Below are 51686 nucleotides of genomic sequence, written 5' to 3' on the forward strand. Positions count from 1 at the left end.
TAAATAAATCGCTTTCCCCTCTCAGCCTGCAAAAAATATTGTGACCACCCCCCTGTTGCACATTCAAATTATTGGGATCCCAAATAATGATTAAATACATCAGATTTGTAGATGTAGGCCTACAGTAAAAAAAACTTTTTTTTTAAAAACTAAACCGATATTTTACTCATTATTGACCATGGTAGTCAATAGTGATTAAAGAATTTTTGTTCAAAATAAAATTTCCATATCATAAGCGTTTCCGGACCTTTACTATTATCCTCCCCCTCCCCGGGGGTACTCACGTATAAGGTTTTCCACGAAAAATCCATAGACATGGGTCTCCCTTTTAGATTTTCGGTGCTATGTGTGAAAAACATGCCGGAAAACATGTTGCTTTTACTATTTTCAAGCTCAAATCCTTAGATATGGGTCCTTACTTTCCTGACAATCCTTAGATATGGGTAGGGGCCTACCTATTTTCGGTAAAATCGTGACCCTTAGAAATGGTTATGGGTTCGGAAGCTCAGGCCGCACATCTCCGTCGAAAAAATAATCCAAGTACCCGCCCCTGGTTATCCTAAGCCTTTTAAAGCGTTTTAAGGCCAAAATCGCACCCCTCACCCCAATTTTACCCTCCCCAGGACTCATAATTATTCACAGCCCCTGATAATCTCCTAAATTATTCAATTGTTTTTTCGATGGACCTATAAAGCTCCTGTAATATGCATGCACATATTGAATACAGCAAGCTACATTCAAATTATACATGCACGATGCAAGTGCTATTCCAGAAACGCTGCACATCAGTGACATCACTTAATTAATATTACTACCGGTAGTGAATAGCAAGCTTCGAAGGTTGAAAGTGCGCCCGCTTTACTACCTGAGAGCAATCCGGTAGTGGCGTTTCAATTTATTACATGTTGGGAAATCCACAAGATCAAATAGAACGGTGAGCGATGATTATTTACTTATTTTTAAAAACAAACTTCTTAGGCCAGTTATAAACTACGTTCACGGCCGACAACTATAGTTTGAATGATATTTATTATCACACGAGGAAATAAAACAAACGAATATGGCGCCTCACGTGCTTCAGGTCAGGTCAGTGGTCAAAGGTTTTTTATCGCTAAATCGCTGGCTGAATATCGTATCAAATTCAAGTGATACACTACCGTCGTATTATTGACACCAATTCCTAATTTCGACATTACTATTGCGAAAGGTTATTCCATTATCAAATTAGTAGACTTTCTGTAAAAACAAATCACTGGTGCCTGATGGGAAATACTAGTGCGCCATCACCGGATTGCTCCCTGCTCTGCTAAGCTGGCGCACTTTCAAGCTTGCTACTCGCATTGAACAGGCAGAGTTCGCAAAACTAACGGCGTCGTTATTTGCCAACCCTAAAAGGGATCGAAATTAATTATTCATAACCGATCGATAACTGGCCTCATTTTCTAACTAGCAAACCAGCGGGATTTGTCATAGGTTTGCGTTGATAATAGAACAACCGTGAAGTTAGTGTCACCCCCTTGATAATAGGCTATAGAGGAATCTCTCGAGCCAAGTCATGGTCAGGATTTGGTCGGCCATTACTGGGCCTCGCTGCACCAAACTGGTGTTTTGACCGCCCAATTGTGCGAATAATCAAGAGGGTGAAAGTGCATATAATAGGAACAATGTCGGGAACTACGTCACGCTATTGTTCGACCTAGGCTACATCACTCGCCATTTTGTAAATATTAAAGCATGATCGTTGCTTTGAAAAAATAATATCATGAAGATGTTTAAGATTAATTCATAGATGTTTCAAAAATTACCGTCATATTGCATAGATTCACCAAAGAATGGTTTGTCAAGTACTATACTTATATTTAGTAATTGAAAATCGGGAGAATTTTAAGAAATCAATGTTTTTACCTGTCGGTATTACAACTATTACAAACGTATAAAAAACGTATAAAAGACGTATAAAGTTGTTCTCTAAAACCGCGTTTTCTCAGCAATCAAATATCGCAGTGAGTCAAAATGTTGGTGCATGGATGTATCTTTACATGATTTTTGTGTGTTTATACAAATTTTAGAATCCGTTTGAAAATCCTTCGTTTAAATCATTTTTACGCACCATGTTCACAAGATCAAAAAACGCGTTCCATGCAGTTTTTTCAAATGTTCGCTCCGTATAAAACCACGCCGAGTGATTGTTTTCTCCTTTTTTTTATTGTACTACAAATCGACCAAAGAAATAATGTTGCCATGAGGAAGAACCAAATACAGTACCGATTAAATTTTATTAGCCCGTTTTGGGGAACAATTTTCGAGAATCTTGTACCACAAAACACTGTTATGTTACATTATCGATATCTGGATTGTGGAACGTTAATTTTGATTTCTAACTGCCTACATTATTTCTCAAATGTCTGTCGCTTACTTTACCAAATTTTTTAAGCTACTTTTGCAAAAAACCTCCGACATCTACAGCGGTATAATGAGCTTGTTTATCATAAGAGCCTGTTATGCACTATTCCATAATAGTCAGTTTGAGATCAATCAATTTCATATGTACCCCAGTACTGCCAGTAGCTCAATTGGTTAGCGCGCCGGACTCACGATCGACTATATAATATTATAGTTTTGAGCTGGAAAACTTTGGTATGTGGTCCGTTCCATTTATCTTTCTCTCACTTTTTTTCTTTTTTCTTGTTCGTTTCTTTCTTTCTGACTGCAGCGATTGATTGTTTTTGCCCTTGTTCAGATTGATACACTATTGTACGCGTGAGTTCATTCTTTTCTGCATGGCTGTTTCCATTATTAACTTACGCCCTCTGGAATCAAGCCTTGAAAATCAATTGTATTTAACCTTAACGTAACGTTTTCTATGAACCCTAACCTCCTGCAATATGGCGCCTATTGTCTAGACCTAGTCTACATCTTCCGGTTTGGTTACGTAACTTGGGATGCCTATCCCTTTGTCTATTATTCCTGGAATAACTTCAAAGCCACCTAACGGATAGAGAAGATGCAAGGACGAGGAGGGTTAATATATTGCAATGGAGATAATTCCGCAGTAGTACAGGACCAGCCTGTAGAATCCGTGACCAAATCATAGAACAAAAGTTTGAGAGTAATTTTGGGATCTTTGATTGATTCTGAATAAATTTAGCTTGGGCTCACCTCCTGAAACTTCCGGGCATTCCGGGGAGAGGTCAATCAAGGTCACATGGGGATCAAATTTTCAGTATGCTCCAATTATGTCAAGTAATATATCTTTTCAATGCTGATAAATCGTGGTTGGCTGCCCATGATATCTGTTAAATTCAATCTACCAAAAAACGTTTTAAAACGCAAAAAAGGGCCAAAGTTTAAAAATCTTTCCTGTGTGGCTTTTCACCCTTTTTTAAACTTGGTCCCATTTAATCATAATAACATGAAGAACGGGTCATAATTTTTCCATGCAACAAAATTAGTACTTAATAGTTTTGAAACTGTTCGAAAGCGGTGCAATATGACTTAGGCTATATCAATGTATGTAGGCCTATTATCAAAAAACATTATAGAAGGTGTATATTTTATTATATTGTGTGTTTATATAAAGAGTAGTGGAGTATTATACTTAGCAAATCGACTGTATGTCAACCTGCTGCATATAGGCCCTACATCTCTACATAAGGCGCAGAATCCAACATGACGAAAGTGAGTATTTGCTACTTTTTCTTAAATCAAAATACATTATAACGTCCATACGGAAATACTTCAATCACGCACGAACATTAATTCATTTACTCTACGAAATAAACACTGACAACTAAGAAAACCAACAACTATAGATGACTCTGTATGGGTCTTTAGAAACTTTCATAAATGGGACCAAGTTTAAAAGGGTGAAAAGCCACACAGGAAAGATTTTTTAAACTTTGGCCCCTTTTTGCGTTTTAAAACGTTTTTTTGGTAGATATTGCTACTTTTTTTGAGCTGGATATCCATATTGCGCGGTTAGTGGTTCTTTGTAGCCATGCGAGGCAAACTAGTTGGATATCCATTATCGCGGTTAGTGGTTCTTTGTAGCCCTGCGGGGCAAACTAGTTGGATATCCATATATCACGGTTAGTGATATTTTGAAGCCTTGTGGGGCAAACTAGTTTGATATCCACATTTCGCGGTTAGTGTGATAAATGGGACCAAGTTTAGAAAAGGGTGAAAAGCTTCACAATTTTTTTTAAAACTTTGGCCCTTTTTACGTTTTGGTAGATATTGATGCTTTTTTGAGTTGGATATCCACGGTTAGTGGTTCTTTATGACCCTGCGGGCAGTTGGATATCAACATTGCGCGGTTAGTGATTCTTTGTAGCCATATGGGGCAAACTAGTTGGATATCCATATTTCGCGGTTAGTGGTTTTAGCGACCCGTAACCACCCCAACCAGCTACATACCTCATCCAGCTATTTTACTTATCAAAATACTAGTGTCTACCCATCATGACGAAGCTCCTACTTCCGGTAATACCGCACACAATTTACACTGGTGTGTTTATAGTGCAAATACAATATCCTTTGGTTGAGAAGCATATCGATCTACCCTACATACATATACTGCTAGTGTTTATCCGGATAATTTCTGACCGGATAGAAATTTACCGTTATGTACCGCACATCTGCTCCCACTATAAACACGCTCGTACACATAACAAATGCACTACGATCAAATAGGTTGATGACAACATTTGATTGAAATGACTGCACTGCACTATGCTTTAGTGAAGGACACCGGTTCAAATCCTTTGTTTAGAGCCAATCGATGAAAGCATGCAGGGCCTCTATATGACCTTCATCCAGTAAGGATCAGCCAAGCACGAAAGGTTTCTTGTTTAGCTAAACGGTTTACTTCAAGGATTTATTCATAATGCAGGCCTAAATCAAGTGTACTGAGAGAGTAGGAGGATTTGTTTGATATTATTCTTGATTAATATTATAGTCATACCTGCTTGTTTCCTTAGCATCGGATATTAAAATTACAATTCTCCACATACACATTCCAGTTTGCAAGAGAAGATGTAAGAAAAGCAGGGAGAACAGAATTACATCTTCTCTGGTATAGGACGAGACTGAAGAGGAGAATGATGAGGACGAGACTGAAGAGGAGAATGATGAGGCAGACAGTATTTTGGATCAAGATGACGATGGCATGGACTTGGATGATGAGTGGGAGTGACAAATGGTAGTAATGTACAGTAAACACCAACTTATGGTATACATGTATAACACATAACATATGTTAAGTTAAGGGGCAAGGGATTTATTACACTATAACAAATAGACAACTTCAATTTATGATAAGAGTTAGATCTTAGAGCATTTGTGACACGATCTGGTCCATGGGGCCAAAGGCGGTAAATATGAAATTGGGATACAGACAAAAATGTGGAGTAAAAAAACAATAAAATACATAAGAAAATAGACATCACAAAACTTCAAAACTTTAGAACCAAGTATGCTAGACCTTTGGTGTTTTCAGTATATGATAGCATAATGTTTGTATAAGGTAATAATCATTCTAACTCAATTTTTAAAAATGCCTCCTTTGGCCCCCATGGAGCAGATCGTGTCACATTTGGAGTTACCTTGATGCATTTCATGGTACCATTATAAATGTTTAAGATGCTTCTTACCTAAAGATTTATATAACAACACTCAAAGTTCTATTAGACAGGGGTGTGAGTGACCTCTATTGAAAAAAAAGAGGAACTTTGTTCAAAAGAGAAGAAAAAAGAGGAAAAGCACTGCAATATGCTCAAAATGGGTTGAAAATGAAAGAAAGAACTAAAATTTTGCCTCAAAGAATTTCCAAAAAAGAGGATTTCAGCTTAAAAGAGGAGATTTCACACCCCTGATTAGAACGGATGCAGCTATTGAATTAAAGTGACGTTATACATGTAATAAGAGCAGAGGTCTGGTGGTTATGTAGATGTTACCCCACCAGGCGAAGTACAGGGAATAAATACTAGTGACAACAAAAATAAAAAATGGAAAATGTATTTCATACTATGGTTATTTACGAAAAATGTTGAATGACATCTGGCAGCCATCTTGGATTTGAGCTGATCCCGCCATCTTGGATTTGAGCTAATGCCATCCTTTGATGAAATTATTAACCCCAGAAATGGATTACTCATATTAGGAAACCCACTAAATGGTGTATTGCACATTAGTTTTGACCAAGGGTTCAAAAGTTATATTTCCAAGATGGCGGATGGCGGCCATCTTGGATTTGAGCTGATCCCGACCTTTTAAGAGAATAGGACTCCAGAAATGGATTCCTCGCACCAAAACCACCTTGAAATGATATATTGCACATTAATTTTGGGCAAGGGGCCCAAAAGTTGTATTTTCAAGATGGCCGATGGTGGCCATATTGGATTTATGCAAATTACGAGTTGCCCAAAGTTGCCAATTTGGCAACTAAGCTAAATTTGCTCAGGGACCCCTTGAGACCACAAATCAAGAAAAAAACTTCATAGTACCAACTATTGCAAGGTTGGTGTACAGGGCCTATGGGGTGTCAACTGGACTAATATTTATATTGGAATGACAGGGAGAGTGAGAGAGGACAAAAAGAAAAGAAAGAGGGGGAAGAAGGCAAGAGAGAGAGAAGGATAGCGAGGGAGCGATAAAGTTAGTGTAGGCCTATGAAAGAATAAATACAGAGAAAGAAAAGAAAGGAAAATAAATGTAATAATAATTATTATAAAACTTAACACATAACAGCACTAAGCAGCCATTCGATGACATCAATGCCGTTGTGCGTTACGTAATTAATGAGCCCAGTCAGATGTATTTCGCACCTGCCAAGCACAAGTCACCCAATTTCGAAAACTGGACGTTGAATGTACACTCTCATGAATATTGATTGGCAACATTTTCCAATATGTCAGCGCTCTAATCGGAAACAATAGAACAATAGAATCTGCATAGCGTTGGGATTAACTACCATAATAATAGGTGAAAACAATTTTGAATATATCTCGCTCCACTACAAGCAGGTTACATGTGTACGGTATGTCTGCAATCATAGATTGAATACAATACCGGTCTTTTCAAAGATACTACTTACAGGTGCAAGTGATCAACATGATATGGTTCAATGCAGAGATACTGCGTGAACGTACCAGTGCAGCGTGGTATATCCACAGCCTTAATGAAAATAAAAGACTTAAGGGATCTGGAATGAGCGTTTTGACAGTATTTTTTGTGGGACATGAGAGCATATCAGACATGTCGGATTGCATTCTGAATACGAAGAATGTCTTTCTGATATCAAATAATTTTCATTTTTGAAATTAACGATATAATAAATTTTATGACAAATTATTAAAATTTGATATTTTTCACATTTTGATATATAGCAGTCCTCGAAGTAAATTTTATAAATCTAATGACATATTCTTAAAGTGTATGTAGCTGGGAGGAAAAGCCGACGTTCAATTGAAAATTTTTACCTTTCATAGTAAAGATATGGATTTTTTTCCCAAAAAGACCTATATTTTTTTGGGTGTTTTGGGAAAAAAACTCCATATCTTCAATACGAAATGTCAAAATTTTCAATTGATCGTCGTCTTTTCATCCCACCTACATAAGTTTACTTGAGTACTGTTAAATATCAAAAATATCAATTTTAATCATTTGCCATAAAATGTGTATTACATTGCGAATTTTAAAAATCAAAATTATTTGATATCAGAAGGACATTCTTCGTATTCAGAATGCAATTCGATATGTCTGATGTGCTCTAATGTCCCACAGTAAATACTGTCCAAACGTTCATACCCCACCCCTTAATGAAGCCTTAAAATTCTTTTTCTTCTGTATTTTGGTCATAAACGGGTGTTAAAAAGACTCCCATTCTGCAAAGATATTGGGCCAAAGCGTTATCAAGTTACACAAAGTGAGGAATTTTCAGTTTTCACCATGTTCACATGAATCAAATGATCAAAAAGAGGATCTATTAAACATGTTAAAGCGGAGCGTTTGACACCATGGGCGGAAGTGTTTGACTATAATAGGCCTACAATTATTATAGGCATAGGCCTACTTAGGATGCTTAGTGCCGTTTACCGAGAGGAAAACTTTTTTGGTCACAAAAACTATACGGAATTATCTCGAGGTGGATTCAATCAATTGTTGCAGTAGTACAATTAACGTGATTAAAGCAAAGGTAAACACTGGATTGCCTATAGCTATAGAAAACGTTTGGCCAATTATGATATCATTTTTGTAAATGTATGACACATTTTATTGAAACTGAATAGTTTTGAGGGTGTTATATCGCATGCATTATGAATTCAGTGCACGTAGTAGGTCTTTACCTAATAACATGTAATAACTAATAAATGTTGGATTATAAACTTTTTAAACATTTTAAAAATAACAATCAAAAACATTGAACACTTGCTGCAAAACATATTCTACGTTGGAACAATGTTGCCAAATATATGTCTACAATAACTTTTTCACAACATGTTTTTAATTTTGTTGTAGTGTGTTTCATTATGAAACGTTCTACAAACGTATAACCTTTAATAGGCCTATAATATAGTGCTTACCCAACATTTAGGCCAAAATATTATTAAAACGAATTAACCAGTTGAACCAACACTCGTTTAGGCCTAATGTTTTTAAAAAAACCTGATTCTGTGTTTGTTGGGTAGGCATATAACTTCATACCATCTATTGGACCCTGCTGTCGTAGGCCTACTTTGGAGGAGGGGGTCCAGGTCCGTTATCAGTGGAAGCACGCTGGCAAGATTTGGTTTGTAAATGTTGTATTTAATATATTAGAAGCGGCCACCTTTTTGCGCTCAGCAAACATTGTTTTCTTTTCAGCAAAAATTATATTAAAGAAAATATCAAAAGTCCCCAAAAGTCCAAGTAGTGGAAAAGTTCCTAATTTGCATAAATCCAAAATGGCCGTTTATGCAGGGGGTGAAATTTCAAAGTTGTTCAAATCTTGTTAAAAACCATACCAATGTCTTGCTTTCATCATCGTCAAGGCAATTACGGCTCTATGGAATTTGATCTTCTTTGCCATGTTACCAGGGTAACAACCACCTGAGTTATGGCAAACTATTCTTTTATTAAAGGAGGATTTCGTGATCCTAGCATCCTCTTTTATGACATTTTTCAGTAGATATCCACGAAAAAAGCTTATTTCCAAAATTTCAGTTGATTCCGATTTTGCGTTTGTGAGTTATGCATGATTATGTGTATTACACTGCTCCATTAACAATGTGTTGTAATTTCGTTCTGGTGCACCAGAACGAAATTCAAATTTGTCGATATTTTTGCTAAACGAATTAATCTGCAAGAAATATTTGGTACATAAACATTATGTAGCCAGAGGTATCCAGTGGTGTAAAAATCTCAACTTTTTTTGGGAAAAGTGGGGGATGAGGCTGTGGATCACGAAATGCCCTTTAAATGCTTTGGCAAGCGGAACAATATGATTTCATAAGTTTTCATTTTTCCCCCCCTGTAGATTCCAAATTTTGACATTTGACCTTTTCCCCTAATACTCAAGAAATGTACAACGGAGATAGGTTAAACTATTCTTTTTCTGAATCCTTATGACGAGAGAAATACATTGGTATGGTTTATAGCAAGATTTACCGTGAATATGATGATTAGTATCAAACACATTTTAGAATCAAACACCTGTAAAGAAATTTGAATAATTAGTTGGACCCCATTTTTCTTTTAAAACTGTTTAATAAATGCTAGCTATAATGTTAAAATGTAAGTTCCTCTTGAAAGTTTGGCTAAGTCATCAAGACCAGACAGTGTTGCCGTTTCTACTAACATCTAGAAACACCAGAGTGATTAAGATTCCTGATAGGAATTGAAATATTTGTGAGTGAGTATCAGTTTTTGGATCTCAAAAAAACCATTTCTACTTAATTAAATATAGTTCCTGCAAATTATTGCTAATGGTTATAGACCTTTCATAATTGCCATCATATAGTTTTTTCAGTACGGCGGCAACTTAAATCCTGGTGAAAAATGGAATTATCGAAGAGTAATGAAAATGATCTATATCACGTTGAATTTGATATTTGGATCTATTTACAGAATATCAGAATGATTAGGTTTGAAAAAAGTTTCAAATTTGACATCACGAGCTCGTTTGAAGGTCTTGGCAATGAATTCAACCTCGATTTTATCACCACGATGCAAGATCTTCTTGTCATCTTTATCAGCATCCAGGATAAAGTGCATCTTGTCAGCTCCGTTGTCAGGGATATCAGCAAGTTTAGCATCACATTCCATAAGCTGCAAGGAAATAATAGCAAGTCCATTTTTCAAAAGGATGCAAAAGTCCCCCATAATAGCTATTAAGTCCTACTAGCGTTAAAAAAAAATCGAGTTTTTGTATGCTTTTTTTGATCAATAATAAAGGTCCAAATTTTTGGGAAGAATGTCCACCTTTCACAAAATAGCCCTCCTCAGTATCCAGGAAAAAATTCAACCTTTTCAAAATCCGCTCCCCCATAAATCTTGCGTACGGGCCTGGTGCAACCCCTTACCTCCAAACCGTAGATCCGTCTTCTGAAAGTCACTTCAATACGCCAGTTGTTCGCAACACCATAGACTGGCACGCGTATCTTGCCTATGAATCCCCCGCGGAATGCCCTGCTGGAGAATCCCTTAACAGGATATCCTGCAATAAGAAACATGATAAATTAATGAGTGGTTTGGCCACCTGCAGCGAATGGATAAAGACCATACCGCAAGAGGCTCTACCTTTAGAAGCCAACCCTCGGGAGACGTAATCAAAGTCCCTCCAAGGACTTCATGGAGAGACGTCATCCACAGAGACATCCCAAGGCAGAACTTTGGTTGGATTGTAAAGGAAACCGAGGTTGTAGTTCTAGACCGTAGGAATTGGAAGCGGTTATTGAGCCAGGCAGCAGGTGCAGAAATGCATGTTGCTGAATGGTAGATAGGTATATAGGTTTGACAGGAATACAGTACCTCAGGTACACTCTTTTTAGAGAGTTATGTGGCTTCATGACGAAATATTCTAAGCTCCTCTGACAAACCTACCACGTATGGAGTTACCACCATGCCCATAGTATGCTTCAGACGTGGTCTAATTCTGCAAAAAACCGGGTAACGTTATTTCTATAGATCTGCTGCGCATTCAAATTGTATTGTATCGCATCGTAATTTCATTTGTGTCCATGCTAATTATGTTTACACAACATGAACTCACGTGTTTTCAAGCAAATTCGCCGATAATAGGTGATCAAAAGCGATCGGAATGTTACAAAAGTACAGATCGCATTCAGCTTACTTCAGATGATCTTTGGAAAAATACGGCATAATTTGTCATGGTGTTTGCGGAATGCCATGCAGTAAAATACTAAAACGTTGCAGCAATTCATGATTGACAACTACAAATCGGCGTGTCGTTCGTATCCTCCGCTGTCAATTTCTTATCCACTCACTAGTCCTCACAAAAGCTTTGTGTTGATTACGTAATGTGTGGAGGCAAATTGCAAATTTTAAAGTACAATGAAATAATGAGTAGGGCGGGCTCCAGGGCGGGTTTCTTCTTCGTCTTACGTAACAGTATTGTTCTCCAAAAAACACCGGAAGCTTGTTGTCTGGCGCTCTAGCTGAAATACAGCAAGATAATGTAAGATAGTAAATGTAAACCTGTATTTTAGCTAGAGTATCTCGAGTTAGTATGCTTATTATAATCTGTATACTGTGTGCGGTCCCGATCGTCTTTGGTCTTTTCCATTTCAGCTTTACTTTGCACCTGCTTGTCAAACGTCCACTTACAAGCTCAACTGATGAATGTCTTCTTAATTCTACTTTATTCTTCCTCATTGTCTTTATTCTGTCAAGCAGATTTCTTACAACGCCAATCTTTTGATGAAGAGGGTGCTATGAGTCAACGTTTAAATACCGGTCGCCTGACGCTGGTTGGTATGGTTTTCTTTCTATAGACCAGAAGTTTTACTGTACCATCCTCCTCCCTCAAAATCAACATGATCAAAGTGTCTAACAATAGGATCTTGCTGTGGTATGTTAATTGTTCTGTGGAGACTTTCCTTATGATTCCAGAACATCATCGACATAACGGTGCCATACCAGGGTTTGTATTCTAATGGCGCGGTGGCGATTTTCTTCTTGATTATTGTGAACATGGAGACTACGTCACGACTTAAAACTTTCACCGACGAGAATGCCAGACAATAAGAGCTGATAACCTATGTTGCCCATGTAGTCCACTATTGGGCGGATCGGATTACCCTCACAGGCCAAGGAGTTTGTATTGGTTTTACACTATTTTGGCCCATGATCGAAGTCGGGTGAATTTTGGTGATAAACGGGCTTTTTGCCCCTTTTCTTTTTCTTTGCCTTCCGATTTTCTCTTTCATTTCTTTATGATACCAGAACATCATCGACATAACGGTGCCACAGCAGGGTTTGTATTCTAATGGCGCGGTGGCGATTTTCTTCTTGATTATTGTGAACATGGAGACTACGTCACGACTTAAAAATTTCATCTACGAGAATGCCAGACAACTCCACTGCGTGGTGTATTGAATTATAGCGATACGGTGCTTATTTCAGCCAGAGAGCAGATAACCTATATGCTGCACAAGTCATGCAGTCCACTATTGGGCGGATCGGATTAACCTCACAGACTAAGGAGTTTGTATTGGTTTTACACAATGTTGGCCCATGATCGAAGTAGGGTGAATTTTGGTGGTAAATGGGCTTTTGCCCCTTTTTCTTTTTCTTTGCCTTCCGATTTTCTCTTTCATTTTTTGTCAGGGGGCACTCTGCTCCTGCCTCCGGGCTACGCTACTGTTTATCTGCCACACCGAGAGAGTAGATTACAAATGGAGCCACCCATTCAGATAACCCAATTTGAAATTCACACTCCTCGTGGAAGATTTTGTCCACCATAGGGGGAGTTTGAATTTCAACTGGAATAGCACAATTTCGCAGTCTTATATTGTTCCTTAAGGGCTGGGGTATGAACGTTTGGACAGTATTTATTTTGGGACATTAGAGCACATCAGACATATCGAATTGCATTCTGAATATGAAGAATGTCATTCTGATATCAAATAATTTTGATTTTTGAAATTCGCAATTTAATACACATTTTATGGCAAATCATTAAAATTGATATTTTTGATATTTAACAGTACTTGAAGTAAACTTTATAAATCTGATGATTTATACTTAAAGTGTATGTAGGTGGGATGAAAAGCCGACGATCAATTGAAAATTTTGACCTTTCGTATTGAAGATATGGATTTTTTTCCCAAAACACACAAAAAATTAGGTCTTTTGGGAAAAAATCCATATCTTCAATATGAAAGGTCAAAATTTTCAATTGACCGTCGGCTTTTCCTCCCTGCTACATACACTTTAAGAACATATCATTAGATTTATATAATTTACTTCGAGGACTGTTATATATCAAAAATTTGAAAAATATCAAATTTTTATAATTTGTCATAAAATGTGTATTATATTGTGATCTAAAAAAAAAAGAAAATTATTTGATATCAGAAAGACATGCTTCGTATTCAGAATGCAATTCGATAGGTCTGAGGTGCTCTCATGTCCCACAAAAATACTGTCGAAACGCAATAAACGCTCATTTTGGATCCCTTAAATTAACATGCCGCCACAAAATGAACCTAAAATTAGTTGGTAGTTTTGAAACACCCTGGCTACTCACTTAATGGTCTTTGTTTCCTTCGTGGCCCATTGTCTCCTCCACCCCACCAATTTTGGCCTGGATGTCTCAAAACTACCAACTAGCGACTTTATACTCATTTCGTTGTGGCCGATCACATAAACTGGGCTCAAAAAAAATCTTTTCACATAGTCATATCTTGAAAATCTGTCCATCAAAATGAACCAAAAGTACACACATGATTACTTCAATCCTCTACTCTAACATTATTGTCTAATGACATGTCAATTCCAAACGTTTACCTTACTGACACAAGTGAAAAATGCACTTGCGTGGAACCGCTTGCTGTATAAGGCACGTGAAGAAGTCAAAACAAAGGAAGGTATCCATTCGTGAGAGAGTTTTGGGGCGCACGGGGCGTATTTCGCCGTGTTGGGGTGTGTCGGGTGTGTTTATGTTCGTTGGGTACGAGTGTTATTTGTGTGAGGCAATCCTAAGACAGGAAAGTCCACATTGCTGTTACAATTGTTTTACACACACACACCCCCACACCCACACACCAAATTGGTTGTGACATGTAGTCCAGGAAGCTGTTCCATTTCAGTGCATTTTGCTGTTGTGTCAGTTGGGCAACTGCCTGGTTTCTTTTTGAGCTGGCCTAGATTACATGTATACTCGTTAGTATGTTGAAGTACTTTACCATCTTTGATGAGGGTTAGTTACATTATCCGAAATAGTAAACCAACCTACCGTCTTCAAATAATACTTCTGCTTTATATCCCATTCCAGATATCCCAAAATTCGATGAAAACAAAAGAAACAGCTCCTCCCAGATGATCGAATTGGTTGAGGAACAACATCACCACAAAATGTCCCAATCAACTGGTCAGACTTTGCGTAGCTGGCATCATATATTTGTAGAAAGTCGTTCACACATTGGCGTTTGTCATTGACTTCAGCCTTGTCTTCTAATTGAAAATCACTGAAGATTATCCGTATCTCTTTGCCTGGATCAGCTGTAATTCTTGTTGAGCAGACATCATTATTGTAATAATGTTCAGGATAGTTGGTGGAAGACACCATTCCAGGAGACGTGAGAGTAACGTTACAAGCTGTGTATTAGAGCAAAATATTATTATCATCTTATATACATGAAACCTTACCCTACATGGGTACATGGGGTGCACCGCTCAGACCGACACACCGCTAGTTCAAGAACACACAATTCCTATACTTAGATGTGCGTCAGCCCGAAAATAAAACACACCGCTCTAGTCCAAAATAATATGCTCTAGTCCGAAAATAAAAACCAATGCAACAATCCGACACCGTGCTAGTCCGAAATTTCATTCTAAAAAGTACGCCGCTAATTTTGTTTTTTATTGGACCTAACGCAGTGTTTTACTACAATGCTGAAAACCACGCCGCTAGTCAGAATCTAAAAAAACACTGTGCTAGCCCGAGTCTGAAAAAGTCCGAACCAATATTCGGACTAGCTTAGTGCTGGTTCACAGATACCTTCAACTTAAGGGCTGGGGTATGAACGGTTGGACAGTATTTATTTTGGGACATTAGAGCACATCAGACATATCGAATTGCATGCTGAATACGAAGAATGTCCTTCTGATATCAAATAATTTGGATTTTTGAAATTCGCAATTTAATACACACATTTTATGGCAAATCATTAAAATTGATATTTTTGATATTTAACAGTACTCGAAGTAAACTTTACAAATCTGATGATTTATACTTAAAGTGTATGTAGGTGGGATGAAAAGCCGACAATCAATTGAAAATTTTGACCTTTCGTATTGGAGATATGGATTTTTTTCCCAAAACACCAAAAAAAATAGGTCTTTTTGGGAAAAAAATCCATATCTTCAATATGAAAGGTCAAAATTTTCAATTTACCGTCGGCTTTTCCTCCCTGCTACATACACTTTAATAATATATCATTAGATTTATATAATTTACTTCGAGGACTGTTATATATCAAAAATTTGAAAAATATTAAATTTTATAATTTGTCATAAAATTTGTATTATATTGTGATTTTCAAAAAATGAAAATTATTTGATATCAGAAAGACATGCTTCGTATTCAGAATGCAATTCGATAGGTCTGAGGTGCTCTCATGTCCAAAAAAAATACTGTCGAAACGCAATAAACGCTCATTCTAGATCCCTTAAGGTGACTATATATTTTTCTATAGTGTTTACGTTACTGTTTATGTAGCGTGATATTATTATTTTTGATAAAGTTTGATCAAGTTGTGTATGGCTGCATTACCCGTCGGACGGCTGGTGACCGAGGGGATTCCCACATGCCACAATGATACGAGTATATCAAAATCGTACATTTAAAGAGTATCTATTCAAGTTACAGTTTTTCTGTGGCGGTGAATGACTCGTCCTGGGTGTGCCTGTGGTTAAGCTTACCGCGGATTTGAGAACATTTGCCCAAATTTATGTCAAAACTGCCCATTCCAATATGGAAACCGGAGGTGAAAACATAAGACTGTGGGAATTCCCCATGCTCCTTCGTGCAATCAGGAGGCAAAGTGAATGTGCGAGTGAACAAGCTGATTGACATTAGATACGCATCGGTCTGAATAGCACTGAACTAGTCCGAATCTTGAAAACACTGCGCTAGTCCGAGTATTGATTCGGACCAGCCCAGTGTTTTTCAGATTTGGATTAGCGCAATGCGGACTAAAGAATGTTTTTCTAGATTCGGACTAGCGCGGTGATTTTCAATTCGGACTAGTGCAGCTTGTGGTTATTAGTTTCGGACTAGCACAGTAATGTCATTTGTTAGCATGATTAGCATGATTAGTAATATTCCTAAGATAAAAATCAAAGATTTTGTAGTGGCGGAGCCAGGGAAGGGGCAACTCCCTCCCTCCGTGTGATACTGGCTAATATGCGTCGATTTCCAATGACTTCTCTGCACGGATGCACAGGACCGGCGAGGGCACGCAGAAACCAAAATTATTAACAAAATAGTCCTTTCCTACCGTTCCTCATGTAAATATAAGCTAAGCTAAGACTTAAACAAAACATATTTGGTGCAAGTGTGTAAAATATGAACGTGTACAATGACCAGATTTGTGACCGAATCGATCGTCGCCATTTACCCGAGGGAAATACCCTTCAGAATCGGTGCTAAGGTAAATCATCCAGTCCTCGATTCTCACTCATTATCATCCACCATGTATGATTAGTAAGGAAGGAACAAGTAGGGCCGTGATGATTTGGGCTAGCTCAGTCTAGCTGTCATGTAATTTACGACTTTGTAGATAACATTTTGACAATTTTCGTCAACTTTTTCCACCTATAAAATTGCTCTGTAAAGGTCCTGGCTACGCCACTGCTAATATCAGTCCAACCCGTTTATATCTCGATTGTCTACTTACATTTTACAGAGATAAATTCTGCTTGGTATCCTTGTTCCGTGTAATAACGACTGGAAATAAACACGAGTAGCAGATGCTCACCGCTGGATTTAAGCGGTGAAAATAATGTGTGGTCACCCGAGGTTTTGACGATAAGGTCAGTATTAATTGCAAGATTGCCGTCGAAAAAATACAAGATGTCCGTAATGTGAGTGTGGAAAACAGAGAACTTAATTGCTACCTGTTCCCCAGGTGCTGCCGTCAGCGTTGTAAAACATATTCGAGAGGTGTCATAGTTCGAAGGAAAGTTACTTGAAGATATATTTCCGGGAGCTATGAGCGAAATAGGACCTGAGCACTCTGGAAACAAAAATCATATTTAACAAAATTTGAGAATTAGCATAAGCATGGTTAGAATAGGTGATAAAATTGCCAGTTGTTTGCGATTGGAATGATCTAGGAAGAATATAAACACATCGAATTACGTCTTGCATAATACCGTAAAGATTCGCCTAATGGCGCACATATGCTCCTTTTCCTTCACGTACAAATAGCTCCCTCCTCTGAAATCCCAAAAGTATCAAGGTTTTTTGTTTGTTTGTTTTTTTGTATTTTTTTACGGGAGGGCACTTTTAGTTTGTGTCTAAAAGACTAGAACCCAAATGCACACATTAGGCAAATCTTGATGGTATGTTGATAATGTTTCCGATTTAACCAATGAGATATAGCTAATATAACCAGAACGTTTCTCAAAATTCCTGTTTATAAAAGGTGTGTCTCAAAGACCCGCCTAGAGTTCGTCACGCAGCATTTAAAAAAAAAAAAAAGAAAACCCCCCCAACAAAGTAGGTCACAATGCAATTAAAAAATCAGGCAAAACGCAAAAAAATGCACAGGGTACACCGTTTTTACCAAATGTTATTGAGACAAGCCTTTTTATTTTTCATGGCCTTGCTAGGTAATTACTTGTGCTTACCTAGCCGCAATTGCATGTCAATTTTGAATCCTGAGCTAGCAACCGCGGAATCGGTGTCAAAATCAGCGTCATGTATGGTCCGCTTGCCCTTACAAACAAAGGATAACTTGTTCCGCAAAATTTTCCAATCAGTGTACTGTTATCGTCATCGCCGTCGAATATGGTTACACTATCGTGGGTGCAGTTGCTAGAATCTTCTAAATTAAAATCGCTGGTGGTAAGATACATGTCTACATATGTATCTGGATCGGAATACTCATAAGAATTTATGATAACTGTACGGCATGTCTGATCGTTCAAATAGTTGTCGGGGTAATGTGTAGAGTAAACAGGTCCCGTGTGCGACATCGTTCTATCGCATGGTAAATGGGTTGCTGTTTAAAAAAGTAATAATAATAACAATAATAATAATAATAATAATAATAATAATAATAATAACAATTTGAACGTGGGACCAAATTATAATTTAAATGATTACCAATTACAGAGATACACGACAAAAAGGTGTCAAAGGTCAATCACACAGGGTCAAAGTTTTAAAATGCTCCGATTTCTTTCAAAATGATCGAAATTGTTCCTCTTGCCACAATGATTAAAACAAGTCTAGTTTACACTGTCTACCGTGTTCTCTTTACCGAATTAAAGTCAAAAGTGTGGTCATTAACCTAGTTTGTCTTGTATCTAGGTAACCAAATATAAGAACAATTTGAGCCTATTTTGAAAGAAATCTGAACATTCTCAAAATTTGACCCTGCGTGATTGACTTTTGACATTTGACACCTTTCGAACGGTAAGTGAGTCGTAGATAACTCAAACTATACATTTTTAATCCTTGTGACAGGGTGGATAGCTTGAGATGCATTTTATAGTAATCCACTCATTTTTCATATCTGACCCCTGTAATGGATTTACTCTTCTTGGATAAAGCCAAACAGACCCGTGAAAGACACGGGTCTCTTTCACCTGTTAAGGGGGTACTACACCCCTGCCAAATTTTGTGCCTATTTTTGCATTTTTCTCAAAAATTATAGCGTATTGGTGACAAGTAAGATATGTATATTATAGGGGCAAGGACTACAACTACTGCACTGGAAATTTTATTTTAGCACAGACAACAGTTTGTGGAGTTACAGTCAAAAATGAGGGAAAACCAATATTTGATCAATAAATCAATAACTACTTGACTTGAGTTATGAATTTTCAGTGCAGTTATTGTAGTCCTTGCCCCTATAATATACTCATTTTACTTGTCACCAATGTGCTATAATTTTTGAGAAAAATGCAAAAATAGGCACAAACTTGGCCAGGGGTGTAGTATCCCCTTAAGACTTAAACATACGTCGACATAGCGTAGCGTAGTCATGGCAGCAATCCATTCGTGACCAACAGTTTTCGTCGCATTGGCAAGGATATGACTCGTTGTTATAATCACCACATCGGTTTATGCATGTTGGTTCTGTCATACGTGAATCAAAAGAAAGTACAACACATAAAACAATATTTAATTACAGTATGTATTAACAATGGCAACTATAATTGAAGGGGAAAAAGATTATTTTGCGTCTGACGTCCTGTCAACCAGACTAAAAATGTCGCACTGCGCAGGTCTGCAACCAATCATAGGGCGCCGTTGCCCTGACATCAGACGCAAACTAGTTTTTTTGATTCGGTCTTCAACAATATACAGGTAACACAACTTCTAAGTTCCCCCTAATACTTTTTATAATAAGTCGAAAAATATTTTATAAAATGTAAAATTTTAAAAAGATATGTATAGCCCTGTTTGTTTTACCCATGTGGACCAATTTATAGCGTCACACATCATTGCGTTCAGTCACAATGGTTAATTATTTAAGAAAAGAGGCCGTTTTAAAAGTTGCACCTGAGCCCATAGCACAAGTTGTAAGTTCCCCTAAATACTTTTTTTAATAAATCGAAAAATATTTGACAAAATGCAAACTTGTAAGAAGACATGTGTAGCCTTATTTGTTTTACACCTATGGAACAAATTATAGCGTCACACGTCATTGCGTTCAGTCACAATGATTCTTTATGTAAAAAAAAAAGAGACCAAACTGTGTTAAAAGTTGCATTTGAGTCCATAAGAGTCAACTCTCAAACAATTCAGCAGGCCAGGCCTATTCATGTGTTTGTTCAACAATTTTTCCTATACCTTTTTACAGGCACCAATCGTTGTTAATCCGTGATGAATCCACAATTTGCCAGTAGCGTATACGCGAACGCAAGTTATTGGAAGCGCGTATACGCGATACGCGTCAGAAATTTGCCATACTTGGAACTTGTGTGCGCTACATGTTGTTTTCATTATTTTGGAGGAAGCGGCTAAATACTGCTCTTTTATTCTGTAGTTCTTTTGCTGCTATCATCAGGAAAGCATCGATCTTCTTGTGTTTAGTGACTAAACTGGTCATTCCTCATGAAATAATCGTGTGAATTAGACGATCTTTAGCTTGTTTTCGTTGTTGAAAGGGATTCGATCATGTTTCACCGTTGTTCATCATCGAGTAACAACGATGCGTCTGCGTAGTCTGCGTGGTTTATTTCGCGAGGGCAGCTAAAGCTGTCCTCGCGAAGTAAACCACGCAAACGACGCAGACGCACCGTTGTTAATCGGTGATGAACAACGGTGACACATGATTGAATCCCTAAATACAGAGAACCTGACTGCTATGGGCTCAGGTGCAACTTTTAAAACGGCCTCTTTTCTTACATAATTGATCATTGTGACTGAACGCAATGATGTGTGACGCTATAAATTGGTTCACAGGGGTAAAACAAACAGGGCTATACATATCTTTTTACATTTTTACATTTCGTAAAATATTTTTCGACTTATTTTCAAAAGTATTAGGGGGAACTTAGAAGTTGTGTTACCTGTAAATGTTCATGTCCAATTGTGGTTGGATATATAAAGTTCCAACATCATCATCCACAAAACTTTGGCTACTGATTTCCAACACATTCTCAAACCTATTTTAACATTATTAAACACCAACCTAAGTATATAAAAAGTCCTTTATTGCAATAAAACTATGTGTGACGTGGCATATCAAAAGGAGACACTTTTGGGCAGGTTAACAATTTTGAGGTTTTTACATATATCTTAAATATAGGCTAGAGATATTTTGCTGCACAACGCCGTTTTACCCGATGAAATCGGACATTCCTAAGCGAAGATATTGAGTTCGTAAGTTATTGGCAATTGAGATATCGGCCTTTAAAAATATTATTGACAATGTTTAGAGTAGGAATTACCTTAAAAATATCTCAAAACATGCCAGATGCCAGTTATATTCCAGTCTGAAACTATCAGACAATATTTTTAACACTAATAACATCACAAATTCGCAACAAACCCAAATTGTGAAAAAATAACCCCATGAGTAGATTTTGGCTATTTCTCCATTTACGATCCTGCCCAAAAGTGTCTCCTTTTGACATGACACGTCCCATATACACTAGCAGATTCCTATTGTTGCCGCACCCAGAGGTGTACCTATGGGGCCGGCAGCAAAAGGAATCGGGTAGTGTAGGTATAACCGGTGTCTCGAAAATGGGAATAGGGGATGGTTGTTTTGGGGTTCCCGCCATTATGGAAAATTCCTCTAAAGTTTCATTAAGGGGGTACTACATTTTGCATTTTTCTCAAAATTTATAGTGCATTGATGACAAGTAAGATATGTATATGATAGGGGCAAGGACTACAACTACTGCACTGGAAGTTTTATTTCAGCGCAGACAACAGTTGTGGAGTTACAGTCAAAAATTAGGGAAAACCAATATTTGATCAATAAAACAATAACTACTTGCCTTGAGTTGCTGAATTTCCAGTGCAGTAGTTGTAGTCCTTGCCCCTACAATATACATATCTTACTTGTCACCAATGTGTTAAAATTCACAAATAGGCACAAAATTGGCCAGGGGCGTAGTACCCCCTGAAAGAGCTTACTTCCCGAGATTCACCGCCAATGCCATTAGCCCCTGTTAGGGGGAAATCAGTCATGAATGATTGAATTTCCATGTCATTTTGGCGATGGAGACTAGTCACGTTAACGAAGTTGTATTTCGTTACTTTACATCTGAGGTCCATCATCTGAGGTCCATGGTGCGAACCCCATGCGCGCTAGCTAGTGCATATTTATGTAGCCTATTTGTATCTGCAGGTACTCTGGTTCATTCTCATTCCAAACGGGATCATTATTTTGGCTTGCATGGCTAAATAATAAATGGCGGATGGCGGCTAATGCGGTGTTTCATGATAATCGTTGTCGCGCTTAAGGGGTGGGGTATGAACGTTTGGACAGTATTTATTGTGGGACATTAGAGCACATCAGACATATCGAATTGCATTCTGAATACGAAGAATGTCCTTCTGATATCAAATAATTTTGATTTTTTGAAATTCGCAATGTAATACACATTTTATGGCAAATGATTAAAAATGATATTTTTGATTTTTAACAGTACTCGAAGTAAACTTAATAAATCTGATGATTTATACTTCAAGTGTATGTAGGTGGGATGAAAAGCCGACGATCAATTGAAAATTTTGACCTTTCGTATTGAAGATATGATTTTGTTTCCCAAAACACCGAAAAAAATTAGGTCTCTTTGGGAAAAAATCCATATCTTCAATATGAAAGGTCAAAATTTTCAATTGATTTTCGGCTTTTCCTCCCAGCTACATACACTTTACGAATATGTCATTAGATTGATAAAATTTACTTCAAGGACTGTTATATATTAAAATGTGAAAAATGTCAAATTTTAATAATTTGTCATAAAATTTGTATTACATCGTGAATTTCAAAAAATGAAAATTATTTGATATCAGAAATACTTTCTTCGTATTCAGAATGCAATTCGATATGTCTGATGTGCTCTCATGTCCCACAAAAAATACTGTCGAAACGCTCAAAACGCTCATTCCAGATCCCTTAAACGCAGCAAAGTATTAATCAACTTATTTACAATTAATTTTTGAAATAAAGGGTTCACACAAAATAACTCCCCCCCTGAAATTACAAAACATTTTTTTCCATAACTTGACATACATTTCGTGGATTTGAAAAATTTAAAAACCTGTGAATAAAGGAATTATTTTTCTACCCTCTCAACGTTCTTTCGTCTGAAAATCTTTTTGTTTTGGCCAAAAATAATCACGTTTTCTAAAAATGATGCTTTCAGAAAAAGTTGCACTTTTTAACATCCTCATTTATGTCAAAATTAGCTTCAACAAATCATTATTTTGCACTACGTGATGGGTGCATGGGTGGCTAAGAGTTCAGAGACAAAAAGGTGAAGGAAAAAAACCAATTAAATCAATCGTAACATTGATACCGAGAAAGTTTTGTACATTACATGTATGGGATGTTGAAAAGCGCAAGTTTTTTTAAAGCATCATTTTTGAAAAATGTGATTATTTTTGACCAAAACAAAAAGATTTTGAGAAGGGAAAACTTTGGTAGGGTAGCAAAGAGATGCCTCTATTCACAGGTTTTTAAATTTTTCAAATCAACAAAATGAGTGTTAAGTTATGCAAAGAAATGTTTTGTAACTCCTAAATTAATTTTACCATTTTTGAAACACCGGCTCAATAAAATCTTCTAGAAAAACCCCGTACATGTCAATTAGTCATTGTTTTATACTGCAAGATGATTGCATGGGTGACTGGGTAATCGTATACATAAAAATTAAAGAAAACAAAAGCACCATGAAATCAATCAAAACATTGATATCGAAAATGTTTTTGTACATTAAATGTATAGGATGTGGAAAAATGCAACTTTTTCTGAAAGCATCATTTTTGGAAAATGTGATTATTTTTGGTCAAAACAAAAAGATTTTTTAAGGAAAGAACTTTGGGAGGGTAGGAAAATGATTCATTTATTCACAGGTTTTTAGATTTTTCAAATCAACGAAATGTATGTCAAGTTATGCAAAGAAATGTCTTGTAATTTTAAGGGGGGAGTTATTTTTTGTGAACCCTTTATATTCATTGGTATATATTTTCAAAAACAGTTATGCAATGTTTGTATTGGATTAAATCATTTTGTGAAGGAAAACTATATAATATAAGACATTCATTCTTCAAACCGATAAATACTACGATACGGATCATACCATTATTCCAGCAGAGGTTTGGGTAATCTTGACAGCAATCATCACGATCGGAACATTCAGCATCGCACTGGCAAGTCCGGTTAACATCCATAGAGGAATTACATCGAGTCATACATGTATCCACTGAAACAACAATTATTAGTTTACTATATTTAGTGTTGTTTATTGTTTCATTGTGTATTTTATTCAGAAAACAAACTATACTATATAAAAAGTATAAAAAGTATTTAAAAAAACCAGGAACACAAGTACAAAGTACACAAACTGAAACACATTACTTGGAGCACCCATCTCGACACTGACAATTTGGGAAAAAAATATAATTCAAGATCAATGGTCCGTTACCTTTACTTTCAACAATTTTATACTCAATTTTCTGCTTCAATTTGATGGTTTAGCCCATATTTTTTTTAGAACTGCCCTTGTGGAAATTAGCTTTCACAGGGTGTATGAGTGTACCAGATTCTACAATTACGCTATATGGGTCAGGATACTGCTAAAATAATGAATAAATTAACATTCTGTTGACGAAATGTTGACATTTATTATTTCAGTCATCGTCATGATCGTGGGCTATTCTAGTTGATAGGCTACACGCCTTCTCGAAGGCATGACCTTAATCTCCCACACAGTGTGTGTAGATTTCAAACGGAGTCACTCTGTTGATAACCCTATTTGAAATTCTCATTCCCTGTGTGGAAGATTAAGGGCATTGTCTTCCGTATGAATTTTAACTGTTTAACTGGAATGTCCCATTATCTTGTTTTATTACAATTTAATGACTTACCCCCTATGTAAAGCAGACGGTTAGGTGATAGCGGCTGAGCATCTTTAACCTTGTAAAGAGTAGAACTTCTAATAAGCATGTCACTGACGTCATAAGGTGTCAACGTATTATTAATTCCAAGAAGTATTGCCGCGGCTCCTAACAATAATAAAAATCCCTTTAAAAAGGGATGTGCTGGGACATGGTTGTTCACAATGGGTAACTTTATATTTCTTTTTTATAAAAAAAAGGTCAAAATTATTTGAAGTGCAAATATTCGGTTGGTTCAAACCTCAAAACCAGGCACTTTTTCCCAGATACTGATGATTCAGTTGGATTCCTTACATCAGTTCCATTCCAATTCTTATACTTTTATGCTCTTTATGTTGTTAGGCCTACTCCTCCTCAGGTTTACATTCATTACTTAAAGCCCAATACGAACAATTTTAAAATTTGATCCCTAGATGACCTATGATCTCAAAACATTTTCACTCACTTGATGCTCCCTTACATAGAGATTATTATCACTATTACAAAGGAGAGCAATTTCCCCATCGCTTATTCTAAATCAACAATGACCTCTCCACTCACATGTTGTCCCCCTACTCAAATATTATTATCACCAGCTTTGGATGGCATGAGTTGGAACCGACATTTGCACCTTAAATAGTATAGATTAATTCAAAGCTCTTTTTGTTTTTTGAGGATTTAAGCATACAAAGTAACAAGTAAAATTTCGAGAAATGTTATTTTTGAAAAGTACCAGTATATATTACAGGCCTACACAAACTGAACCCCAAAATAGCACATTTAAAGCCAATAAGTGAATGTTTATTGATAATATTCATAGTAACAAAATCCAATCATTACGTATGCCCTAATGCTTCATTCTAGTTTTGACATTTGTGTCACCATAAAAATAGCCCCAAAATATGTGTGCATCAATAGCTTTTGATCACCATCTTCCATTTATATTTCCAATATTCAGTGATCTTGTTTATTTATTTAATACGGGTCTTCCCTCAAATACCTATGCTGCATGTTGCATGGTCAAACATGTTTACATGAAGTTGAAAATTATCCAACACATATTGTATGATACCAGACACAGACAGACCACTATGATAGAACATGAACAGATTAAGGTCAAGGAACATGTGTATTCATTGGTCACTACTCAGCAGGTAGCTATCACCAGATGCAGAGATACAGACCATACAACACAGATACTGAACATGTATGGAATCCTTTGTGTCTGCCCATAGAACCCATAGCCTGCCAAGCTCAGTGTGCTAGTGAAGAGAACCATCAAAACTTCCTAGTCTAGATTCAGAAATATTATTTTCCTAAAACATATACCTATGTTACCTTAAAATGCAAAATCAACACAATATTTCTGATATCTGCACAGGCCAATTTTAGTATTTCTGTCTGTCATAACCATTTTGATAATTTTTTTGCAATATTTTTACAAGTTTCGGTTTTCTTAAATGAATTACTAATAGAAACAACAGAAAACTGAAATCAAACAATAAGTGCTGGGCCCTGCTGGGCCCAGCACAAAAACAATTAGAAACTTTGTTTATCTTGGCTAGTTCTATAGGCGTTTAAAATAGGATTTATATCGAAGAAGGGGGCTATACGCTGGCGAAGTTACGTAATTAATCAGATTAATTGATTAATTACGTAGCTAGGGGAGTAGGATGTGGGTGCAAGTGGTGTGTGGAGTGTGTGATGGGGTGGATGTGTGGTATTTATGGGTGTGCTGGAGTTGGGGTGTGTATAGGCGTTTGAAGTGCGAGTGTGAACTTGGTGAATGTGTAAGTGGTAGTCAGATATATATGCTGCAATATAAGGTGAAGAACTTTTATTTTATTCTGGTGATTATATTTGTCTTCTTGCCTGTTTTCTTAGATTTTGAAGTCATACTGAAATGAGTTTTACTGGTTTTTAAAAATGTTAACAATATTATATGTTCTTATGCTTTCATAATACTGACTATTGTTTTAATAATGTTTTAATAATTGTACGTACTAATTTATAATTCTGTTACTTTAATGTGTATATGCCACGGACATGTGGAAGAACAATGACTTTTATATTGAACATGTTTTACCGTGTATAAATAAAGATATTATTATTATTATTATTATATTATAATTACCATAGCAATAGGTGAAAACAATTTTGAACATATCGCGCTGTACTACAAGCAGGTTACACTCATCACCTGTGTATGTCTGCAATCATAGATTGAATACAATTTGATATTTTCAAAGATGCTAAATCTTACAGGTGCAAGTAATCAGCGTGATATGGTTCAATGAAGAGGTACCGCGTGAACGTATCAGCATAGATGAACTCCTGGATGGGGCAGCTTTAATTAGCATGAGGCCGCATTGATATGTAAATAGCGTATTGTTATTTAAATTTGTGCCCAGACGTATTGAGGGCGACAGTCATGTTATCCAGACGGAGAATGGCTGCATATGCCGGGCATGTCAATTTGCTGAGTGAAGGCTGATAATCACCTTTCTGTATAGGTAATAAGCTAGTATATTTCGTGTACCAGTTGGTTATAACAAAAAATTAGTATCATATTAAATATATTAAATGTATAAACTTTGAAATTTACATGAATTTGAACAGCAGAGCTTCGAAATCTAGCTAAGTCAGGTGATGTGAAATTCTGCTGCGTGACCCCCTCTGCGTGGTAGAATTATATTCATAAAACATTGAATTTACCAGATATCATGGGCAGCCAACCACGATTTATCAGCATTTAAAATATTATGTTAATTAACAAAGATAAATAATAAAGAGTACAAATGGCAATTAACTAGTAAACAATCCTGAAATCTTAAAATGTTGCCACGTGATTTCCCGACCACATGATATGTCAACATGTGACCACTATTCAGATTTACCGTAAATATTTGGAGTATTGTTGCCTTTGTTGTACGGCTTGCACATACACTGTGCATTTCTTTACCTCCGTATAAAATCAATAATTCATGCTGGGAGCCAAGTAACATTATGTCTGCTCAGTGCAGATTGGTATTTTATTTTACTTGAGAGCATAATAGAAATACATAAGACGAATAGGGCGCCATGATGGAAGGTCAGGTCAGGTATCAAAGATTATTATAACTTAAATACTACTTGTATTTCACACCTTGCCTCTGTCACATATTTCCTTCATATTATTGACAGCAAGTCCTAATTTTGACTTTGCTATTGCAAAATGTCATTTCATATTAAATTAGTAGACTTTCTTTGAAAAACATATCACTGGTGCCTGATGGGAATACCCGTCCGCCATTTCATTAAACTGGATCGTTTTCGCCTGGTTTGTGCCCAGATGTATTGGGGGCGCGCTATACTCTCATTGAACAGGCAAAGTTCGCAAAACTAACAACGTTGTTATTTGCCAAACTCAATTAACATGATCCAAGGGGTCGAACATGAATTATTCATAACGAGCTATAACGGATCGATAACTGGCCTCACTTTCTAGCTAGTAAACCAGCTGAATTTTTCATAGATTTTGCGTTGCTAATAGAACAACCGTGAATTTAGTGTCACCCCCTTGGTATCAGTGCAGCGCGGTATAATTATTCAAAAATTGTTTTGACCTATTTCTATGGTAGTTAATCCGATTATTACGTAACTTCGCCAGCGTATACGAGCGTAACTGTTGAATCCTTAGATCATGATTATATCAATTTTCAGATGGTAAAATAAAGGCATTTATTTATTGTTTCTAAGGCAGCAAAATGTCACTAGTAATACTAGTATCTGTGAGCGTGTTTATAGTGGCTGTATACGCCGTAGAAGTGACGTCATAATCGGATTAACTACCATAGCAATAGATGAATACAATTTTTGAATAGATCGCTCCGCACTACAAGCATTACACTAATCACCTGTGTAGGTCAGCACACATAGATTGAGAACAATACCGCTCTTTTTAAAGATACTTATCTTACAGGTGCGAGTGACCAGTCTTTCTTTGACATCTATGGTTCAATGCATCGGTACCGCGTAACGTTGTAGTGCAGGGCGGTATAGTCAAAATTGTATTCATCTATTGCTATGGTAGTTAATCCGATTAACTACGTCACTTCTACGGCGTATACGGAAAGATCATACCGTAATATCCTTTAATTTCGCAGTACCGGCTTATACGCTAAATCACGGATAGCTGACTCACTAGCTATATACACGCTCAAAATGTTTTACCTTCAGTAGACGAAGCAACTCGGAAAACATAGGTGAAAATGATGAACTTGGTGTTATATATAACTAGATTTCGCGGTTCTCGGATTGGGCAGTTCTCGTAATAGGCCTATATCTAATTGCCCACTATACCCAAACCTGCGCAGAAAGAAGAATCTTTGGTCAGCGATCAAGTTACCCCGGTCAAGTTACCTGACCTTTTAAACTCCTGAAATAGTCATGTTCTGCTAAAATAGGCCTATGCACGCGTTCCGTATTGAAATATATGTTGAAAATAGACCACCTATAAGCACCTGCTAGTCACACTGTAGGCCTAATGCTTTCCGATGCAGGCACTGCGCCCGTCGGTACTCCGCGAACACGCCCGTTGATACTCCGCGCACACGCCCGCTGATACTCCGCGATAGCGCTCTTCACGCGCACGCGACGCGCGCGGACGGACGGACACGCCGTGATTAGTACGATTATACGAGCAATATGCATAATTACTAATAGTAATTGAGCACAATAATTTTTCATTAAAAAAAGGTTTACCTGATAGATGAGGGCACGCCATTGAAGTTCCTGAAGTAATCAGACTTGCGTTGTCAGCAGTATACCCTGCACTGAGTATTTGACTTCCAGGTGCAAAAATATCCAAGCAGCGGCCGTAATTGGAAAAGTCGGATCTTTCATCGTCAATTGTGGTCGAGCCAACGGTTATTGCCTTGAAAATGATGACAATTATTCAACTTTAGTCTTTCGTTCTCTATTTATTATAAACATTTTGTCCGTACACATAGACCTGCTCTTGTTTGTTTCTCTGTTTATTTGTTTGTTTATGTAGATAATTTGCTGGATAACCCTTTCAAAGGGTGGCTAATATTTGAATACATGAATACAAAAACCTACCAAGGCCATTGTTGCTTAGCATATACATAGGCATATCATGATGTATAAAAGTTGAACCCAAATCCACCCTCTACGTGCGTCTATTGAGCGCTGTGAAATCCAGCATGTATGTATACCCACCATGTATGATACACATATGCTTTTTTAGGTTTCTTAAAATCACTTTCCATGGACTTGGGTGGGTTTTGTATTCAGGTATTTATTTCCTTTGGTGGTGTGCTTAACCTGAGTCGCTCGGCCTATCTCGAACACAATCGCCATGCGTAGCGGATTCATCCTACTAAGAAGTAGTGGATTCACCCTACTATCATGGCAATTTCTGAAACGAAGGTATAGGAATGATGACGCTCTACAGTGGCGTACCGTGGGCGCCCCAACCCCGGGGGCTGAAGAAAATTCAATTTTGCCGCCCCTTCCTCAACAGCCCGAAAAGGTTGACCCAATTTTTTCTCGGTCGTTTAAAAAATTAAAGAGCAAAAAAAAAAAAAAAGGTTTCAGGCGCAAGCGCCCTAAAAGCACCACATTTACATGTATAGTAATTGTCCACCCTTTTTTATTTGCTAATTCTTTTTGCCGCCCCTTCGTTTTTGCCGCCCTGTTTTTGCCGCCCCTTCTTCTTCCGCCGCCCCTTCATTTTGGCCGCCCCCTGCTTTTACCCCGGGGGGCTGGAAAACAAAAAAATACGCGCATGCTCTAGATCTAAAGGCACTCCGTGATCATTGCGACATTATTAAAGCTACATTACGTTTATGTATTTCTTTCATATCCCTTGAGATGATCCAAAAACAGTCACTGTGAAACAAGTTGTCTTAATAAACAGCTTCAATGTGGTAATGATTGGTTCTCCAGTGGTGTTCCGATTAATGAAGAACAACCAAAGGATGTTTTGCGTCGTTTCAGATGTCCAGCGCTGGACTGACTGTACTACAATACACTTCAGGTGCCGGCTTAAGATTGTAATCTTTCTAGACTTCAACGCACAGGACGGTATCTCCCTTCGCTCACCTACGAGTCATCTTCCTGCACACCGGTCTAACTGGTGTCTGCTGTTCCCCGGTGCTGTTCATATAGCATTGGACTGTTGCGGCATCCCTATGGCATGTTTTACTTGGTCTTTCCATCTGAATTCGCATACGCGAGACAAATATACTACATGCAGTGAGTTTTAAAAACGCTGAATTTGATGACACTGCGACGGGGTATATTTTATACCCCTGGAGGAAGCGAGGCGATTTGAAGTACACACCCTGTGTTATGCAGATATTGCCTGAATGGTATCTCATAAACAAAGATAATGTCATGATGATATAAACATTACATTACCCTGCAAAACACCATTTGTTCCTTACGTTGGTTATTAGATGTTTCCATCCACTTGGGGTGACCACGGTGACACTAGTAATCATAGCTTCAGGGACGTCGTAATGTAGCTTAATGTCACAATACAAAACAGAAAACAATAGTACTAGTGACCTGTTGATAGCGTCAACGGCTTCTGATGGCCTAACCGTGAAGGCGGTCACTCATGTGTGCTTTGCCCTGAGTAATTTAATTTAATTATTTAGCTTTGTTTACAAGTTGAAAGTATGTCATGAGAAATATGAGACAAGGGGAAAACCTTGGAAGCAATCATGCAAGAGTGTGTGTGTTATGGCATGTTTAGGGGAATTCCCTTTTATTCATCAAGTGATACAAAAATGGAATCATATCTAATCTTAGATTGTTTGGGGGAAACCCCCTCTTCATCTCTAGAAGATTCATTTTATTAATAATCTTGGAAAATCCCTTGGATTGTGAAATGGATAAGATTTGGGAATTACCCACAGGAAGTGTTGTAATATGACAGAGTGGCTATTAATAGCTGTGGGTTTTGGTTACTATAAAAGCAAATGTCAACATGTATATTACACAGACATTTAATTATTATGAAGCAGTAAGCTGTGTGTGTATGGTGCAGCAAAATATTCACAAAGTTGAATATTGAATCAGCATTGGAATTATAGTGAAGGTGCTATATTTAAATATTTAGCCGCTGAACGGAGAAGATAGTGTGGAGACATCCCAAAAAGGAGGGATTTATTGTGATCTTCGTCGTCATGCTGATTACTGATTCAAAGCTTCTAAAATCTGTCAAGTAGGAGAACTGTGCAAGGAGTAAAGAGATTTGGATAACTACGCAAGGAGTTTAGTATTGGAGAACGGCGCAAGGAGTTTAATATTTGGAGAACTGCGCAAGGAGTTGTAAACGTGTTTGGAGAACGACGCAAGGAGTTTAGTACTTGGGAGAAAGTAGCATTTTTTTCGTATGAGGATTTTATACGCAAGGATTTATAAATGCAAGTGTACAATGGACTTCGCTGATTTTCGCAGGACAAGTGATTAAGGATATATACATCATCCGTCCAGAACATTGCAAGAACTCTGTTATCTTCAAGAAGAAGAATGCTGGCTAAGTACCAATAACTTAAAACATTATTGTGATTGTGTGATTATTTTATATGTGCATTTTGTTGTCATATATTGTACCAATCATACATTACTTTCAATTAAAGACTTAGATTTTGTTAGCTTAATCAAACAGTGTATGTGTGTTGTGCATTCGTGTGAGTTCGGGTAAAAGGTGATTTTGGCCTCGAGTCAATTCTTGTTGGGATTTTTTTACAGAGAGAGAGCTCTCTATTTTTACATGAAATTTTACCCCAAGTCAAAGGAGCCCAGGTGCGCCATTAGGCGAACGTTTACGGTATATCCTTGGCAGCGGGAAAATATAAGTCGCTGTTCTACCGGTGTATAAATTCCAACATTTGTTACACTACAATAACTTCTTATAAGCTACTCTGTGAAAACTCAAGATCTACCACGTGGCTCATGATACACCACTAATGTTAATATTTCTAAAAAATAACAACAATTATATCTAATGTTATAGTCAATTTTATTCAATGTAACCCAAAATTGAAGAAAATATCTAGTTATTAAATCATTTTACTAAATATATTGTAAAGATCTTTCGCACAGCTCGATGTGGCGCAGTTTATGGCGTAAACATGAAGTCGGGTTCTTATTGACCTTTTCGGTAAATCCCATAAGCCTTTGCGAGTACACCTGAGATGCCGTCATTTGACGTCAGTACGCGTCACGCCGATGCGCACATCATTTAGCGAACATCGTTACTGCGCATTGCATGTCGGCGTGACGTCAAATGACGACATCTCAGGTGTACTCGCAAAGGCTTATGGGATTTACTGAAAAGGTCAATTGGCTAATTGAATCACGTCATCATCACATGCGCCGTAGCAGGCGTGAGCTCGTTCTTTTTTACGCGATTGGTCAGCCACTGCGAAAAGTATTGGCAACATATATAGTGTAATGTGACAAGAAAAAAAGATTGTTTCAATTTATTTTTTTGGTTATTTTACTCACCTCAGGTGCGTTTGCTGGTGATAAGTCACATGCGTATGTGTTATCATTCCCTCCCGCTACACTAACGACAATTCCAGAATTGACGAGCTTTCGAACAGCATCACCCTTGACCTGATGTGAAGCTGGTCCACCAAGCGACATTGAACAAACAGCAGGTCTTATTGCATTCTCAAAAACCCACTCCATTGCTGATAAATAAATAATAAAAATATTTGTTAGTATAAATTACTTCCTTTATATTATATTGCGTTCACTATTTGCGCCAGAAGAGAATGGGAGTGTTATGGGGGAATTTTTCTGGTGCTCATGATGTTGTTTTTTTACCTTTCCCATCTAAATTTACATCATCTTGTACATTCTGATATTAAAAATTACGATTTATATTTTTTGCGCGAGTAAGTGATTGTGAAAGAAAAAAAAAAGTAATTTCAGTGCTTCTGTAACCACCCGCCTCTAAATATATGCTACACGACGACATCTTAACATTAAAAACCAAGCGTGTTGTTCCTCTTGATGGCTGTTGGCATTTACCCTGGGACATTTTGTTTGTAAAATTTTGTTCCGTAAAATGTTAAATTCAATACCGTAAAAACTCGATAGTTAGCATATATGCTTACTATCGAGCGCTTTTGAAAACATGAAATTGTACCAAAGTGCGGCGCTTTACCAACTGAGTTAATGGGGTTGAGACACAAATTTGCAGGTTTACTTGTTCGTATATAACTATGTGTATCGATGATTTGCTCAAAACCCTTTTCCTTTTTGTGGATGTGGCACTTCACGTTTGCATGTTTTTAAAAGCGCTCGATAGTAATCACCTATGCTAACTATCGAGTTTTTACGGTATGCGAGTGAAGCAGAGTTGGTGTACATTCAATACCGTAAAAACTCGATAGTTAGCATATATGCTTACTATCGAGCGCTTTTGAAAACATGAAATTGTACCAAAGTGCGGCGCTTTACCAACTGAGTTAATGGGGTTGAGACACAAATTTGCAGGTTTACTTGTTCGTATATAACTATGTGTATCGATGATTTGCTCAAAACCCTTTTCCTTTTTGTGGATGTGGCACTTCACGTTTGCATGTTTTTAAAAGCGCTCGATAGTAATCACCTATGCTAACTATCGAGTTTTTACGGTATGCGAGTGAAGCAGAGTTGGTGTACATTCTAAAACAGGGGGTCATTGGGAGTAAGTTGATGAAATAGGTAGTCATTGGTTGTAGAGTTTGCCGCATAAAAGTGGGGTGGTGGTGGGGGGGGGGGGTCTATTGATAGGCATATGACGCATGACGCGTACCACTATGGGAGTGCCTACGGCCCCAAATTCGTCCGTAGTTTTTAATATTAAGGCTCGCTGTTCAAAAATTGGTACCGCAGACCAATTACTTTTGTGTAGGCGGGTGGTATTGCAGACCAATTACTTTTGTCAAGATGAGTATACCCCCTTAGGTATCATATCAATTTATAAGCGCTCTTTAGCAAAGTCATAGTTCATTGAAAGTAGTAAATTTTTGCACAAGATTGGCCATTGCTCATTTTAGTGACGCTAGTATAATGGACAATATAAGTGTGCTTTTTCATTTAATGACATAAAATTTGAAACATATTGTAAGGAAAACTTGAAGTTTTGACTTTTAAAACCTACATTTTGGTCACAAAATGTGCTTGGATAGGTAGTTTTTAACAGATTTACAACATTCGCCTTGCTATAACATTGCAATGACCTAGTGACGAAAAGTGTTTTTAGCGGGAAGTGTTAGCTTCACAGCTCTTCGATGCTATGCACTCAATAGTGTAGTGTAATCAAAGACTGTAATGGAGACAATCACTGCTAGCTTGAGAGCCCTTGGACGAAAATGTGTGCTCAGGTGTATTGAGGTGGAAACCGTGCGCATGATGGTTTATAAGAGAATCGTTTTTGTACAGAAACATTTCCACATGTTTGTCGGAGCCAGGTGAATTATATTCGGGAACAGCCCATCATTCCGAAGGGTCAATAGCCCGAAGAGGGTTAAAGTTTTATGTTATGATTAGGGTTGGGGATAAATTTAGTGTTAGGGATAGGGTTAGGTCAGGGTTCGGGGTAGATGTTAGGATTAGAGTTATGGTTAGGTTTTGGGTATAGGGTTAGGGTTATGTTAAGGGTTAAGATTTATAGAGCATAGACCTAGGGTTGGGTGACATTTAGGTTGATAGGGTCAGGATTTATTTATTGGGTTGTCGAACTAATGACCCTTAGGACTATCCACAGTCGCATTAGTTTACATGTTCACGTAACCTCCTTCAACTCATTTGCATAGCATTGGATACCAGGATCGTATTCTGATTCGTCGTGCCTTCTAACCTGTTCTAATTAGCATACTTTTGGATACCTCCATATTTGGTATTACCTAATTAATTATTTATACCTCTATGTTGTTTACATAGTGACGTCATTAGAGCTGGTCACTTCGTCAAACATCCGACGAACGAACGTTTGCAGTTTTCTTTTTATTACTGTTATATCGTGAAATACCATATAGCTGACGTGTTAGTCCAATATGATAGGAAAATATTATAACCGATGACCCCATGTTCACATTGGCTAAATAAGCTGTATTTTCGCTGGAAAGGGGCCGGGACGAGTCGGCCATTTTGTTTGCAAAAGGCATGTTCTTCTCCCGGGTTACCCGGAAGTGGCAGCACCAGAACAAATGACGTCATTTCTGGATTTCAGCCGGAACGGTTACGTTCACTGCCGTGCATCAGTATAGGCATCAGCGTATCTAGGTTTTACTAAAGTAAAACATCTTTGGTACTATCCGACTATCGACCTTTAATACTATTTTCATTTATATACTACCTGCTAAAATAGTTTGCGTATATGCACCGCCAACACATCCAAATACTCTGACACTGTGTACAGTTGCATTAGAAGCAATCCCATAGGTTGAACCAGCCGCTATGCCCGCACAATGGGTGCCATGTCCTCGACAATCCTATTCATATAATATAACATATAGAGAACAAGTATTTCATGTTGACAAATGCATGTATCACAGTAAGATTAATATAATGCCTACAAGCTTCTACACAATCGTCGTCGTCGTCGTCGTGGTCCTATGGGTCATGACTGACCCTCTGTGACCCTGTTGATGATGGTATTCCAGCAGCTTCTGTCTTGAGCCAGACGGTGGGCTACGCGAGAGAAAGGCCTGTTAATTGTTTAATTCCATCAGTCCATCTAAGCTTCTGTCTACCTCTTCTACGACTGCCTTCTACGTGACCTTGCATAATTATCTTCTCAATGTTGTCACCATCTCTTCTAGAAATGTGGCCAATATACGCCAGTTTAGGACGATCTATTTCTTGGCACATGGAAGTATGCTCTCCAATTTAGTTTCTCAGTTACAAATTCATTGGTCTGATGTTCTTTCCACGATATTCTCAGCATCTTCCGCCAGCACCACATTTCCAATGCCAAGATCTTTTTCTTATCTGTCATTCCAACCGCACAAGTTTCACAGCCATGCAAGGCAATCGGGAAAACCAGAGCATCCATAATATGAATCTTGGTAGCTTTAGAAATGCCTCTGTCTTTCCATATATCTGTCAAAGCAATTGCGGATGATCTTGCCATGGCTAGGCGTCTTCTTATTTCCTGTGAACTGCCCCCTGCATTGTCTATAAGTGATCCCTGAAAGTTGAAATTGTCAACTTGTTCCACAACTTCTCCATTTACATTCACTTGTTGATTTGTATCTCCTCCACAGATCGTTGTCTTTGTTTTCTTGACATTAAGATGCAGCCCAAATTCCTCGCTGCTTGCTTTTACTCTGTCTATGAGGTCCTGAAGCTCATCTGATGACTTTGCAATAAGGGTGGTGTCGTCACCGTATCTGAAGTTGTTTATCTTTCGTCCTCTGACTGACACCTGACCTGTAACACCAACAAATGCTCTCCTCATGATGTACTCTGCATATATGTTGAAAAGGTACGGTGACAGAATGCATCCTTGACGAACGCCTTGGCCAATAGTGAACCACTCACTGTCTCCACTCTCTGTTCTAACGGTGGCTTCTTGGTTGTGATATAATGAGCGAATCAGATCGGTCACATGCTCGGAGAACCCCATTTCTTTCATTATTCGCCATAGCTGCCTATGCCACACACAATATTAATGACATAATATTAATGAATTAATTTTGATTGCTACCATATGGATGGATGAATGACGTGTTGGGTTTTTTTTTTTGGTTTTTTTTTCTTCTTCTTCTTTTTTAGAAGATTGGGTCTACATTTCCAAATTTTTCGTCCAAATCGAATTCGGAATTCCAGACTTTTTTCACACATTTTTGCCCTCTATAGGGGGCTTTTATTATCTGGAATAGCACATTTGACTTATACACCCCCTGTGTGGGAGATTATGGGTCATGTCTTCCACAGGGGGTGTATGGATTTCAACTGGAATAGTTCATTCTGTATAAAAGCAACATGAAAACCGACATCAATATTTCATTGGATGGCAGCGCTTTTTAATATTATTGAACTATACTATACTATGATTTGAATATCAAACGTACCGTATCATAGTCAAACCCGTCGTTAACCAGATTAAAGCCATCTCCAGTTCGACCAATAAACTCATCATGGCTGTAGCGTATGCCAGTGTCGATCACATATATATGAGTGTCTGTACCATCACCTTTTAAAAACAAGAAAAATCAAAATAAATAGTAATGGTTACATTGATCAAATGGTTGGTGTCGGGTTGAGCATAAGCGCTTGCTTCGACATTAGGGTGTAAAGAAACTGTTTGTTTTTTTAATTTTATAATTTAATATAAATTTGGCTGAAATAAAATTACATAAAAATCAAAAGGAAGTCCCAAAAATAAAGACCCATAGGGCTAACATGGAAGGATCTACAGCATCAAGACACTGCACAAAACTCCTCCAAAACCGGTTCCAAACTAATGTGTAAGCCATGATTTTCATCCAGTCCAAATGGTATAGTCAGATGAAGTGGATTGGACGATGGACTGTTGAAGTCTGCACAAAAAGTAACGCAGCTATTATAAACACGCCTATAGCTTCAGAACTAATAATTGTTTCCACAATATTTCTACATAGAAAGAAGGATGATTTACTTACGCGCATTTTGATACCCCATTTATCAAATGTCGTTCAATATTAACAACACAGTAGTGCTTTAAAAGAAAAATACCCGAATTTAAAAGTTGCCGTTTACAGCGATCAATGGTTATTACGCAAGCATTGTGGCACGTAAAACCCTCCATTATCTTCGCGCTGACTTCAAATCAATACAAATAGCTGCACTTTTTAAATTCGGGCATTTTTCTTTAAAAACACTGCTATATTGTTAATATTGAACGAAATTGCACAAATGGGGTATCAACATACACGCAAATAAATCATCCTTCTTTCTATGCTGAAATATTGTGAACACAATTATCAGTTCTGACGCTATTGTCGTTTTTATAACAGCTGCGTTACTCTTTGTGCAGTCTTTACATTGATCACTGATCACATGAAGACCGTTTGGTCGGCAGCAACAAGCAAAACAATTTTATTGGGACACTAATACAATTCTGGTTGTGAGAAATTGTTGCTTTGGAATCAAATAAACCTGTGCTAAGTTGATACATTGACCGACCGGTTTTATTGAATAGCTCTATTGTCTTCTATCAGACGTGACAATACCTAAATAAGTTGTAGTGTTATCTAAAGGCAAATCTCTCTGGTCCACACGATCAAGTCCCCACGATGCAACATTTGTCGGATACACCATAGAATCCTCTTCAATATACTTTACCATTTTAGATTGACGAAGCTGTAAGAATGGATTAAGAACGATTATGATGTTAAAGGAGTATTTTGTGATCCTATCATCATCCTTTTATGGCATGTTTCAGGAGATATCAGTGAAAAAAAGCTTTTCACAAAATTTCAGTTGATTCTGATTTGCGTTTGCGAGTTATACATGATTATGTGTATAACATTGCTCTATAGGCCACTGGGTTGTAATTTTGTTCTGTTAGTTGAACATTAATACAAATTTGACGATATTTGTGCCAAGCGAAGCAATCTGCAAGACATTTGTTGCATACAAACATTACTTAGCTGGGGGTTTCCGGTGATTTTTTTTATTTATTTAATTTTTTTTTGCGAAATGAGATGAGGCTGTGGATCAAGAGAGGCCCTTTAATATGAAAAGTGATATTGGACAAAGTGAGATTAGGAGGGCCATTATAATATTCGGTCCAATAGACACTTGGTCTAATCTCATTTTATCCAATCCTAATTTGTAATAAAAAAAAACAGAAGAAAAAGTAAGTAAAGGAAAAAGAGGATAAATGAGAAAAAACGATGAACGGAGTTTAGAAACGAGCAGGAAGTGAGAAGGGATGGGTTCTAGTGGAGGTTAATATCGTGACGCCTGTCACACATGTTTAAAAACCCGTTAGAATGTGAAGGAAGGTAATAACCACATTGCCAAAACATTAAGGTAAGACCTTATCAGTACAGATATCATATTAAAGATAACTCATTTCCGGATACATGATCAATACACATACTTCCAACCATTATGTCCCTTCAACCTCAGAATTGACAATACGTGCCTAGCATAATAGAGGTCCTGGGTTCGTCCATTTCTGAGTTCCATCCACTGATTTATCCTCTTACTTCTATCACGTCTTTACTTAAAGCAATAATGTGTGATTTGCATAAAAATAGATTCCTATTTAAATGTTAATTTTCACTGATAGCTACTGATCACATTGTCCCTTTTAATTTCGAGCCGACAAATGGGGTAAAACGAAGAAAATTGCTATTTCATTCCAGCGTCTACAATTCGTGTACCATCTCGCCGATCGTATAATTATCATGATTATTGGGAGCTTCACGCAGCTGATGGGATGTACAAACAAAACGTAAACATTTCTTTATATAATATTATATTATATATATGTATAACGTTTAGACACTGGTTATAGACGATGCATGTGTTCAGGTGACGTCACGCTGGTATGTAATATGCGTTAAAGGGCATATATATTGCTCGGACAACACCATATCATTGGCAAGCTAATATTATGAGGACAATGAAAATGACTCCTTTTTTGATCAAATAAGACGTTTAAAATTGATATTCCGCAAAAACCAACTTAAGCGACGAGTCCCTTCCAAAGAGACAGATTTGACCTAGAAAAAAGTGGACGTCATGAAATGAGATGTGCCTGCTTTGAGAGAAGGGACTGTAAACGATCTAAATGTACAGAACGTATACTGTTGTTGTTCTCCGAATCAAGTATTACAAATTTAATGGTTTTTAAACATATGGATAAAATCAGCCGCTTCTTTTTTATGTATTAGTAAATATTGTGATATTACAATTCATATGTATATCAACAACATGTGAAATATTTGGACTAAAAAATAAAAAACTATTTTGAGCTTAGAATTTGAGCGTGATCAATCTGAGACTATTATATTCAGGTATACTAGTCTCAGTGATCAATATTGTATTTATTATGCAAATAAACAATTTCAATGAGACGGTAGCTAACCTTTGATGACATTTGAAGCTTGCTCATTTATACATAAATCATAGATCATCTAGATGATCTATGAATGAATGATCATAAAAAAGCTCATATGTTATCGTGATCATAGGGGAAGGGTGGGTAATCCCACTCTTGATATTGGTATGGTTTATTCTATCTTACGTTGTTTTAATATGTAGTAATAGGCTTAAATGAAAAGATTTTCGGGATTACCCCACTCTCCCCTATAATGTCCGCTTCATTTACTTACGTCATCAGCCCGCTGCCTTGAAAATCAATTTCGCTTCGAACGGAGAGAAATACGCATAAAAAATTGCAACGAGTGTCAACTTGTAATGTAATAGTTATTCTCTTCGAATGGAGTTAAACTTGTTTTTGCAATAGATATGCCCTTTAAGACGGACAGCGCCTACAATGCGTGTATAATCTCGCCGAACGTATGATTTTCATGATTATGGGATTAGATCCAAACAAGACGTAAGACGAATAGCGATATGCATACAGTTTATAGATAGATAGATAACAATCTTTATTCAGGGTATTTCATTCAGTTTACAAAAACTGGTCTCCCATGAGACCCTGATAATAATTACATAATATAAGATTTTAACAATTTACATATCAAGAGATAAATTACATTTAAATACAAAAGAATTGAAAAGCAAAATTGAAAAATGAGTACATTATGTACATGTAGGTAATATTTACAAATCAAGATGATAAAATGTATTTTATAAAACATGAATTTTAACAAACAGGAAGTGAAATTTAGTACTAACAGAGGTGGAAAGGTGTGAATTATATGCTTATCTTTGATTTTAACATGTTCACATTCATTGATGTAAGATTAATGCGAACATGAGAAGAAAGTTTGTTCCACACTGAGGCACCTCTGTAAGAAAAAGTTCGTTTCCCTGAATTATTATTCCAAGATGGCAAGACAAGTGTATTACAAGATTGACTTCTGGTACATTTTGAATGAGTTGAAGAAGTAAAAATAAATTGCCATGAGAGGTAAGAAGGAGCATCATGATGAAGACATTTAAAACAGTTACAAGAAGCTGTTTATCCCATCTTTCATTTAATCTGTCCCAGGAAAGGGTGTTCATCATATCAGAAATTGGTGTTCTAATGTCGGCAGACAAAAGAACACGAGCAAGTTTGTTTTGAAGAATTTGGAGAGAATTACAATGTTCAGAAATGCAGTTTGACCAAACAGGACTGCAATAATCAAAGTGTGGGAAGACCAATGCATTGGCAAGTAAATTTAATGTGGCTGGAGGAAGATAGAACTTAATTCTGCGAATGACACCAATACGTTTAGAAATAACAGAAGAAATATAATTGATATGTTCATTCCAAGTTAAGATTGTTCCAAGTTACAGTTTATACGGTACGTCAACGATTCAATGATAAACACACACGCGATGTGTTTATCCAGCATTCGATCTGCAGTGAGCTCAGAATAAAACCAGAGATGTCCGGTTTTATTATAAATTTTAAATTTTTACTGTAATTAAAGCACTTCAGGCTTTGTCTTTCGAATGACATTTATGTAAACCAATGGCCATTTAATGGCGCAAAAAGTAGAAAAAAAAAAAAAAAATGCTGTGGAGCAAATCACACATTATGGCTTTAACCCACGAACACAATTCAGTCCACTTCTGTTGACTGATTCAGAAAAGAAAAGTACAGACAACCACCGGATTATATTATATTGTATACAGGAGTATAGACTATAAAGGCAAAAAATTAAGCAATATCTCAGATACACTAAACCTAAATCAGCAAATCACATAATCAATAGATCATTTTATCATATTCTGCGTATTTTGATACCTCATTTGGCACGTTGCGACTTCCCAGCAAACACAAAAACGTTTTAAATTGTCACTTTTGAATGCTCTCTTTTTTCATTTCAATTGGTATAAGTTGGGAAAATAAAATCCGTGCTGAGTAAGGTATCAAATTTTTTCATTTATTGACTACTTTATTTGGTTATAATATTTAGGTTTAATGTCTTTGAGATGTTGCTTCTGTTTTTTAAGTGTTCGGATACTTTTTGTGTGCAGTATATTTACCTTTTTAACCGAATCCAGGGATAAACGGGACGCAAATCCTTTAATGATTTGCCGATATTCACGTTGCATCGTTCCTTCAGGTGTATTCCAGTGAATCATATCATCGAAAGCTTTAGCGTAATTGTCCATGTCCATGTCATCCTGAGAGAAAGCGGAAATAAAGATAGCAAATGACCGGTAATTACATGACCTACTGCTATATTGTAATGCCGTAAGCAACCAATCACGCAGCCGCTTTACACTGACGTCAGACGCAAGCCACGGCAACCCAGCACATATTACTTCATGTCAGTTTTCTGTTGTTTCTCTTAGTAATTTATGAACAAAATGGAAACTTGTAAAAATATTGCACAAAAAAATGATCAAATAGTCAGATCATGACAAACAGAAATACTAAATTTGGAGTGTATAGACAACAGAAATATTATGTTGATTTTGCATGTAAAGGTAGATTAGGTACATATTTTAGGAAAACATACGAGCGTCGGTCAGTATAATATTATTATGAGAGTTGACTTGATAACGTAACAGCATTAGCATAAAATCAATGATCTACAGTCACTGGCTAAACATGTAAAGTTGCATCCTTCAAATCGAAGGTCTGTGCTCATTATTATCTTATTTTAATAATTTTGTACCAGACAAATTTATTGAATGCAGACCCAGTTGCTCATTAAACATGGTTAGTTTTGAAAGCCTTTGGCTAGATTTTTTACCTTTGCCAAATATCGTTTGGCTAAGGTCCTCTTTCTGTCAGGTTCTTTCTTCTATCAATCGTATAATGAGCCATCGTTACCATATGCGTTTGTCAGTTTTGACCAAATTTAGTCACTAGGACCATTGGGGTGCCACATACATGTGCCGCGTGAAAATGCTTCTCCTTCCCCATATTACATACCAGCGTGACGTCACCTGAACATATGCATCGTCTATAACCAGTGTCTAAACGTTATACACAGAATTGGGGTCAAACGTCATTAAAGGGTCATTTCCGGTATGTAACCAAATACCTTAAATCGGCCATCGTAGCCATATGCTTTCAGCCATGTTGACCATAGATGGTCACTAGGATCATTAGGTGGTGCCACAAATGACACAATTTCGGTCAAAGGTCACCCACTTCCGGTCAAGGGCCAAAAACGTGATTTATTCCACAAGTTAATGAAGAATGCGGCTGGAAATTTGATCAATTATGGGTTTATTACTCAGAAAATCAAAATTGCAAATGAGAAACATGTAAAAATGACTTAGGCAATTAGCGTAGCAGGCTGACGATATGTGTGCTAACATAACCTGCTAGTATTACAGCCGGAAGCCGTGTATGAAAGACAGAATAAGACATTTTACTTGAATCTGTAAATATAAATTAGCTACATGTATTTCAATGGGGCTTCAACTTTGTCAATAATGTTGTTGCCTTATAATATATAATATTATATTATATAAAGAAATGTTTGGAATAGGCATAATACGTATATAAACATATTCAACGAGCGTGGTGGATGATTTTAATCCCACTGTATTAGTCTATACTCACAAAGTTGAGGTAATTGATCTCATCTTTTGGGTGGGTTCAAAATTCCCTGAGTTGGCAAAACTTGCAATCTTCATGGGAGTAATTTACTTAGTGCAAAAGTGGTCAAAATATTGCTCTGCAAAATGTCTTAATTTTCATGATTTGGATTTATCATATTGAGCAGCATTCTACTTGTAATGTTTCTACACTGTGAAGAGAGGGTCTACAGCATCTCTGAGGTAAAACTGACAAATATAAGGTATATTTCTTGATGCTTGAAATTTGGATTTCTTAAACGTACAGTGCATCCCTATGTACCGCTGCAAGACTTCAGGTCCGCAGATGTCATTATGTTTATGTCAAAGACTGAAGTCTTGCTGACAGGACTAGCCATAATGTCCCTTGCCATATTGCCTTATAATATATAATATTATATTACTTATTAGTATATAAATAAAGAAACTGAATGATTGGAATATATAGGCATGGAACGTATATAAACATATTCAATTGGGTTGCTGAATGATGGTTCGTGTTATATTGTTTAGGTCATTTAACTGCATTTTAATCAGCATGATCAAAGAGTATGTCAAAACAAAATTCACTTTTTTCAGGTTGTCACTATAATAAAATCTTTTTCGTTTATTTATTGAAATGTAAATTTATTCAAGAAAAATGGCCTTCTGGTATTCTTTATTACCAAATTTAATCCTTTCGGAATATAAAACGGATGAAGCGGAGTAGATTAAAAGGTAATTCTTTTGCATATGCTTAATAGTTCAATAAGCTGCGATCACATTTATAGGTCAATGAACGCGTACACCGTATACCGTATACAGTATACTTTTATGTGATCGCAGCCTAAGGTTGCGATCACATAAGTATACGGTATATGTACGGTATATAGGCCCTACTGCTGTTTTTGGCTAAATTTTTCATTTCAAAAATACCAAATGACAATTTGAATGACTTATCCTTCATATTTAAGCAATTTATAACATGTATAAACAATTTTAATTTTTTTACACTTTCGCTGGGATCACTGAATGGATCTTTAAAGATAAGGGACGCACTATTTGACTGCGGGGGGGGTGTGGAAGGTCGGGCATTTGAACTCTGTTGACTGCTTACCTTTAGTACTACAATATATTGTCCGGGTATTTTAGCTTCTGCTTCTGCTTTAAAGAGAGGTGCTTCTGTTCTGACGACTTGAACACTGACCAAGATTATTGGCAGCAACAGCAATATCCGCTGCAGAATTGCACGGTGGAATCGCAGCATCTCTGTTTTTTATATCACCCCAGCAGCAGTGTCCAGCAAACATTCGTTGTTTACTATTTTACTCTAAATTAAGCAATCAGGAATGTCGTTCGTTTTTATGACGTTCCTGATGGTGCTAAAAATATGCCTACTGCTCAGCTCAGCGTACTTCAAAAGCTTTAACATGACCTCATTCATGTCATCCATTATCCCAAGTCGATGGAGCGAGACGCAAAATCCCCTGGATCTCAGTGTTTCATTTTTGAACAATAGGCATAAAATTGTCAATTTTTTTTTCAAGGTCCGGTCCAAGGGTATGGCACTCTATATTCACGAGGTCATTTATAACGCAAACCCAACGCTCTGCAGGGTCTATTGTTCTATTGTTTCCGATTAGAGCGCTGACATATTGGAAAATGTTGCCAATCAATATTCATGAGAGTGAACATTCAACGTCCAGTTTGCGAAATTGGGTGACTTGTGTTTGGTAGGTGTGAAATACATCTGACTGGGCGTTTTAATTACGTAACGAATGAAGGCATTGACATCATCGAATGGCTGCCCAGTGCTGTTATGTGTTTAGTTATTATATAGGCCTAATAATTATTATTAAATGTATTCATCATTCCTTTCTTTTCCCTTATCTGTACTTATTCTTTCCTAGGCCTACACTTTATCACTCCCTCGCTCTCATTGTCCCCTCTCACCCTCCCTCTCTCATTCCCATCATTTTCCTTATATTTCTATTTATCTACTTGTCTTTATTATATATTTTTATTTCTCCTTCCTCCAGCCTCTCTCATTCTCCATATCCCTCCTCCTTCTTCCTCCCTCCTCCCTCCCAAGACTTCTCACAGAGGTGAATCTGCCCCTCCCCAACCCCCTCCCCTATTTGGGTACGCCACTATTTCTATACCAATCTCCTTCTTAAAATAAAATTAAATGGAAATTTCTTAAAAACAACCTTTATAGGCCTATACTTATACTTATATGTATATACGTATAGCGATTACCATTATAGTGTAATATAGATATGGTCCTGTGTCACAACCTGGGGTACCTTTGTGTTACATAGTAAAAAAATGAAATGGTTCAAACATTTTACCTACACGTCTCATTTGAAGTGGTTTATCCTTCTGAGCATTTTGACACCTTTTTTATGGAAATCGGTTAAAAAATGAGAGAGTGCGGGCAAAAACAATCACAAAGTAGGGAGGATGTAACCCCACCTCTTTTTTCCACATTTACAATCATTCTGAGCAAGTATTGGTCTTTTAAATGAACTTCTGTATTTATTTACTTGGTTTAGATGTCTGGGAGTTCATTTAGACATTTTTTTACAAGATTCGAATTTTTAAAGGGGGTTTTAAATCAAATTTACAATATGAATCCCTCCCCCTAATCCTCAGCCACCCTTGGGACATTTCACGCCAAACGTCATAAGAAAATAATTGAAAAATATTTTTAAACAGGATAAAAACATGAGTAATATAGAATAAATTAGCCTCAATTTAAGACCTAATGGAATCTTCTAAGTGAAGGAATACTCAAGAGACAGTGTTTTGAAATCCAAACTGCACATCAAAATGTAACAAAGCCACCTTTTTGGGTACCCCAGTATATGGCACAGGATCATATATGGACTGGACATGGCAGCCTTCATACATTCTAATGTGTAATCGATCAACAAGAGCATTCAATTTATTTAAATGAAACGCCTAACGTCAGGTGGGTGGTAAAGATGATTGCATCGACAGCTAAAGCCTCCTTATAGACTTCAGACCCACACAAGCACACATTTGGGATACGTGAGTACAATGGTACCACTAAGGCCTCGTCGTATCCATAGGCTGTTCCCTTGTGGCGTGTGCCCTTGTTTACTTTTTTTCCCATGTGACCTGCCACACAGACAACGAACCGTAGTGGCCACTAAGCAAAACAAAGGTTCATTGTCTGTGTGGTAGGTCCATGAGAAAAGTAAACACTGAACAAGGGCACACGCCACAAGGGAACAGTTTATGGATACGAGGCCTTAAAACCTCGTCATGGCCTCGTATCCATAGGCTGTTCCGTGGCGTGTGCCCGTGTTCCGTGTTTACTTTTTCCCATGTGACCTGCCACACAGACAACGAACCGTAGCGGCCACTAAGCAAAACAAAGGTTCGTTGTCTGTGTGGCAGACATGACTGCCCTTACACGTGACTGTAGTGTGGTCACTTATTGAGCGTGTTTATAGTGGGAGCAGATGTGCGGTACATTGCGGTACAATTTCTACCCGGTTAGAGATTATCCGGATACTTGCCCACTATAAACACTGGCAGTATATGTATGTACGGTACGTCGATATCCTTCTCAACCGAAGGATATTGTGGCGAGATATTCCCACTATAAACACACCGGTATAAATTGTGTGCGGTATTACCGGAAGTAGGAGCTTCTTCATGATGCGTAGGATGCGCGCAGGACATTCGGAACGATTCTCACCCCAAGAGTTATCAAAACAGAAGCTACATGTTCACCGCCATGATCATATTGTTGAATGGGCTGTTTATAGCTCGCGCCACAATATTTACACATTCCCCGTGTGACCTCGGGGTCATTGCAAATGTACGATAATGTTAGTTGGTATATAATTTGTGCGGTAACTGTGTCTCACTATAAACAGCAAAGGTATCTGTACATATACAAGGATTATCGTATACGGTATACTCAAAATACGGTATATTCACTATAAACACGCTCATTGATACTCGCCTGTTGTGTAGAGCGTTAATATGATGCCGGATCAGTGACCAATTTAATGGCGGAACCCCTTTATTCGAAACAATGGTACCACTTTTATGAATAGCCTGTCGCAACTTCTAATCGGCATCAAACGAACAAAATATTATATAATCTATTGCGACTCTATTTCTATTTAAAAGCTCTTTGTGCAAACCTATATAGAATCCCGGTGGTTTGAGATTCATGAAATTTCCGCACCCCTGGGACAAATTAATCCCTGTTTTATGTCAATGCAATTACCACGCTCCAAGTGTAAATTAATTTAAAAGCCCTTCAGATAGCAGCCGGCTGCGTTTAATGAACTACGCCCTGAAACCGATGGAATAGTACCCCATAAAAAGAAGCTCTTCGTGCACAAACGAACAAATACAATAGGACAAGGCCAGCACCTATGATCTGCTTAGAGCGTGTTTATAGTGAGCCAGATTATCCGGTATTTAGCATATAAGTACATCTTATACGGTATTGGTCGCCACTATAAACAGACCAATAGCGATATTTGCCGCACATATTATACGGAACTGATATCCTTCGACATCGATGGATATTGCAGTATATTTATTCCGTATACGCCACTATAAACAGACAGGGATTAACGATACCGTTATTCAAGGAAGTGGAGCAGGGTTATATAACTCTCCGAGCTCAAATTTGTCACTGTAATAACATATCACCTATAAAATATGGTACGGTACTGTGGCAAAAATGTTAAAAAATAGGCCGGTATCGTTTCGACGGCAAACTGTTTGAAATTGGCACCATATACGTGTCTCCCACATTGCATTGCGGTGACCTCGAACACGCTGAGTTCAACCACCTCGGATTCAGAACACACCACATTTCGCCAAAATACATTCTAGAAACGCTTGCTGTTAGAATAAGAAAAATTTTAATGCTAATTTATTGCACATTCTAGGGAAGCGTGGTTACCTTTTTAAAATAACCGAGTGAGAGGGTTTTCAAGAGAATTTTTTCCTGTCATAACTGAAGCATCCTCTGTAGAAAAGAAAATATTTATATTAACTGCACATCATATATAACGATTCGTGATACCCAACTTTGGCGCATCTGATGCCGTTTAAGAGGCAGAGAATTTTATTTCAATTTTATATACGCCAAATTTTTTTTTTAATTGAGCAAGAATAAGGATAGAAAAAACGTTGAAAATCCTATGTGAATATTACATTAGACCCGGCAAAAGATTACTGTTTCGTTTTTATGGTAATCTAATCTTTTATTTCCTGAAAAAACATTTGGGGTCTAAAATGGAATTTTTATGTAATTGATAAAAACATCGAACGTGTATACAAGAAAAATGGTAGGTTCCTCTATAGTATTTTACTGACCATGGAAATGTACTGACACCTTGAGAGCACGTGTCAAAATCGATATCATGTATTGTCCATATAGACACGCATTTATCATGTTTATGGTCGGATTAACAACAATTGAGCGCTATTAATACACATTAATGTATTTAGGCAAATAAAATTCCAAAATATGGTACGTTTTCTGCTTTTGCTTGTCACGTGGTATGCCTATATTGAAGTTGCGATTATATCTTCAAATAAGTTTCAAATGAATTCCATGAAGACAAGTGGTCGAGTGGTCTAAGGCGCTAGGCTCATAGAGCATTATAAGCGGCGCCGTGAGTTCGAACCCCGCCTCTGCCAAATTTTAAAAGAAGCAAAATTTAAATTTTACTTTTTTAAATTTCATATTGGGGAAATGTGACTGGGAGAATTTATGTATGGCGTGGAGTGGTGTGGATTCAGAATAGCGCTATTGGTTGCCACTATAAACAGCCGAGATAACGGATAAGTCACATTCCATCCTAATCCCATATGCGTATAAGGATACCGTATAAATACCGTACACCACTATAAACACGCTCAATGTGACATTTTATTTTAGATATTCTAAAGCAGTAAAATCATAGAAGAACTCTTGGAAGCGGCAACCTTAATTAGCATGAGGCGCATTGGTATGTAAATAGCGTATTTTTATTCAAATTTACGCCCTGACCTATGCAGACGGAGAATGGCTCTATGCGCCAGTCATGTCAAATTGCTAAGTGAATGTGTATATATCCCCTTTCTGTATAGTTAATAGGCTAGTATATCCGTGCACCAGTTTGTTATAACAAAAAATGAGTACCATAATAAATAATATGATATTAAGGGCAGTGGAATGTACTCATCCGCGGCGGTAGATTCCAGAGGGAGGGTTGTCTTTAAACGGAAAAGCCACAGAAGAGTATAAACTAAAAGTGAGCGCAAAATAGGCTAATAAATAATCACACATCTTGATTTACATAATAGGGTGTTTTTTTCGTTTTTGAAAAAATAGCCGCAGGTGGGAAGCGAACAAAGGACTAGTATGTCAATACACAAGCAACTAAACCACTACACTATAGGGTCTTTTTATCTTTTCAGTTTCCGTAAGTCTTTTGTTCAGATACGAAAACGCACGGGATTCAGTAAGTTACTGTAATCTGACTTCATTGTTAACTCTGAATAGAGCAGATGTAGTACCAATCAGCTTATTTCAATACAGGTGATTGCTTATGTCAATAAAACCGCGAGAAAAGATTATGTTAACACCAGTGTTTTTAATGGCCTAGCGCCCTCTCTCTTTAACATTGGTAAATTGATCTACATTAATTTCACAAAATGCATGCCAATCCGAATAACAAAATCCACTTTTTTTCTGTAAAAACGTTGCAAATAAGCCCTAAAATCATAAAAGGTCCGCTTATGAGCCTGTCGAAGCACTTGTGCATGGCCACAGTGTCGCCCTTCCATCAATGTCTATCTCCCTATTTTGTTCCTCCTGCCCCCTCCCCCCCCCCCCATGATCAGTCTCCCCACTCCCTCCCCAGTCCCTACTCACTCCTCTCGAGTTCTTCTCTTTCTAGTCTTTCAGTCTCTCCCT

General features: G+C 37.3%; 2 protein-coding genes across 2 annotated transcripts; both read right to left on the reverse strand.

Annotated features, from left to right (window-relative positions):
• Positions 1-9486: 9486 nt before the first annotated feature.
• Positions 9487-46128, reverse strand: LOC140139966 (extracellular serine proteinase-like). The gene is made up of 15 exons (XM_072161772.1): positions 45840-46128; positions 43193-43333; positions 39247-39376; positions 38107-38228; positions 36387-36522; positions 33542-33729; positions 29762-29933; positions 25010-25147; positions 24223-24345; positions 19418-19534; positions 18079-18452; positions 17124-17462; positions 14456-14817; positions 10560-10693; positions 9487-10305 (listed from the first exon to the last, which is right to left on the reverse strand). Exons 1-11 carry the CDS (start codon positions 45987-45989, stop codon positions 18079-18081), a joined length of 1791 nt encoding a protein of 596 aa, XP_072017873.1. The 5' UTR covers positions 45990-46128; the 3' UTR covers positions 9487-10305; positions 10560-10693; positions 14456-14817; positions 17124-17462.
• On the reverse strand, positions 10099-14788 carry LOC140139015 (uncharacterized). The gene is made up of 3 exons (XM_072160797.1): positions 14452-14788; positions 10560-10693; positions 10099-10305 (listed from the first exon to the last, which is right to left on the reverse strand). Exons 1-3 carry the CDS (start codon positions 14786-14788, stop codon positions 10099-10101), a joined length of 678 nt encoding a protein of 225 aa, XP_072016898.1.
• Positions 46129-51686: the final 5558 nt, after the last annotated feature.

Source organism: Amphiura filiformis, chromosome 18, assembly GCF_039555335.1.
Source record: "Amphiura filiformis chromosome 18, Afil_fr2py, whole genome shotgun sequence".
NCBI classification, from domain to species: domain Eukaryota; kingdom Metazoa; phylum Echinodermata; class Ophiuroidea; order Amphilepidida; family Amphiuridae; genus Amphiura; species Amphiura filiformis.

Bases quoted from the DNA above. Each gene is read 5' to 3' on its own strand.
- LOC140139015 (XM_072160797.1), bottom strand. From the start codon at position 14,788: ATGGTGTCTTCCACCAACTATCCTGAACATTATTACAATAATGATGTC. The intron at 10,694-14,451 runs GTTGGTTTACTA...TTCTTATTGCAG, and splicing joins GTATTATTTGAAGACGGTAG to GATATCCTGTTAAGGGATTC. The intron at 10,306-10,559 runs GTAAGGGGTTGC...ATTTCCTTGCAG, and splicing joins GACGGATCTACGGTTTGGAG to CTTATGGAATGTGATGCTAA.
- LOC140139966 (XM_072161772.1), bottom strand. From the start codon at position 45,989: ATGCTGCGATTCCACCGTGCAATTCTGCAGCGGATATTGCTGTTGCTG. The intron at 43,334-45,839 runs GTAAGCAGTCAA...GCTTTCTCTCAG, and splicing joins AATATATTGTAGTACTAAAG to GATGACATGGACATGGACAA. The intron at 24,346-25,009 runs GTAAGTCATTAA...TTGTTGTTTCAG, and splicing joins CCGTCTGCTTTACATAGGGG to TGGATACATGTATGACTCGA.